This window comes from Alnus glutinosa, chromosome 8 (genome assembly GCF_958979055.1).
Source record: "Alnus glutinosa chromosome 8, dhAlnGlut1.1, whole genome shotgun sequence".
Lineage (NCBI taxonomy): Eukaryota > Viridiplantae > Streptophyta > Magnoliopsida > Fagales > Betulaceae > Alnus > Alnus glutinosa.
The window spans coordinates 3,837,889-3,908,836 of record NC_084893.1 but is presented as its reverse complement, the minus strand read 5'-3'; the positions used below and the strand labels follow the sequence as shown (position 1 = coordinate 3,908,836).

General features: G+C 35.7%; 5 protein-coding genes and 1 long non-coding RNA gene across 7 annotated transcripts; 4 read left to right on the top strand and 2 right to left on the bottom strand.

The window, feature by feature from the left end:
• Window positions 1–12,649: 12,649 nt before the first annotated feature.
• LOC133876516 (uncharacterized) lies at window positions 12,650–20,083 on the top strand. Its single transcript, XM_062314803.1, has 11 exons — window positions 12,650–12,972; window positions 13,073–13,103; window positions 13,265–13,278; window positions 13,408–13,458; window positions 13,585–13,654; window positions 16,065–16,134; window positions 16,243–16,310; window positions 17,280–17,397; window positions 17,586–17,625; window positions 19,212–19,279; window positions 19,626–20,083. Exons 1-11 carry the CDS (start codon window positions 12,721–12,723, stop codon window positions 19,630–19,632), a joined length of 789 nt encoding a protein of 262 aa, XP_062170787.1. The 5' UTR covers window positions 12,650–12,720; the 3' UTR covers window positions 19,633–20,083.
• Window positions 20,084–28,329: 8,246 nt separating this feature from the next.
• Window positions 28,330–33,683, top strand: LOC133875396 (calcium-dependent protein kinase 10-like). Its single transcript, XM_062313520.1, has 7 exons — window positions 28,330–29,132; window positions 29,500–29,643; window positions 29,762–29,914; window positions 31,481–31,596; window positions 31,706–31,873; window positions 32,548–32,778; window positions 33,081–33,683. Exons 1-7 carry the CDS (start codon window positions 28,475–28,477, stop codon window positions 33,252–33,254), a joined length of 1,644 nt encoding a protein of 547 aa, XP_062169504.1. The 5' UTR covers window positions 28,330–28,474; the 3' UTR covers window positions 33,255–33,683.
• A 424-nt stretch (window positions 33,684–34,107) lies between these two features.
• Window positions 34,108–40,227, top strand: LOC133875397 (uncharacterized). 2 transcript variants are annotated; one of them, XM_062313523.1, is made up of 3 exons: window positions 34,108–34,329; window positions 36,013–36,605; window positions 39,126–40,227. In XM_062313523.1, exons 2-3 carry the CDS (start codon window positions 36,022–36,024, stop codon window positions 39,568–39,570), a joined length of 1,029 nt encoding a protein of 342 aa, XP_062169507.1. In that variant the 5' UTR covers window positions 34,108–34,329; window positions 36,013–36,021; the 3' UTR covers window positions 39,571–40,227. The 2 variants fall into 2 exon arrangements, with proteins under 2 accessions (XP_062169507.1, XP_062169505.1); XM_062313521.1 differs by lacking the exon at window positions 34,108–34,329 and having other exon boundaries at window positions 35,793–36,605.
• Window positions 40,131–42,504, bottom strand: LOC133875398 (uncharacterized). The gene is made up of 3 exons (XR_009901448.1): window positions 42,333–42,504; window positions 40,906–41,002; window positions 40,131–40,261 (listed from the first exon to the last, which is right to left on the bottom strand). It is a non-coding gene; the product is annotated as an uncharacterized LOC133875398 (long non-coding RNA).
• Window positions 42,505–56,594: 14,090 nt separating this feature from the next.
• LOC133876373 (ATPase 11, plasma membrane-type) lies at window positions 56,595–63,897 on the top strand. Its single transcript, XM_062314642.1, has 21 exons — window positions 56,595–56,960; window positions 57,076–57,195; window positions 57,291–57,389; window positions 57,480–57,617; window positions 57,806–57,940; window positions 58,021–58,200; window positions 58,301–58,507; window positions 58,588–58,707; window positions 58,815–58,934; window positions 59,075–59,197; window positions 59,286–59,390; window positions 59,538–59,682; window positions 60,174–60,338; window positions 60,477–60,715; window positions 60,917–60,949; window positions 61,097–61,178; window positions 61,764–61,924; window positions 62,128–62,313; window positions 62,400–62,582; window positions 62,668–62,846; window positions 63,531–63,897. Exons 1-21 carry the CDS (start codon window positions 56,907–56,909, stop codon window positions 63,625–63,627), a joined length of 2,871 nt encoding a protein of 956 aa, XP_062170626.1. The 5' UTR covers window positions 56,595–56,906; the 3' UTR covers window positions 63,628–63,897.
• A 3,249-nt stretch (window positions 63,898–67,146) lies between these two features.
• On the bottom strand, window positions 67,147–70,137 carry LOC133875081 (protein NRT1/ PTR FAMILY 2.11-like). Its single transcript, XM_062313079.1, has 4 exons — window positions 69,982–70,137; window positions 69,621–69,838; window positions 68,534–69,093; window positions 67,147–68,445 (listed from the first exon to the last, which is right to left on the bottom strand). The coding sequence occupies exons 1-4, from the start codon at window positions 70,085–70,087 to the stop codon at window positions 67,542–67,544; spliced, it is 1,788 nt and encodes a 595-aa protein (XP_062169063.1). The 5' UTR covers window positions 70,088–70,137; the 3' UTR covers window positions 67,147–67,541.
• Between the last annotated feature and the right edge of the window lie 811 nt (window positions 70,138–70,948).

The following is a 70,948-nucleotide window of genomic DNA, read 5'->3' as shown; positions in this document are numbered from 1 at the left end:
CATAGTAATGCTACTCGCTACCAACATGATGAGGGGATTATTATTATTATTTATTTAATTTAGTTTAGATTAAAGAAACGAATTGTCAGCACTAAAGTTACCAAAACGACAAAACTAGTTGGTAAGCATAGCAAATCCAATATATTTGGTAAGGTTGTTGGAAATACCATAAAGATTATTACAATGTAGAGAAATGTTACAAAATCTCTTGGTGTTTTCTTGCAATGACATAGAAGTAATTAAAAAATTATATTTATGTTCTTTTGGATGGCATTGATGTAATTTTTTAATCAAAAAAATTATATCTATGTCATTCCAGGAGACTACCAGGAGAACACAAGAAGATGCTATAGCATTCCTCTATAATGTATCCCGACGTCTTATCTTAGTTTATAAAAACCGAGGTTCAGTTTTGTAAAATTTTGAGAAATTATTTGGGTTTTGAATTTTTAAAAACAAAAAGGTAAAAAATTGTAAAAAATTAATCAAATGATTAATTTCTTAAAAAATTGTAAACGAATCATATCTCTAACAATATTGTTCACAACTTAGAAAACACAACTTAGAAAACAATACTGATTTGGATAAGGAAGTAACAACCCCAGGGCCCATCCCTTTCAACAGGGTTGTTTCGTTGGACAGGGTTGAAGGCCTTTGCACGGGTCATGCTCCTGTTTTCTGCTGGTTTGGTTTTATCTTCGCCTGGTGCGAACAGATCCTTGATTTTGTTCAAGGTTGATAGGGCCGGAACCTTTTCAATTCTTTTCGAGTTGGAAACTCATCATTCCCTCCTTTGTTACCATTTAGGCATTGTAATTTCAGATTGGGGTTTATTACCTTTCTACTTTCTTGTTTGTCTTGTTTGTAATATTTATTTTCTGTTAAGCTTTGGTATGTCAAGGCTTTAGTTTGTAATTTCGTTTTCAAGTACCTAAAAAAAAAAAAAAAAAAAAATACATAATCAAAATGTGTCATCCAAAGTCAAACCGGGTGTTATTCAAAACAAATTCCCAGTCTAGGTCTCAATATGCTAAGCCACACTAAAACTCTAATTGTTGAAATGCCTAGCCTCGATAATCAGCCCACTACGCATTGCGAGCTACTATAACTATGAAATTCACAAATTTTACAAGTGAAATAGTGAGTCTACGACTCAATAAGCAAGAACACAAGCAACTATAATGTGATGTGAGCCTTATTAATTTTGATAAAATCTTTCTCTAATTTGTTGAACTAAAAGCAAACTAGATTAACACGAGTTACCATGGCGAACGGGAGGCAACATTAGAGCTTGTCTTCGCACCACACCACACCACATACAATTTCTCCATGCATGCAACATGGGTTAGGGTGGCGGCAATTTGAGTCATCGTATATTTGCACAAATAGTGCAACTCCACTGCGCGCACTATGTGGTGACCACGTGAGTCCCTACTAACCTCTGCCTGCCGGGGTGCGCTACAGAATCGTCATGCGATGCTGCAACATTGTGCACAGGCTATTATGCACTGCAAAGGTTTGTCGTGCTACTCGATCGGGTTCATCCCAAACTATGATACCCAAATTGTGTACCTTGATACCCAAATTGGGTTGCAATCCAGCCGTGAAATCTCAAATTTTATCATGCCTTCATATTTTCTCTTTTTAATTTCATAATATTTTCCAACACAGAATATGTTATAAATTATTAGTTGATTAAAAAAAATGACAAAAATTTATTACAAACTGATTTGTAAAAAACTATACAAACTAGTATTTAAAAGTGACACGTGTCATTTAAGCTATTAAAAAATGTGACATAAATTTCTTACAAACCAGTTTATAGAAAATTTTGTACAATCCATATACAAGAGTAACAAGTATCATTTAAGCATATGGAAGCACATGTTTTGTTATTAATGTTATTAAAAAAATATGTGATAATCACATACTATTAAAATAACATGTACTTCTTACATGCTAAGTGATACATGTCAATATTAGATATGATTTGTCCTATCATATGTGAGAAGTACATGCAATTAAAAACGCGTGCTTCTCACATGTAAGAGACACATATTACTATTAAAAAAAAAAAAAATTACCAGTTTTTTTCAACAAATGCAACTCTAAACATAAAAGAAGGTGAAAAAAAACTATAGATGGAACTGGATTTTTTGCCGTGTCTAGCGGTGATCGGAGGTTTATGGTGTAACGCCCCCAAACCGCTAAGGGTTAGATTCGTCCATTTTCATACACCAAACTGCAAAGATTCGTAAGGTCTGCCAACAACCTAGCTAATATGCTGAATTTAATAACAAAAATAATAAAGATTTTAAAACTCAGAGCTTTAATAAATGCGGAAACAGTTATTTCAAAATGAACAATTATGTTTGATTCAATAATTGAAAATCTAAAGAAAAACTAAATTTATTGTGCAAGTGCACTTATTAAGGTAACTGAGATGCAATGTCCTAATGCTAGCCTAGATCCCATCCCGGCCGCCTAGGTCTCTCTGCTCATAACCTGAAAACAAAACAAAATAAGGGGTGAGCGAAAAATGCTCAGCAAGGTAACCCTCAACCATAAAACGGTTGAGTTAACTTCATTTTCTTTAAAACAATTATTAAAATACACTTGAAATCTAAATTTCTAGAATACAAATAATAAAAAAATTCGGCATTTTATTTAACACATAAAATTACTGGTTGATAAATAAATTCCTCATATGTAGGGCCCATGTACACTATTACGCCCTGTGTACTAGGGTTGCGCGGTCTACTGCGACCTCAGGCAGGTAAACTGTGGCCACAGGCCCTGCCCCGTCAGCTAATTAATTGAAGTGCACTTAGCATGACATAGGGATGGATCCGCTTTCTCTAAGTCCTTGAGCGGTTGCACTTCCATCCAAGCAACGGTACCGAGCTTAATCTCTGCAAATCTCTGTGAATATATCTGGGGCTAAAATAATAGTCTCCTCCACACACACGTGCCTCATTTTCAAAAATTATTCTTATTCCTTTGATAACTCGGGAGGCCACGTGTGGGGAGGGTTTTTGCTCTCCTTTTCTCATTAATTTTAAAAAAAACTGTAACTTCCCGTCTCGGGAACCAACTATACACAATATACGAATCATTAGAAAAATCCTTTATAACCAAAGCTTCTTTCAAAACAGTGATTTCAAGATTAACATTTATACCAACAATTTTCGTCTCAAAACTATTTTTAAAACAGTTCTTCATGCATCAATATAATTTGAAATACGGAACAAGAACAATTAATTTCAAATATGCTAATAAAATGATAAAGAAATAGGACTTAAAACAATTTGAGAAGGGGTAGAGGATCCCTTGCATCTCTGATTGCAATAAGTCGCTGGATTATCTCAACTGCTAACTAGTCACCTGGTACAAGTTTAAATAAATCAATACCTCGTGCTAGTCACTAAACTACACACTAACACCCCTAGAATTGGTCTTGCTAACCTACTGAGAATGGATTCCTTAGGTATGTTTAACAACAATAATTATTCTAATAATAATTAAATCATTAAATAAGTAATAACACATTTTCTTTTATTGACATTAGAAATACGACTCCATAAAGGTAATTGTCATCAGAAATTGTTTTTATAATTATAGAGTTTAATAAATTCTGATATCACAATCTATACCCTTAAGTAAAATAATTTATAAAAATAATCCATGATTTTTAAGGAATTTACAAGAAGATTTGAATGTTTACATTAAACTACTTTGTATCAAAATAGAATTTTCAGGATTAAACATCCATCTGAAAAGAATTTATGGCAACATGTGAGTAGAAGAAAAAGAAACACAATCAAATAAACAACAATTTATAATTTTTTTCCCAAAGTAGCATCCGGTTGAATTGAAAAGGGAGAGAATTTTATAATACAACAAATCTGAATTTGAGTTAGGCCAGGATAAGAAGAGAAAAGAGAAAATATATATATATATATATATATATATATATATATATATATATATATATATATATATATATATATATATATACTTCCCGGTGGTGTTTGGAAAAAGAAAGAATAAAGAGAAAAAGAAGAATACAAAGGTTGATAGAAAAGAAAAAAAAAAACAAGAGAAAAGTAAGACAATAGACCATGTGACGTTGGTGTTTGGGGAAAAACAAAGGAGAGAGAAAAAGGCATCATGCAATTCAATGTAATAGTCCACTTTTGTAATAAAATAGCTAGTAAAGAAAGAAAGGTATGTATGCCTGCTACAGAGATTAAAGATAAGAAGCAAAGATGGGAAAAAGCCATTGTTACATACCTTACGCACGGTTGTGCGAGAGAGGGAGACGGCTTGAGAGTGTTTTGAGGTTGGGGAAAGTGAAAGTGACGGCAGGATATTTACTTATAGGGGTAGAGTTTTATTCTTTGACTACTAGGGTTTTATATAATAAAACATGTGTTTTAATAAGAATAAAATTGCATAAAAATATAAACTCTGGTCCTCATATTTTTTTTTTTTTTTTTTATAAATATAAAATATAAAAGTGGAACTTAAATTGATATAAATTTATTAAATTTAAAAGTAGGTGTTTTAATAAAATATTTGAGTGGTTATTCAATATCAAGAAATATGAATTAATATCAAGAAATAAAAATTCATATGTAAAATCATGTGTTTATTATTCCCGTCTAGTTATCCATTCTCATAGGTGGTAAAGACTATTCTACCCTTGAAAAAGGGTCGGGGTTATTACAATCTCCCCTCCTTATAAGAATTTCGTCCTCGAAATTCGGTAATCGACTACGACAGTAGCTATGAAAGGTACCTGATAAATCAAAGACGTACTTAGTCTGTTCTTCAACTCCTTAATAAATCAGTCCCATGCTTGACGAGACCGGGAACTAAGGCCGTGCGCTTTGGTTCATCTGGTGTACACCCTGAGGTTGTTATTGCACATGTTAATCGAATAGTTAACTACTAGGCCTACTCAAATCCAAAATTAGTTTTACCTACCTCAGCTTCCTTATTCTACTAGGCAAACAAATGCGGGTAATTGTCACGCATAGTCTCTTCCAATTCCCACGAAGCTTCCTCTGGCGATTGGTGGTTACTCCACATTACCTTAACCATTGGGATCCGTCTCCGGCGTAATTCGTTCTCTTTCTTATCAATGATCTTCATGGGTACCTCCTCGTATGACAAATTTTCCCGTAAGGGAATCGTTTCAGCCTCCAACACGTGTGAGGGGTCTGCGATATATTTTCGTAATGCCGATACATGGAAGACATTGTGCACTCCAGACAAACATGGCGGTAATGCTAAGCGATATGCTAAAGGGCCAACTCGATCCAATATCTCGTAGGGTCCGATGTATCGAGGGTTCAGCTTACCTCTCTTCCCAAAACGTGTCACTCCTTTCATTGGTGCTACCTTAAGAAATACTTTATCTCCATTTGCAAACTCCAGATCTCTCCATCGGTGATCCGCGTAGCTTTTTTGTCGGTTTTGAGCCTCGGTCAATCTCTGTCGGATTAGCGTAACCTTCTCTGCCGTTTCCTGAATTAACTCTGGTTCTGTCAATTGTCGTTCTCCAACCTCGTCCCAATAGAGTGGTGATCGGCACTTTCTTCCGTAAAGGGCTTCATATGGTGCCATCTTGATGCTTGCTTGGTAGCTATTATTGTATGCAAATTCTATTAAAGGAATATACTGACTCCAACTACCTTTGAAATCTAGAACACACGCTCTCAACATGTCTTCCAATGTCTGGATTGTTCTTTCCAATTGCCCGTCCGTCTGAGGGTGGAACGCAGTACTAAAGTTCAGCTTCGTTCCCATTGCGGCTTGCAGGCTCTGCCAAAATCGAGAAGTAAAGCGTGGGTCACGATCTGAAATGATTGACACTGGCACACCGTGTAGTCGTACAATCTCACTCACATACTCCTTTGCCAAACGACTCATGTCATATGTTGTTTTAATGGGCAGAAAATGTGCTGACTTTGTCAGACAATCGACCACTACCCAAACTGCACCCAATCCCGTCACCGTCTTCGGTAAACTTGTGACGAAGTCCATGGCTATATGTTCCCACTTCCATTCTGGAATGGTTAATGGTTTGAGCATTCCCGCTGGTTTCTGATGTTCTGCTTTGATCCGCTGACAGGTAAGGCAACGTTCTACAGACTGTGCAACTTCCCTCTTCATGTCGTTCCACCAATAGTGCTCCTTTAAGTCCCGATACATTTTAGTGCTTCCCGGATGTACTGTATACAGTGATTGGTGAGCTTCTGCTAAGATCACTCTTTTTAGATTGTCTTCCTTCGGTACACATAAACGGTTTCGGTACCTTAGCGCCCCGTCTTCAGAAATACTAAAATCTTCTCGTCCACTTTTACCGACTTCCGCCCGGATTTTCACTAGTTCATCATCTGCTAGCTAGGTCACTCTAATCTGTTCTAGTAAAGTTGGTTCCAAGGTTAACTTTCCGAGGTAAGACTGCACTTCTTCCACTGCCAGTTCAATGCCCGCTCTATCCATATCCAGAAGTAACTCCTTTTGAGTTGTAAACATTGCTGCTACCCTTCCCACTGTAGTCTTCCTGCTGAGGGCGTCGGCCACCACGTTTGCTTTCCCAGGGTGATAGTTGATGGAGCAGTCGTAATCACTGAGGAGTTCTAGCCACCGTCTTTGGCGCATGTTGAGTTCCTTCTAGGTAAAGAAATACTTTAAGCTCTTGTGATCTGTGTAAATTTCGCAATGCTCCCCGTAAAGATAGTGTCGCCAAATCTTCAAGGCGAAAACCACTGCAGCAAGCTCAAGATCATGAGTCGAATAATTACGTTCATGCACTTTTAGTTGCCTTGAGGCATAGGCAATCACTTTCCCGTTTTGCATCAAAACACAACCTAATCCATTGTAGGAAGCGTCGCTGTAAATTACGAATCCACCAGTCCCGGATGGGAGAGTGAGAACAGGTGCTGTGACCAATCGGTGTTTCAGCTCTTGAAAACTCCTTTCACAATCCTCCGACCAAATGAACGCCTCATTCTTCTTGGTAAGTTTGGTTAAGGGTGCAGCTAGCTTGGAAAACCCTTCAACGAATCTTCTATAATAACCTGCGAGGCCCAAGAAGCTTCGTATCTCATGGACACTCGTAGGCCTTGCCCAATTAACCACGGCCTCCACCTTACTGGGATCCACCGAAATTCCTTCCTTTGATATAACATGCCCTAAGAATGTTACTTCTCCCAACCAAAATTCACACTTCTTAAATTTCGCAAAAAGTTTATGTTTCCTCAAGATACTCAATACCGTAGACAAATGCTCCTCGTGCTCTTCTCGACTCTTCGAATAAATTAATATATCATCAATAAATACCACCACACACCTATCAACGAGTTCTCGAAAGGTTCGATTCATCATGTCCATGAATGCGGCCGGCGCATTGGTTAGTCCGAACGGCATCACTAGGAACTCGTAGTGCCCATAACGTGTTCTAAATGCTGTCTTTTGGATATCTTCTTCCTTAATCTTGAGTTGATGGTATCCGGACCTTAGGTCGATCTTAGAGAATACTTGGGAACCGTGTAATTGATCAAAAAGATCATCAATTCTTGGTAGCGGGTATTTGTTCTTGACGGTTACCTTGTTCAATTCCCTATAGTCGATACACAACCTCATCGATCCATCCTTTTTCTTCACAAATAAAACGGGCGCTCCCCAAGGAGATACACTTGGGCGAATGAATCCTCTGTCTAGGAGTTCTTGCAATTGCTCTTTCAACTCTCTCAGTTCGAGTGGTGCCATCCGGTACGGTGCCTTGGATATAGGTCCCGTGCCCGGTAATAAGTCTATGGTAAACTCGATCTCTCTGTCGGGAGGTAACCCAGGTAGTTCCTCCGGAAACACATCCACAAAATCCCGCACGATAGGAATCTCCTCGAGCATTGCTTCTGGTGCTTCTTTTGTCACACACGCCAAGAATCCCGAACACCCTTGCTTCAAAAGCCGAGTCGCTTGCATTGCTGATACTAGCTTGGGTAAGTTGAAACTTCTATTCCCTTGAATTTTGAATTCTGCTGCTCCTGGTGGTCTAAACACTACTTCCTTGCAAAAACAGTCGACACAAGCATGGTACATGGATAACCAATCCATACCTAGGATCACGTCAAACCCGCTCATTTCAAACATAACAAGATTAGCCGGCATGACATGAACTTGTATGGAAATAGGGCAGTTTCTAACTACTGAAGTACACACTACAGTTTTCCCTACAGGGGTAGCTACTGCTAGGTTTACATCTAACCATTCAGACATCAAGTTACAGTCTCGGGAAAAAAAGTATGACACAAATGAATGCGTTGCACCAGAGTCAAAGAGCACAGTAGCCTGGTGGGATGAAATCAAAAGTGTACCTGTCACTACTTCGTTTGACGCTGCTGCATCACCTGGAGTCAGGGCATATACACGTGCAGGCGCAGTATTCCGTTGTTCCCCTGGGCGATTCTGATTGGTTGGATTATTGCCAGGGGCCCTGCAATCCTTAGCGAGGTGTCCTGGTCCACCACATCGATAACAACCCGGCTGTCCGAGTCGGCATCTCCCATAATGCATTTTCCCACAAGTCTGGCACATAGGGCGTTGTCCACCTCCTCCCTGATGATGAGGCTGCTGATGGGCCGTGTTTCTTCCACCCGTTGGGTTGAATCTTCTTTTGTTGTGATCATGGGAATTTCCACCATAACTACTCCCTTGTGGAGCACTCCTCTTTCTATGGTTGAAGTGCTCTGCATTGATATTCAGTGTCCGCTCCACCACCGCCGCTTTGTTGACAAGTTCCGTTAGATTTCCAATTTCGAATGCAACCACCTGGTTCATGATCCTTGGCTGTAAGCCCCTTTCGAACTTTCTTGCCTTTAGGTCTTCCGTGGGTACTAAGTACGGCGCGAACCGTGATAGTTCTATGAACCTTGCTGCATATTGCTCCATTGTCGACGACCCTTGTACTAGGTCTGTAAATTCTTGTGCCTTAGTCAGTCGAACTGACTGAGGAAAGAAGCGTTCCAGGAATGCATCTTTGAAGTTCTTCCAGGTGATTGGTACGCCTTCACCTACCTATTGTTGCAGGTGGTCATTCTTTGATGTCCACCAACGTTCTGCTTCAGTTGTTAATTTGAAAGTAGCATAGCTAACCATCTGTTCATCCGTACAACACATAACCTCCATTAGCTTCTCTATCTGCAATACCCAGTTCTCTGCAGCCACCACATCCGGAAGTCCTTCAAAACTAGGGGGGTGTTGCTTATTGAATTGTTCAAAAGTACAACCCCGTTGTTCTTCTTCATTCTGTCTCACCTCTCGGTTAGCATTTGCACCCATCTTCAATAGGTCCACCAGTTGAGCAGCCAATGCGGTCAAAGTCTCGGGGTTTCCGTTCGGCGCCTGGTTTCCCACATTTTCGCTATTCTCGTTCTCAGGGAGATTTCCTTGGTTGCGAGTGTGGGGTGCCATCTATACAATTGATGTTATAAGCATTAGTGTTAAAAAAAATAGGGAATGATTCCCTAGCACTGAATACAAGACAAAAGGGATTGACTCTGCTAGGCCGGAATGTGATTCCCCATTACCCCACTAAGTCTATCTTAATGATCTGGCCCCTAAAGTCTACAGAACCTTATAACCTTTGCTTTGATACCAAAACTGTAACGCCCCCAAACCGCTAAGGGTTAGATTCGTCCATTTTCATACACCAAACTGCAAAGATTCGTAAGGTCTGCCAACAACCTAGCTAATATGCTGAATTTAATAACAAAAATAATAAAGATTTTAAAACTCAGAGCTTTAATAAATGCGGAAACAATTATTTCAAAATGAACAATTATGTTTGATTCAATAATTGAAAATCTAAAGAAAAACTAAATTTATTGTGCAAGTGCACTTATTAAGGTAACTGAGATGCAATGTCCTAATGCTAGCCTAGATCCCATCCCGGCCGCCTAGGTCTCTCTGCTCATAACCTGAAAACAAAACAAAATAAAGGGTGAGCGAAAAATGCTCAGCAAGGTAACCCTCAACCATAAAACGGTTGAGTTAACTTCATTTTCTTTAAAACAATTATTAAAATACACTTGAAATTTAAATTTCTAGAATACAAATAATAAAAAAATTCGGCATTTTACTTAACACATAAAATTACTGGTTGATAAATAAATTCCTCATATGTAGGGCCCATGTACACTATTACGCCATGTGTACTAGGGTTGCGCGGTCTACTGCGACCTCAGGCAGGTAAACTGTGGCCACAGGCCCTGCCCCGTCAGCTAATTAATTGAAGTGCACTTAGCATGACATAGGGATGGATCCGCTTTCTCTAAGTCCTTGAGCGGTTGCACTTCCATCCAAGCAACGGTACCGAGCTTAATCTCTGCAAATCTCTGTGAATATATCTAGGGCCAAAATAATAGTTTCCTCCACACACACGTGCCTCATTTTCGAAAATTATTCTTATTCCTTTGATAACTCGGGAGGCCACGTGTGGGGAGGGTTTTTGCTCTCCTTTTCTCATTAATTTAAAAAAAAACTGTAACTTCCCGTCTCGGGAACCAACTATACACAATATACGAATCATTAGAAAAATCCTTTATAACCAAAGCTTCTTTCAAAACAGTGATTTCAAGATTAACATTTATACCAACAATTTTCATCTCAAAACTATTTTTAAAACAGTTCTTCATGCATCAATATAATTTGAAATACGGAACAAGAACAATTAATTTCAAATATGCTAATGAAATGATAAAGAAATAGGACTTAAAACAATTTGAGAAGGGGTAGAGGATCCCTTACATCTCTGATTGCAATAAGTCGCTGGACTATCTCAACTGCTAACTAGTCACCTGGTACAAGTTTAAATAAATCAATACCTCGTGCTAGTCACTAAACTACACACTAACACCACTAGAATTGGTCTTGCTAACCTACTGAGAATGGATTCCTTAGGTATGTTTAACAACAATAATTATTCTAATAATAATTAAATCATTAAATAAGTAATAACACATTTTCTTTTATTGACATTAGAAATACGACTCCATAAAGGTAATTGTCATCAGAAATTGTTTTTATAATTATAGAGTTTAATAAATTCTGATATCACAAACTATACCCTTAAGTAAAATAATTTATAAAAATAATCCATGATTTTTAAGGAATTTACAAGAAGATTTGAATGTTTACATTAAACTACTTTGTATCAAAATAGAATTTTCAGGATTAAACATCCATCTGAAAAGAATTTATGGCAACATGTGAGTAGAAGAAAAAGAAACACAATCAAATAAACAACAATTTATAATTTTTTTCCCAAAGTAGCATCCGGTTGAATTGAAAAGGGAGAGAATTTTATAATACAACAAATCTGAATTTGAGTTAGGCCAGGACAAGAAGAGAAAAGAGAAAATATATATATATATATATATATATATACATCCCGGTGGTGTTTGGAAAAAGAAAGAATAAAGAGAAAAAGAAGAAGACAAAGGTTGATAGAAAAGAAAAAAAAAAAACAAGAGAAAAGTAAGACAATAGACCATGTGACATTGGTGTTTGGGGAAAAACAAAGGAGAGAGAAAAAGGCATCATGCAATTCAATGTAATAGTCCACTTTTGTAATAAAATAGCTAGTAAAGAAAGAAAGGTATGTATGCCTGCTACAGAGATTAAAGATAAGAAGCAAAGATGGGAAAAAGCCATTGTTACATACCTTACGCACGGTTGTGCGAGAGAGGGAGACGGCTTGAGAGTGTTTTGAGGTTGGGGAAAGTGAAAGTGACGGCAGGATATTTACTTATAGGGGTAGAGTTTTATTCTTTGACTACTAGGATTTTATATAATAAAACATGTATTTTAATAAGAATAAAATTGCATAAAAATATAAACTCTGGTCCTCATTTTTTTTTTTTTTTATAAATATAAAATATAAAAGTGGAACTTAAATTGATATAAATTTATTAAATTTAAAAGTAGGTGTTTTAATAAAATATATGAGTGGTTATTCAATATCAAGAAATATGAATTAATATCAAGAAATAAAAATTCATATGTAAAATCATGTGTTTATTATTCCCGTCTAGTTATCCATTCTCATAGGTGGTAAAGACTATTCTACCCTTGAAAGAGGGTCGGGGTTATTACATATGGTGATTGGGTGTTGTAGGGTATCTTTTAGTGGTGGCGCATGTGATACACGCTTCGCCTCTGATGGCGTTTTTTTCGGATGGCAGATTTTGTTTTTGAGTTTTTCCTGTTGTGTTGTATTTTTGTTTCCTTGACAGTTTACTGTGCACTTGTATTAATCTAATCATTGGTTTTCGCTTAAAATGTGTGACTAACTCCTTGATTAAGTAAATGTTTATGTCAACGCAGATCGATGCATCATTTTGTTAACTGAGTTTTTTAATGACAACTATCTGAATTTGGCTGAGTTTTTTAGACTCTTGTTTGGATGAACATGTTTAAGGTGGTTGATTTTCACCTATACAGTGACTGATGTTGTAATGTCGTTTTTATCGACGAAAGTTTAACTTTTCTTAAAAAAAAAAAAGCCCTTTTCTCATTTCTTCGCCTCTACAAACAAAACGACACCGTCGTGCTTTCCTCTCTCCCAAATCAATAAACAGAGTGTAATAACATCGGGCTCTCTCGAAGTGAATCAGAGTTAGCGGAGACAGTGTCCGTACAGAAGAAATGCAAGCTCTGCGACTGAGCAAGAAAACGACGACGCTCTCTTCCCGTGCTCTCTTCCTCGCCGCTTCCTCTTCCTCGTTCCCATGCCGAACCATAACCACTCTCCGACCCTCTCCGCAGCCGTCACCCGCCTGTCACTCTGACACCAATCGGAGCGCCGACACATGGCTCTCCCTTACCATCAGCAACCTCCTCCTCCGCTCTCCTTGGTCTGTCACTCAACATCGCGGAATTAAAGTCTCCGGTTCCGATGTAACATATTTTTCAATTTCTTAACTATTATTTGTTATTTATTGAATGTACGACTATATGTTTGTTTTGGCACTGTAATTGTTGCTGATTAACGGTGCAGGTCAAAGTTGGAAATGTGATCGAAAAAAAAGGTTGCTTTCTTTTGCTAGTCGTTATTATTAACACGAAGAATTAGTTTTTTTTGGCAGTTTGATTTTTTTTTTTTTGCTCGAAATTGTTTAGCGTATTATCCTAACAAAACCCAATTTTCTTTTTTTTTTTTTGAAATTTTGGCGGCAATACTTGCTTTCAGGACGTATGTACCAGGTGATTTGGTTGATATTAACACCATTATTTTGCTTAATTGTTCGTTGGATTTTTTTTTTTTTTTTTTTTTGTTATTGTAATGGGTTTTAGTCACCGGCTTCTTATGTGATTACATATTTCTTGGTTCAGGTCGTAAAGACAGATCATTCCCATGAAGGAAGAGGCAAAGCTACGATAAAGGTTGTAATTGTTTGAGTCATTATAATTGCGCAATTTGTTTTATAGTATACATACTTTCTTTTTATTCTAACTTACAAAGTGAGTTTTTTTTTCAATTTTTTTTTTTTTTTTATAATTATGATATAGGTGGAGCTTCGCGACATTGAAAGTGGAAATAAAGTATCCCAACGACTGGGTACCGATGAGAATGTTGAAAGTATGGATCTTTAAACTTTTTAGTTTCCTGCTGTGAATTGATAACTCAAAATAGTCTTCAATTGTTGTTGTTGTTGTTGTGTGTTTTATCTATATATATATATTGGTGTCTTCAATTGTTGTTGCATGATAAGGCATATATGGAATTTGTTTGCTTGCTCGGGTTCCATTTGGGTTGCTTGGGTTCGGACCTACTTGTTGAGAGGGAGGAGTTTTTGGAACTTAAGCATACCTCAGAATTGCTCATGGAGTTGGAGGAAGCTTTTGAGTTTGAGAAGCACAGCCAGGGAGTTTATTAAGTTTGATGTGGGAGATGGAAAGCTTATTCACTTGTGGTTGGACAATTGGCATCCTTTTGGGCCACTCTATGAGAAATATGGGTTTAGAATTATATATGACTCTCAGAGTAATTTGGAGGCAAAGATGAATTCTGTTATTCGGAATGGGAGATGGAGCTGGAAGCCGGCTAGATCAGAAGAGCTAGTTGATATCCAAAGTAAACTTCCGGATGTGCCTTTAGGTAATGTGGACAAACCTATTTGGACCCTATCTCGGAAAGGAGTTTATGTGAGTGTTGATACTTGGGAATTTATGAGGAAAAGGAAGCCGGAAGTTAGTTGGTGGTCTGTTGTATGGTTTCCTCAAGCTATTCCTAAACAAGCATTTATCTTATGGTTGGTGGTTCTTAATAGGCTTACAACGGGAGAAAGGCTTGTGACTTGGGGGTATCAAGGAGACACACAGTGTTTTTTCTGCAGAAATGGAGTGGAAAGCCGCGAACATCTTTTCTTCTCTTGCAGTTTTAGCTCTCGTATTTGGAAGACCTGCATGAATCGATGCTTCTATCAACATCCTCCTCTAGATTGGCAGAGTGTGCTTGACGAAGCTTGCAGGAAATGGAGAACGAAGAAGTTGCAGGGTGTGCTGTGTAAGTTGATCTTGAGCTCTACTGTGTATCATATTTGGCGCACAAGGAATGAAATTAAAGTAAAAGGCCACCCTAAAACAGAAGAACAGATTTTAAGACAGATTTTCTGGGAGGTTCGGAATAGAATTTCAGGGAAAGGAAAATTCATAAAGAGCAAGAAGAATGTGGCGATTTGTCAGATGTGGAATATAGATGGGAGCTTACTAGTGTGACACTTGTTTACGTTTTGAGGCCAGCTGTTAACAGAGTTTTGTTCTCTGTTTGTTGCTTGTTTGGTTGGTCGGTTTAGACCTTTTGTTTGTACTCTGTTTTTTGGTTTATAAAATTCACTTATTCATCAAAAAAAAAAAAATTGTTGTTGCATGAGGTTCTGTTATCTGGTTGTGGATGATGTTGTTCCTGTGCTTGTTGAAAGTAAAAATAGAAAAGGATTCGGAAATTTAACTTTAGTCTCTTGTTACTATATTCTTGAATGAAGGCTTGAATATGAGATATACATGTATGTTTTGATCAGGATTTATATCTAATAAGGGATCTGAAGTATGAGAACTTCATAGCATGTGGGTTTCTTCCAACTTGTGCACAAGTTCAGATGATTTAAATATCCTGCATCAACTTGTCCTGGAAATATAGGAGTTGACCATTTTAACTGGGACTCTCTCTTATTTTCTTGAGAAATGCTACATGCACATTTCCTGACCTGACAATGAAAATCATCATTGAATCCAAAATCTAATGGTGGTAGTCCATACAAAATTCAATGGTGAGTTTCACTACCACATCGGGAGTGTGCACTTAGGAGTGCATGTAACATTTCTCTTCTTTTCTTTTTTCTTTTTTTCTTCTTTAAATTTTAAATTTTTATTTTTGCTCCTAGTCCTTCAATGGAACATAAATATTAGAGAGAGAGTGAGACAACTCAAGCTAAGTAGTAACCATTGAATCTTGCCATCTTGGAGTATTTATGCTTAATGCTTTCTCCTTTAGTGTGATATATTTTCCTTGCTCATACTGGATAGTCTAATTTGCTCATTGTTTGTCTTTACCTTCTTGCATTGTTTGTCTTATGGTTTTATTGAGTCTTCTTTCTGTTTGCCTTTGATTTTTTTCCTCTCCCTTCATTTAAATAAAAGCAATTTTTATTAATCTTGAAATGAGTAATGCTAAAGGTGGCAAATTCTGAACGAGAACATGTTATTTGACCCTTGCACTGTTGGAGATTTTACTGGGTACTCCATTTTCACTTACTTTCATTACAGACCCAATAACCAACGCCTAATTTTTTGCTGAACGTATATAGTTTAGCCATTTGAATAATTAATAATGACTGGGTTGTGGTGGAGTTTTTAAATTTAGCTTTCTATCAAGGGTTAACCCACTTTTTACCACCCTTTTCAGTTATGATCATTCTCAGTCCTTGAATGTAACTTAATTTATTTTTTGATAAGTATTTGGTCCTCAAATTGAATATGACTGGTTCCAGAGGTCTATGTTCGAGAGCAAACTTACATGTATATGTGCACAGATCGCAATGGTACTATAGTGCTGATGAAGTGAGTTAGTTTATTTTTTCCTGTCACTTTCCAATAAATGTGCAGTTGATTCAAAGGTTTTTATGGAACAATTTACTGAATATTGATTCTCTTTTCAATTATCGTCAGCGTTGAAACATTTGATCAGCTGGAAGTTTCCCAGGAGTTGTTTGGCAAAGATGCTAAGTATCTACAAGGTGAACAAGTACCCAGGACTGAATGTTATATAGACAATGCAATATTCCCTGATATAAAATGAAGAAATTCTAAATTTTGGTTTGGCTTTATTTCATTGAATAATAATTCAACTTCAAAAGATAGCCTCTATGAAAAGCAGGTGATTGGCATAAAAAATGTAATTTTGCAGAAGCTGATGAAAATTGATTCATAGTTCATATCAAAACTAGGTTCTTCATCTGTCACCACATGGCCAAACTAAGTTTTTCTCCAATTCCATTTTCCTTTTTATTTCACTGCTGTATCTGTTACTGCATGACCAATACCCACCACCTTAATACTGCCACTGCTAGTACCACGATTTACGCACCACTAACCGTCTCATTATCACTATTCCATTACATAGTAGTTTCAGTCTGCACAGTTCATTTTCACATTTCAACTACTTCTATTGTTTGGAGATGCTGTGCGTGCACATTGTTACCTTATTTACTAAAGAGAAATGCTACATGCACTTTTTGACGTGGCAGTGAAAATCATCATTGGATTTAAAATTCAATGGTGACCGGTCCAAAATCCAATGGTAATTTTCATTTTTTCTATAAAATTCATCATATCTTGAATTAAGTGTTTCCGACGGTGTTAACAATCTTATGCCTTGAGAGTTTGTTTTCTCTTATTGGCAATCACAATAATCATTCTAAAACAATATAGTGATAATGATTAGCGAAGTTGTAACTGTGGACAAATTTCTTTTATGTCCATATGATGCTTCCTAGTATAACATGTAAGTTGTCCCGTTACTTCTTGTACTCTAATAAGACGTCTTGGAGATGCCTTTTGTTTTTACTTATGTTTTCATTGTTTTTCCCTTCCCCCTCCCCCCATCCTGACTAAGCTTTTCAAGCTTTTTGCTAAACTTCAATAGTCAATTATGTGCAGTGGCCGCCATGTACTCTTACCAACTAAAATATGATATTCATGAACAGGTGATATGAGAGTTACAGTAAGGCTTTATGATGATACACCTTTATCTGCATCGGTTCCAAAACGTGTGACATGTATTGTCAAGGAAGCACAACCTTCTATGATTTCGGCCACGCCTAAGTATGTTTTATCATTCATCAAAGATATTTAATTCCCAGAATTATATGACTCTCTAAATATTTGTCTCTATCCAGACGTTGAAATGAGAGTAAATTATAATTTTAAGTTGGCGTGCTAAATCAGCGCAGTTCACCTTCTTGATCATTTGCCTGCTGTTGCTTTGTCCTAATATTTTCTTTTTTACTCAGGGATAAAAAGGTTGTATTGGACAATGGCATGACCATCGAGGTGAGTTAAATGTGTTACTTTTCCCTCCCTAATGTTTTAGCTGCTAAATTTGTCCCTTGTGCAGCTATATTAGAAAGCAAAAGATGAAACTAAGCCAAGAGTAATACAAAAAGTGGTTTAGCATTTTGGACTTTGAAACACAATAACTAGAACTTCCCCCTGAAAATTGCTCTTAATTTATATTGTTAGAACTTCAAATTGGTGATATAACATGATATTAGAAGGGTAGTTGTGAGTTTGAACTTTGAACCCTAATTTTATATTTTACCTCTCATTTTGGTTAAATCTTTCATCTACTGTTTGAAACAATATATGAAGGGGAAGTTTTCTTATATATATATATGAAGGGAAAGTGTTAGTGTTAATTAGATGATTAAATTTACCATTTCTTACGAGTCTAAGTTTTTTTGGGAGAATTGATGATTTGACATATAGTATGTCATCACATTCAATCATTACAAATTCATGCCTTCTGAGAAAATTTCTAGGATGCTTTCTATTTTAGTATTAATTAGAAAACCCCAAGGGGTAGTTGCTGGGGACCACAATTTATGAAGCGGAGGTCATTAGTTCGAATCTCTCATTCCCTTTCCTCTTAAGGCCAATCACTTACAAAAAATAAAAATAGAAATTTGAATTTGAATTTTTTTTGTCACAAATATGGTAGAGCGCTGCTTGCTGAGGAGCACTAGTATTATCATATGTGCATAGGACAAAGAATATGGTGGCTATTTTAACATGGAAGGACTAGAATTTAATCAAATGATTAACTAATACAAAATTGCAAGTAAAAATGAGGCTAAGAGAGGAATATGATAAATATGGATGTGCATGTCATCAAATAATACTTGGTGTAGTTACTTATCAAAAAAAAATAATACTTGGTGTAGTCTCACTTTTTTTACATCCATTGATTTTTATTTTTACATCCATTGATTCTATAAAAATAATCAATGGATATAAGAACAGTGAGTCTACTTAGTATTATTTGATCACATGCACATCCATTAAATAATACTTAGACTCACTGTTTTTACATGCATTTATAGGATTCATATATTATAAAACAGAGTAAACAATCAATCTCATATCTGAGAAAACAGATCATTGGATTAGTTTTCCCCATACCCATCATGCATGCCAGATATCATGTTAATGTCTGTTCTATCTGATCCACAAACTCACATAATCTTTTATCATTAGTGGAAATAACCTTCAATTTTGGACATTGTACAGAAGCGTCCTAATATATGCATAAAGGTATTAGGACAAGGCCTGATATGGGTCCCCTTCAAGAAGCTATTAAGGTTAACTAATGAAGTCTGCACCAGGTGTACTGTGAAGCGTGGTGCACACCAAAGTTTGAGTTGATTTAGATTTAAGACTACTATAGCCATACATTCCTCCAAATTAGGCTTTTGCTCTCGGTACCTCTAAAAATGACTGCCAATTAACAACAGGGATGACAAGCAATATGGAGAAAACTATTTTAGATATGTGTGTGTAGTCGGGGAGGAGTGAAGTTCTGGTGCATGTAGCACAAAATATAAGCAGTTTATGGCTGACCAATTTTTCTAATTTCCCAGGTACCAGCGTTTATTGTAGCTGGTGATGCTGTAGCTATCAATACTGAGACCGACTCTTACATTGAAAGGTACATTTCTATGTTGTGTTTCTATGATAAAGTTGAGGCTTGTCTTAGGTTTTATTTTGCAATCCTTTTAAGTTCATTCACCAATATAATTAGCGGTTAAGCATCCAATAGATGTCGTGTAGCTACTGGATGTGAATACAGGATTTATTTGATTTTCTCATTATTTTTTCAAATATTTTAATTAAAAGAATTATTTGCGGTAATGTATGCTTGCAAATGGGTATTATGTGGTTCTCATGCTTTAATGTACGCTCACAAATGGGTTTTAAAAAATGATGATTTTTCTCATGATTCTGTTGCTTGGTGGTGCTGATGAAAGTTGTCATTCTTTCCCCCATTTCCTCAGGGCTTAAGGCATAATATTGTAATGGTTTTATTCTGAAGGACAGTTGGAACGTCATTTGTTCACCATGCATGTCTCTGATTCCTGTGGAAACCAGTCTTCGATTTTGTTATTTTAGATGATTTTTTCAAACCGAAAAAAGGTCTATAAACTTCAGGTATGTAAGATCAAAAGGTCTCCTAAATTCTACGAAAGTGGAGTGAGGCAATGGGAAATAGCACGATTTGGGGAACATGGGTAAGTTTTTACAATTTTCTCGGTATTAGTGCATGCTGTTTTGGTACTTCTAAGAGTTCATGAGAGGAGAAGAAGATGATGTAAATTGCTCATTGCTGCTCTTTTATATTTCTAACACATAATAAGACGTAATTTAATGCAATGATGCATTACCTTTTACATGGTAGGGATACATTACCTTTCAATATTAAATGATTAAATCAACCATTTTTTATCAGCATAAATTTTTTGGATATGTGGTGATTTAGTATGGTATTAGAGTAAAGGTCCTGATATGTGGTGATTTATATCACTTTCCATTTTAATTAAACATTTAATGTGTTGTGCCTCATTTATAAAGGAGGAGTTTGAGCCCACACATGAGAAAGAGTGTTAAAATATTAATTAAATAATTAAATCAACTTTTTCTTATCGGCTTAAAATTTTAAAATAAATGGTGATTTAACAAGGAAAAAATTACTCACTTTCTGTTTCTTACACGGTCGCTTTCAACACGTGGTTATCATTCGAGTCATTTCCGGTATGTGTTACCAATTGTTGGTGTTTTATGCACCAAATGCATCATATTATTATATATGTTTTCATATGAACCTGATATCTTATGAGTTTGGATAGAATTTCAATAATATTTCGTTAAAAGAAAGAGGAAAGATTTGAGCTTTATTCTTTTAAAATTTACATTTTCCAGATTATGCTTTTTAAATGTAGAATTTTTACCATGATAAACAGTTGTTGCTATAGAAACCTTAAGTGCTTAGATACAATGTTTATCATTTTTACAATATAACCCTTTACCCTACTTTTATTATGACATCTTCTTCATGCTTATGAGCTCATCAATTATGTCCCAAATTTCAAAATCTTAGATTCTCTCTTGTTCCAACAACATATTTTTCAATATTGACATTGTCAATTATGTAATTCAAAATATTTTAAGATATGAACCCCTCCCCTTTTTTTTTGACAATTTAAGATATGGACTTTACTGGCGAGTTCTCTTTCACTTTTCATAATATTTTTTAAATAAATTCAGTGTTATATTAACATTACAAATGATGGAAACAATTTAAAAATTAACACAATTAATCAATAACATCCAAACCAATGCATGCAATCAATAGATGTTTTAATTTTCTATCTAATCAATAATTCAATATTGGTAATTAATCAGTTAGTCCATAAATAAGTTTGAAAACTTTATAAGTCTTATTACATCAAGAAATCTAGGTGCATCATCACAAATTCCCTTTTGGGCCAAGAATGTAACATGCTATAAGGTAGTATTCAATATCTTATAGTGAAACTGATTAACAAAGATCACATAAGTCTTTAAAAAAATTGATCTTTTTTTAACATACAGAAATCTCTGAACTGGTGTATCCTATCAATTACTTTTATGACATCTTTTCAAATTAATCCATGTAATAACCTCATTTAGACAATAAATTACAGGCAATAATTTTAAAAATGTAATCTTATCCCTTTTGTTAGGTTTTAATTATGTTGGCAAATTCATGTGAAAAAAACATGTGTGTTTGAATTGTAATGTGTAGGTTTTGAGTTAGGGTTGAGTCGGTATAAAAGTTGGTTCAAAGCATGAAGAATTCAAGACTTCATTCGACTCACGATCAACTCTCGCTCGATCAAACCAGTGTGTTATGTGATGATACAAAATCCTGATACTTTGATTGACCATTGATCATAGCACAATCAAGTGAACTAGTGCACCATGGATGATACAAAAGATCCGAGAGTTCGATCAATCCCTCAATTGTTGCACGCTCAATTAAAATTGTGTGTCAAGTGTGGAATTAAAACGTGAGAGTTCGATCGACTTTCAATTGAACTCCGCTTGAGTGAACTTGCGACAAATGTTTTATTTAGAGCACAACTTTCCTTAATAATCTAAGGTTTTAATCTATCTATTTAAGGCTTGCTATGCACGATTTTCATTATAAGAGAAAAGGCAATCGTTCATAACCGTTGGTGAAAAATAAGAATCCTCGACCACTTGAGACAAAATTGAAACCTCATTTGTTACTTTCAAACCACAAAAAAATTTTAACCACCAAAGTTTCGAGTTGTAGTGACCAAGTTAGTTTGTAGAGGAGGTTTTGTAGAAGAAGATCAGAGTTCTAAAGTAACTGTGGTAGGAGGCAGACGGGTCATTTGCTAGGGTTGAAAGCATGTGTCTAGGTTTCAAAAGTTTTGAAAGTGTAGACTATTTGTAACACATTATTCTTTAAGCTTGTGTATACATAATTTCTGAGTTACTGATCATTTAAGCTTGTGTATACATAATTTTGGTTACTAATAATATAATGAAAATTTCTCAATCCAAATGTTGATATAGTGGCCGCACACTAGACGCCAACATAAGAGATTTGCAAGGAAGATAAGAGTGAGCAGGGAGGCTTTGTTGGTGTGATGGTAGGGCTACCTTTGATGCTTAAGTTAGTTGGGGATGAGAAGACAAAAATGAAGAAAGTTGTAAAATGGCTAAAGAATGAGATCGTACTTGAAGAGTAACTTTTCTCTTTGTTTATAGAATTATAGGCTTAGGTTTCCCTCTAGCCTATTGATAAATGTTAGAACTTTTTCTAGTGTCCTTATGTGAGTTCTTTTATGCTAATATGACACCATATTTTTAATAATAATAATAATAAAAAATTACAGTTTGATTTCTCTCTCTTATTTTTATTCTCCTACCTCATACAGTATAAAAGTTGTAGGGGAGTGCCATAACAGAGTTCCTGCTCGTTTCTTGTTGCAACGGAAGAATCTCATTTCCAAGAACATCGGGGTAGTTACTCAGAGTGATCCCAATAAGTTATATGACATGGCAAGGGAGTGATTTGGTACATCACACCCTATTCGATATTCTGTAAGTTTGTTCATTAGCCATGTTGTGGCCCATTCTAGGCTAATGACATGGGCTTCCCGTTGGTTCTTCGTAGCTAGGCGGGCTCGAGTAGCCTTTAGAGCCTTAAGCTCCCAAGTAGCCTTCGTGTGAAAGGAAGGTGGCGTTGGGTTGGTGAGGCCCAACAAGCCCTCAGTAACCGGGTACACTAACAGAAAAATACATTATTAAACTTTAAGAAGCTCATCTTGTGGTTAGGGGAGGAGTTAAATGTTGATTAGGAAAAGGGTTTCGTGAACCCTTTTTTTTTTTTCTTTTTTTTTTTTTAATATTTATTTTTTCAAATTGAAAAGGGTTGGAAAAGTTTGTAATCCTCCTTTATGGAGTTGGCGTGGGGTTGAGGTGGGAAGGAACACATGCTTTCTTGCAACCCATCAGCCAACATCATCATGGTGTCAACATGGCCTTTCTTTCTCTTTTTTCACTTGGAAGAACTGCCCATGCCAGCCTATAAAGTCAAGGGGGGAGCTTCCATCATTACTTGTTGCCTTTGCCGATGGTTTAGATCAAGCAGCCTTCAATTCGAAGGGCCAACATAAGGATTGAATATATTAAAAAAAGGCAGCTCATTTTCTTTTCCCTTTAGCTTCTCCCTTGCATGAGGATGTGTCTACAGTCTACTGCTTTTCTTTGTTCTCTTTTTTCCCTTTCTTTTTTTTTTTCTTGCAATCACATGCATGTATCAATCATCGTGTGCCACATTACTCAAATTGACAACAATGTTGTCTTCTTCTCAAAATAGTATCATTATTAGAGTTTGGCTTGCTCAAGTGAAAAAATCACTAAAAATTGACGGAGATTGTAAGACTGTGGGAGAACTTCAATTATTATTCCTTAAGGCAATCTCTATCGTTTATTTTTGCACAAGAAAATCTCCTGTCATTTTTTCACTGGAGAAAACCTAGACTCTTATTATTGTAACCTTAAACTTTGCTATCAAAATAGTACAGAGAAACTGGGAATTTGGGTATTTATAATTTGGAAAAATGATCGTTTTCATATCATGGTCTGGATTAGATTTCGCAGCATTTAACGATGTATATGTTATCTACGCTGTCGTGCCATTTAAAACCTTTAAATGATATAACACTATATACACTATTAAATACCGTAAAATCTGATATGCAACATATAATAACTTCACTTGAGATGGAGTAAACATAAATATTTACAGTCCATCATTGCCCACCTCTCTAACAAAAGCAATGTACCTCGGTAGGAGTCATCAAGTGTCACATTAACGATGCCAATCGAGGACGGTGGCAAAAACATTTTGAAGGTGAGGTGCTTTGTGGGTTACTCTTTATTATGAAAAAAAAAAAAAAAAAAAACTTTGTGTCACCAAATATGAATGTTAGTGATGGTCCTTTTCCCATAATTAAGGTGGTCCAAAATATATGCTTAGGACGAGACAGCAAGCATATAAAGATGATGTCCAAATTTATTCAAAAAAAAAAAAAAAAAATTAAAATCTGCCAAGCAAAGATTAAGAGTTGTATAGATTCATTAAAAAAGTTATAAAAGGCTATGATATGATTAAAATAAAAGGAAAAACAAATATCCAAATACAACATCATCCCGTAATTATAAAACTAATTAAATTACTATTTATTCAAAAAATTTAAGCTTATAAGAAATTGTGATTTTAATAATCTAACTAATTTTTTAACATTTTTCCTCAAGTGAAATATTTAATTTAAATAGAGGGTAAATTGTAGAGTCAGCTTTGATACTGTATTAAATTATCAATTGTCCCAAAAACTTAAGCTTATAAGAAATGATGATTTTATTCATTTTATTAATATTCTAACTTGTGCATATCATTATCCAATTCAATATACATACCTAATACTCTTTATAGAATGATCAACCTCAAGCATACCAACGGAGCCCGAACTAATAAGTGAGATCCAATACATGAAATATTTAATCGAGATTCGAACTCGACACATTTGCTTTGATACCATATTAATTACACCATTTATCTCAAAAGCTTAAACTAATTAAAAATAGCGAACGTAATTATTTAAATAAATATTCTACCACACTATTAAAATAGAAAGTCCAAAATAACAAAAAAAATATATATATATATTTCAGCCATGGCCTTTGCATAAGTCTGACTTAGCACGAAGACTGGGATAACGTAAGCCAAGCACCGTTGACGCCCAAAGACACGCAAGAAATAATGATATGCAAGAAAAAAAAACCAATGGGTTGTTTCTAGAATACTCTTACGTTTATATTTTTTTAAAAAAAAAAAATTATAAATTTTTTTAATTATTTAGGCACTTGTATTTTTGTAAATTCTGTTAAATTATGACGAACACCTAACTTTTAGCAATTTTTTTCCTAAATAAAATGAGCTAAGGGTATTTTGAGAATTGAAATTGACAAAAATTGAAAGATGAATACTCTAAATTGACACTTTTTAAAGTTTGGGTACTTTTTTTCAAAAGTGATGAAAGATTAGTGCTTATAATTAAGTGAAGTTCTTCCTAAAAGAAATGATCGTTTCTATACTCATTGGAGTCAATATAGAATTTGAAAATCAAAGTAAAAATACACATAAATTGTCGGATCGACAAAATTTTCTTTTAAACTGGGTTGTAAAAAATTCTTCAAACCTTTTTTTTAAGAAAAAAAAGGCCACTGAGACAAAAGGTATTAAAAATGCACATCAGGGGCATTTTCTTTTTGGTTGAATTATTCAGGAAAAAAAAGAAAAGAAAAAGAAGAGGTAGCTCGAACCCAAATTGGCTACAAACTGGTTTGAGATAAGAAAGCCCCAGTATTGGACTTTTGGTGGCTGGCCCCTTGATAGTCATGTTGAATGGTAAAACACTTTTTTAATTGTTTTATTATTATTATTATTATTATTTTTTAATTTTGTAGAAAATGCTTTCAACCAGGGCCTTTTCCTGTCCCTTTGGCGTAAAGGAAAAGGACTTTTCATCATCTTTGTTGACTTTAACAAATGGAATCTTAAAATTTTCCATCTTAGTTAGGGCTTAAAGCCTCTCTAATCTCTATCTTGACTCAGTCTCCCCACCCTCTTCCATTTTACTTTTCTCTATTAGAATCAGATTTACATGAAAACAGTTTTCTTTGTTTGTTTGTATAAATCTGTCTAGATAGAGTCCTGCCTCATGCCTCATGCCTCATGCCTCATGGGCTTGTTTATATGAAGGAAAAAAGTTTGACTACTTCATAAGGTTTCACTTTTTTATTAAATTGCTTCTTTAAAACATATCAAATCACTCCCTAAGATTCACACGGTTATCAAATAACTCTCTTTGTTCATCTTTCATTAAATTATTTATTAGTACTAGGTGACGTGTAGCTATCAGGCTATAACATGTTCAATAAAAAAGAAACACGTGTACAAACCATCCAATCAACTAACTTACATCAGACAAACCATGCTATATAGATATACTACATCATTCACATGTCAACTCAAATTTTAAAAACTATACATGTAAGCAAAAACAACGGCCACCACATGTATTGTGGCAAGGGTGGTCGTAGAATATCTTCTCAATCACCCATAAAATATCTCACATTAGATTGGAGAAAGAAATAAAAGGAAAAGCAAGAAATGGGCAAAACGACGACGAGCAGAGAGTGGAGTCACATCTATGTGATTTGCGGCATGGAGTAGTGGCAAACGCTAAAAACCCTAGTGTTCCTTTCTCCTCCACGCCCTCCTCTTTGTCATCCTTTCTATGCTCTACCCCCTCTACTTCGACCCCATCCGCTCCATCCTTTGAGTAAATCCTCTTCATAACCATCCCAATTTTTTAAAATCTGGGCTGACGTGTGAATAATGTAGCGTATCCAATATAACGTATTTGATATAAGCTAGCTGACTAGATAGTCTAGACATATGTCTTCTTTTTATTAGACATGATGTAGCCAGATGGCCACATGCACTCAATATCGTAAAAAATTTAATAGAGTGAGAATTGAACGGATTATTTAATAACGGTGCAAACCTTAAAAAGTGATTTGATAACTTTTAAATCTTACGGAGCGATTTGATAAAAGGTAAAAGCTCATAAACCGCTAAAGTAATTTTTTTCCCTTTATATCAATAGTAATATTGCATAGCCTTCTCCATATATTCTATGTTGAAATATCAAATTGGATTAACTCCAAGTCAATTTCATTCTACCAAAAAAAAAAAAAAAATCAATCCATTTTATTAACTACAAACCATAAGAATGATTAGTTGGCCATTAGTGTTTGGGTCAAGTTGGATAAAGTCAATCAAGAGTTGGTCATACTTATGACCAGGTTTCACATATTCTACATTAATCTGACCAATTTTTTGGTGTTATTCCACAACCAACCCACTTTATTAAACTAATGAGAAATTTCGCACCCTATAAAAACAAAAGACAAAACTACTTAGAATTTGTAGGTTTCCAATATTTTAGACCATTCTTATCCAACTAATTAATTTTAATCAACAAATCCACACTATATATTAACAACCCTGCCGCTATGCATGAAATATTAGTTAATTATTAACTTAAATCCTTTTAAATAAGCTTCGGCTTCTTAAATTAACATAATTTTTAATCTGTTAATCCTATTAAAAATAAATGTGAAAATTACGTGCTCTAAAAATAAATATTAATTTAAAAGAATTTAGTTTCGACCTAATTTAGAGGAGGGAATTATTTGATACCAATTCTATTTTATGATATTATAGATAAAACTATGGCAACCATCTCTGCTTTGGTGAACAACTTCAACAACTAGTGTCCAGAAGATCCTAACCATCCACGTCCCTCCCCCACACTTAAAACTATGAAAAATCAACGGATGACAGTAGTCGTTGGCCCAGTAACCATTTAGTCCACCATCAACCATCTCATGAAGAAAAACTATTTTCATTTGTGAGACAATGATGCATGGTGGTCGGTACATAATACTTTCTTTTTATTTTTAAAGAATTTAAATAATAAACGAAATTAATTAAATATGATCTCAAACTCATTGAAAAAAAATTATTTTAAAAAAAAAAAAGTAACAAAGAAGAATAATTTGTATGCATTTTCATGATCACATACATCCAAAAGGCAGCACACCTCAAACCCATGTACCCTCAACACACCTCATGATTCCTCCCTACTCGAGGTTTATAGCTTTTATATAAATAACAAGAAAAAACCGTTAATATATATCTTTTTAAAGCTTAAATATTAAAAATTAGGTTAAATTCCAAAGATTTAAACAGTCTCTGACCTAAATACCAAACGAGGTCAAAGTATATAGTTGTCAGTTGTCAGTTAAGACGGCTGAAAAGAAGAGTGTGAAGAGAGAGAAGAAGGTCACGTCAGTAAAATCACGAATATCAACCAATAAATCCCAAAAATTCTTCACTAATCAACCAATAAACCCCCGTGAGAAAAAAAAAAAAACAACTTTAATCCAATACCTTTTGGCTTTTAGAGTGGTAATAAATAATAATAATAATAATAATAACAATAATAATGATAATCTGAAGATAAAATAATAGTACTAATTTCTTTTTTCAAAAACCCCTCTCTTACTCAACCGACCCCGCGTTTTCTCTCTCCCCGGCCGGTCATAACTCTCCGCTTCCTCATTCACACCACAACCAACACCACGAGACGCACCGTTTTCCCTCTCTCTCTCTTTGTGTGTGTGTGTGTGTTGCAGCATGGGAAACTGTAACGCTTGCGTTCGAGCGGAGAGTGAAGAAGACTACAATAGCTCGAACAGCAAGAAGAAGAAGAGGAGCGGAGAGCGCAAACCGAACCCGTATGCAGAGGACCAGATTCGCTCGCCAGCGCCGATCCGGGTTCTGAAGGACATCATCCCCCTGATCCACCGGAGCCGAATCGGCGACAAGTACATCCTGGGCCGGGAGCTGGGCAGGGGAGAGTTCGGCATAACGTACCTGTGCACGGACAGGGAGACCAAGGAGGCCCTGGCCTGCAAGTCCATCTCGAAGCGGAAGCTCCGGACGGCAGTGGACGTGGACGACGTGCGGCGTGAGGTGGCGATAATGTCGACGCTGCCGGAACACCCCAACGTGGTGAAGCTGAGGGCGGCGTACGAGGACAGCGAGAACGTGCACCTGGTGATGGAGCTGTGCGAGGGCGGCGAGCTGTTCGACAGGATCGTGGCGAGGGGGCACTACAGCGAGAGGGCCGCGGCGGGCGTGGCCAGGACGATAGCGGAGGTGGTGAAGATGTGTCATGCTAATGGGGTCATGCATAGGGACTTGAAGCCTGAGAACTTCTTGTTTGCTAATAAGAAGGAGCACTCGCCGCTCAAGGCCATTGATTTTGGGCTCTCTGTGTTTTTCAAGCCTGGTATGGGAGGTCAATTCCGTTGGTTTTCAGTTTCGTTTATTTTTTATGGGTATATTGGTTTTGCTTGATATTTTAGTTGATTTCAGGTTTTTTGTGTTGATTAAGCCTCGTACGCAACCGAATTCTGGTTTTCCTTGATAAATTTTTCATGGGTTTTGCGTTGAATTTTTTTTTTTTTTTTTTTTTTTCCCATTTTTGGATTTTGAATTCATATTTCTTTGTTTTTCAATACTGGGATTTTTTTTTGCTTGATTATTGAATTTCAGTGCTGGGTTTCTGATGAGTTTTGTTTTTTTAAATGGTATACATGGGGTTTTTCTTGAAGCTATGGTTGAATATTAACTTTGGAGTTTTACTGGGGATTTAGGGGAGCGGTTTTCAGAGATCGTGGGGAGTCCGTACTACATGGCGCCAGAGGTGTTGAAGCGAAATTATGGACCAGAGGTTGACATATGGAGCGCCGGCGTGATTCTTTATATTTTGTTATGTGGGGTTCCTCCATTTTGGGCTGGTATTTTGCTTTTTTGTTGATATTTTTGTTTTTCATTGTAGCCCAGTTTTGTTGAATATGGAGGTTGTAGTGTTTCTATTGGATCGTGAAGCTTTTCCATTTTAATTGTTTGTGGCAGAGTCCGAACAGGGTGTTGCTCTTGCGATTTTAAGAGGTATCCTTGATTTTAAGAGGGAACCGTGGCCTCAGATTTCTGAAAGTGCTAAGAGCCTTGTTCGGCAGATGTTGGAGCCGGAACCCAAAAAGCGGTTGACTGCTCAACAGGTGCTTGGTAAGTTCTTCAGCAATTTGTGATACTGAATTGTTGTCTTGCATTAAGTTGGGGTTCCATTCAAGGGCTTTATTTGGCGTTGACAGATAATTTTGGTGTCTCAATCTCCTCTTATCAGATTATATACAGCTTTTATCTTGAGAAAATGAGATTTTTTTTTTATTTTTTTATTTTTTTATATAACTGAGGTATCCGGGCTTCGCCCCGACTAGCTGAGATAGTTTTAGCCTATGAATAAACATGATCATTGATATTATCTTTTAGACCGTTTGGACCTTCATGAGATGTGTGATATGAGAGGGTCCGTTGACTAAAAAGGGGCCCGGAACAAAAACTTCACGGAAAGAGCCTACTAGACTGTCTAGACCTGCATAAGACGTGTAGAAATTTGGAGTCCAGTGTTGGAAAAATCAAAGGAGAAGAAGATACATCTCATGGTTGAATCACTTTGATTTGACCCGTGTACTCTCTATTTGGCTGGTGCATGTCCTGTCAATTTAAAAGTCTTGGTCAAAGCTATTAAAACAATTGAGAAAATTTTGTAGTCATGGATTGAGAATGAAAAGGATCATTTCTATTTCTAGGTTAGGTAGTGATGAAGCCACATGTAGACCATGTAGGGCTATGGGTTCACCAAAAAATCTTGAAAATGTTTATACCTCTAGTAATATAATTATATTCACAAGTCACTCCTAAAAAAAATGCTTGGCCCTTCCCAAAATTTTTAAATTCTTATTATATACTTATTAATGCAAGGAAATTTATAAGCAATACTCAAGCAAATTAGTGCCCCAAAATGCATGCCAAACAATTATATATATGGTAGGACATAATAAAATATCCATAAGCACGTATTATTTCTTTGTTACAACCATTTAAATATCACAAGAAAAAAAATTATTTTTAGTGAATAAGCATATACATTTTAATTTTTACTGAAAAAAATATATCATATAGTTCAATATGGTTCATTGCAAAACAAACTTTACCATGACAATAATTATCTTAGTCTTTTGATATTTTTCCTCCTTTTGAATGTAGAGTAATGAGATTTTTTTATTTTTTATTTTTTATTTTTTTTGTGTGTGGTATACATCTATGTGTTTAAGGTTAACCATGTTCCTCTAAACAAGAGTTTCTGGCTCAGCACTGATGTTAGGGTACTATGCTTGCCGTGAAATCTTAGAATGGTTATGGATTTTGGAGATTTAATTAGTGAAAAAAAAAAAAAAAAATTAAAGGATGTGGAAGGTTGTATTTTGCATTCAATGTGGCCATTATATTAGTGCTTGAGAGTCTTGAGACTTAAATCAGCATACTCATTGAAGCAGGTATCTGACAATGAGCTATTAAACAGCTATCAAGTTGGCATGTAAAAATGGATATTCTCATTATCACCAGGAGCCATTATGGTACTTACTCTTTTTTTTTTGGTTAGTACGAGGCTGTTGATCGAAGTGCTTATATATGTGAACTTCTAGGAGTTTGAATCTTTCTGCAGCATGGCAAACTTTCTTGAAACTGTAATACGGGTTTTTTATTTTCTTTTATTTTGTCTTTTTGTAGATCACCCCTGGTTGCAAAATGCAAAAAAAGCTCCAAATGTCCCGTTGGGAGATATTGTGCGGACAAGGCTCAGGCAGTTCTCTGTGATGAATAGATTCAAAAAGAAAGCTCTTCGGGTAAGAATCTTAGGTCTAATTGTCAGCTCCAGCTCTAACTATAACAGCAGTGGTGTGCAATGTGTAAATTTTGGAGGATAGTTGAGGTTTGTTCAATCAATTTCTGTAGGTAATTGCAGAACACTTGTCTCTTGAAGAGGTAGAAGTAATTAGAGATATGTTTGCAATGATGGACACTGACAAAGATGGGAAAGTAACGTACGAGGAACTGAGGGCTGGTCTTCGAAAGGTTGGTTCACAATTGGCTGAACCAGAGATAAAAATGCTGATGGAAGTGGTACGTTTCTAAACTTATTTAAGTTCAGGTTGAAAGTAACTTCATTTGTTTTTTAATTCTATGAATGACCACTATTTTTGGATCAATGTGATATAATATCATTTCAACCTTCTTTTTTTGTGCTCTTTTTGCAACCACTTTCCTGCTGCATACTTCACGTAAGTAGTTCACTCATCACTGGACTTCATACTCCGGATTCTCCTTTGGTTAGACTTATGCTTGTCAAACCACCATCCTTCCTACGTTGCTACCCACCAGTCAACATTAGAAATCTATCCCCTCAAACCCTGGTCATGCCCTTTGCCCTTTACTGCTATGCAAAACTTTGGCACCTCCCCAGGTTTTCAATGAAGTGAAAATGCTTTGAAACTTGATTTTTTCGAGTATTTTTTATGCAATTAGGATGGCCTAAACACCTGGTGAGTATGGCATTATATGCATTGTTAAAAAATGTCTCCTAGATAAGTAGGACTCAGGAAGGGATAAATTTAGGTTGGGTTGAAATCAGTTTCATCATTTATTGGTGAACTAAAAATCACTACTACATCTGATAGTGTTGGTTGGTGCTAAATATAGTTCTGTGCTGTACGGTGTGTCAAATTTTTTGTCATACTGATGGATTTCTTTTAAAGATATGTCATTCTGATAGAATATGACTTGTGATATTGGTCTAGGCTGATGTTGATGGGAATGGAATACTGGACTATGGAGAGTTTGTAGCAGTGACAATTCACTTGCAAAGGATGGAGAATGATGAGCATTTCCGCAGAGCCTTTATGTTTTTTGACAAAGATGGAAGTGGGTATATTGAATCAAATGAGCTACGGGAAGGCTTAGCAGATGACTCGGGTGAAGCTGATATTGATGTGCTGAACGACATCATGCGTGAGGTTGACACAGACAAGGTCTGAGTTTCAAGCTTTATCATCTCTTAGTGTGTATAAAATTCAGGTCCCCCTTCCTCTTAGAAACAGCACTTTCAGAGCATGTTTGAAGTTGGAAATGAAATGCTAATATTGATAACTTTTTGGAACCTGTCAAAATGCTGCAAAGAGACAGGTTCCAGAATAATTATTGATGGGATTTCTGAATTTCTCTATGATAACCCCCCCACCACCCCCCAAAAAATAAAATATAAAAAAGAAAGGAAAAATGCATCTCCTTTAGCTTGTACAGTTCATCCTAATCATTTGCAGATAATTTTCAGGATGGGCGTATTAGTTATGAGGAATTTGTGGCTATGATGAAAACTGGAACTGATTGGAGAAAGGCATCTCGACAGTATTCAAGGGAGAGATTTAAGAGTTTAAGCCTCAACCTAATGAAGGATGGTTCTTTGCAGCTTCATGATGGGATTACTGGTCAAGCTATTGCTGTATGAGCTAAAAGTTTTTCATGATTTTGGTTTGTTTGTGCCACTCAGAGTTTCTTTCCTTGTATTATCGATATACACGAAAAAATGGCATGTGGGGGATTCATCAAATGCCAGTTATGGGTCCCTGATATTCTTTGGTTACATTGGCGGGCTTAAGTTGCCCTTTGCCAGCACGAAGCATCGACTGGGGAGCCGCATGTTGGCTGGAGTTGTTCAGCTGTTAACGGAGATCGTAGAAGCATGTGTTGTTCTTGGACGAGTGGCACAAATTCTTGTATATTTCTCACTTTCTTTTTACGCTTGATGTATTTGCTACTTCAGGTTTTTTTTTTTTGTTTTTTTTTTCCCCCTTAACATTGTGCAGAAACCAGTTAAGAGTTGTTTCTTGGAAATTTGTCATTGGAGAGATGTTCAAATGTTTTATTCTTGCACCGATACGAAGCAATCTAATTTCTGAAAATTTTATGAATTAGTTTATGACAATGTTCTTCCAATTGTTTGAGAGAAAAGATGTGGGGGACTGAGTGTTGCTCTGTGTTGGGGAATTATTATCCCCATTCAGACTGTGTACAACATTCACATTATGCACAGGTCGTATAGTGTTCAGATTGTACCATCGGGTTATACACAGATCAGGCATGACCAAGATCCTCAACATTTATTAGGATCTCCAGCATTTGGTAACCCAGTCAAATCAAGTCAAGAATCATATTAGGTGTCAGTACAGAGCCCCGTGCCTAATATCGACACACTTTACCGAGTGTCAGAACATCATAACTGATTACTGTACACATTGTACAATTGTGAGACTTTCACTATGCATATCAGCGATGGAAAAGAGCCTATATATAGGCATAACACTAAAGAGGTAACACATATTATCTAATATGATCATCTTTTCTCTCTCACTCTCCCTATTGACTTGGGCGTCGGAGGAGGCTTCGGCCTCGGCAGGCCTTTGTTGTCTTGCAGGCCACAGGCAAAGAGACGAATCTGAAGCTGCCACGTCACCGGACCGAAAACTGTACCAACACTCTGAATAGTTTCAGTTCTTCCAGTTGTTTCAGAATAGCTCTCCAAGGTATAACCTTACCAAATAATTTATTAAGTTCCATAAGATTGTCTTATCCCTCTGTTAAAAGAGATCCAAAAGTCCTATTAGTGTTCGATATTGAGTTGGTGATCATAATATTCAACTACGCTTCTAAATTTAATCGACATCAATCCACTTTATCGACACCGACTCAACATTAGTCACAATTAATACCAAGACATTTTCTTTTTTCCTGATTGGATGAGGAAGGGCTACAAATATCAAGCCCTTTTTTTTTTCCAACGGCTACTTAGTAGACTGCTCATGATATCACAACACCCGTTCTAGTGATAGAAGAGGGCAATAATAATATTCAAAGTAATAAGAATAGTTTTCAGATGAGTGAAGTACTTTACCATTTTAAGTACAACCTTACATCCATTCTCACACACTAGAATCATACCATTCCCTTGACTAACTTAAGTATTGGAGAGTTCTCCCACCGGCAAGTTTTCGATTAACTATACCCTTTTTGCATGAATTTATTGACTGAACTCGGCCCTGTCAACGTTCTTTCCGATTATTTGTGATAAAAGATGATAGGGATTGAGCTTTGCTTTCTTTTGGATAATGCAAGCACAAATATGGGTCAAGTACAAATCAAATTTTAGCTTGTGGCATGGGAATATTGTCCACAGTCTAGCGGCTACTTGTCTTTTTGGGTTCCATCTTCAATTTAGTAGCATGAAATAATACGAGAAAAAACAAAATAAAAGAGACAAAACGATGATCCTACACCAACATAATAATACAAATGACCAAATTTTGAAAGCATCATCTTCCTGCATAACTTCACAAAGATTTTTATTTGTCGATCAATTTTTCGGACGAATTTTACATAATCTCACCAACTACGTCGGACAAAAGATTCCTAGAAATAAAACAACTCCCATATTATTAGAAGTTTCATACTATTCCCTCCCTACTAGCAAAGGGATTCGAATTGATTAAATTATAGATTGTTCGACCTTGTATGAGAGATGGCTTTAATAAGACTCACATGTTCGAGCAGTAAGAGATTTGTTTGGAAACATGAGCCTATCAGAGTCTATACATGAGCCCCAGCAGGATCTTCGATCTTTTAATTATCTGCCTGAATTAACTGCAATTGCAAACATCCTGGTCCACTAAAAGAGAATATTGACTTTGTTTGGTAACATTTTTTTTCCTTTCTCTTTTCAAAACAAAAATATTAGCAAACAACCCAAAATTCAAAACCGCTTTCATTTTTATATCACATTAAAACACTTAAAAAAAAAAAAAAAAAAAAAAGTCGTTGTTTCGTACATTATAGAATCAGGATAGGCCCAACCCAAAGCCCATTATAGGTTGGACCGAATGTAGCCCAAAATATCAGCACCCCCAGCTACTGGTAGTAGTTTGCCGCACGTTGCTGATGAATGAGATGACCTAAGCAGATCCGAGCCGTATCCTGTTCCGGACCCACCTCTCATAATTCCCTCCTTTGTTTCTGTAAACGAACCCACTCGCGCAACCGTCGGATCCCCTGCTCCACTCCTTTCCGTTACCCATCCAACGGTCTTTTCCTCTTCTTCCGACCACCTCAACCATCCCCCACACAAACACAGACACACACAGAAGAAGAAAAAGCACAAAATCAAAGACACAGAAGGGAAAAAAGATTTATATTTAATTGCTTGTTTCACAGAGAGAAGAGAGATGGGCGTGGACTACTACAACATTCTGAAAGTGAACCGCAACGCGAGCGAGGAGGACTTGAAGAAGGCGTACAAGAGGCTGGCGATGATATGGCATCCGGACAAGAACCCGGCCAACAAGCGCGACGCGGAGGCCAAGTTCAAGCAAATCTCCGAGGCCTACGACGTTCTCAGCGACCCCCAGAAGCGCCAGATCTACGATCTCTACGGCGAGGAGGCCCTCAAGTCCGGCCAGTTCCCGCCACCACCGCCATCCTCTTCACGCGCCGGCGGGTCCCACAACCACCACCAGCACTACTACAACCACGCCCGCCAGCAGCACCCTACGTCGTTCCGCTTCAACCCACGCGACGCGGAGGACATATACGCCGAGATTTTCGGATCGGAGAGCAATGGTAATGCCGGTGGTGGTGGTGGTGGAGCCAGGGGGTTTGGCCGGGACGGGTTCTTCCGGGCGCCTAGTGGCGGGTCGGCGTCTAGGAAGGCTGCGCCGCTGGAGAACGTGTTGCCCTGTAGCTTGGAGGAGCTTTACAAAGGTGCGAAGAAGAAGATGCGGATCTCCAGGAACGTCTATGACATCTCTGGGTATGCGAAATAGCAATAAAGTCATTAAATTTACTGTTTTTTGTTGTTGCTTAGGAGGCCCAGATAAGGGTTAATAGAGTTCATGTTGTTGAAGACGAAATTTCGGGTTTTCTTTTTTCAATTGCCAGGATCTTTATAGCCTAACAACGACCCTGCAAACCCTTTTGGCACTAGAGTCACCAGGCATTGCAATTTTAGTTTTCGTAACTAAGGAAGGAAGTTTTTTTTTTTTTATTACGTGACCTGTGGTCGAATTTAGGTTGTAAATAAACAGTTTTGGCAAAGGTATATGCCATTGAAGTCTAATTCTATTAGTGCCACTTATCTAGGTGGTTGCTCCTCAATGAGCAGGTTGAATTGACATAAAAACTCTACATTTTTTGGTTAGCTGTGCAATATGCGATCTTGATAGTGCCTATGAAGAGCATTAAACCTGTCTTTGTCAAAGCACTTGACTTGGGTAGGTTATATGACTGTAGAGCATTGCATTTTTTGTTTTCTATTAATAATTGTTAGTCTTGTACGTTCTGGTATCTTAACACACAGTGGGATTCAGTTATGGTTTGGTTGCATTGTTGAGTGGTCTGTTTGTGGTACTGGACATAACTTTTTAGCTTTTACACATTTTTAGATGTGTTTATAATTTATGGTTAGTCAATCAATTTTCATTCATTTCATTGATGGAATAACTTAGATCCTATTGAGCTATCAATTCTTGAAATTTTCTGGCATTAATTCTCTTCAACTTGCTTTGAACTCCATTTCAGATATTAGACCTTTCTTAAGATGGCTAGTTGTTTTTCTTGCGAAAGTGTTCTCAACTTTGTACTGCTAGACAGTTCTTGCTTGTAGTTAGTTTTTCAATATGATACCAAATAATTTTTGTAGAGTAGTCTTGTACTGTGCACAATTGGAGTTTTCCTTTAACAATCAAGGAAGCAGCATACTAAAGGAAGTCAAAGTAATGGATTTGAAGGGTTTACTTGAGGCTATAATATTTTTTTGTTAAACGGTTGTGGATAAAGAAGGGAGAGAAAAATCATCTGGAGATCTGCCAGAGACAGCTTCTTGGCTTAAAGTTCGAGGCTTTTATTAATGGTAAGAAGGTTAGGCTTGAGTGTGATGATTGTTATGAGTAAAGCCATTGAATTTTATAGTAAAAGTAATTTCAGAATGACATTGGCGTGGGTTAGCCTGCTTACCCTCACCCTTTTGGACTGCGTGGGATTCTGTGATTTGTTTGTCATCTGTCTTCAATAGGTTTGCACAGCAGGTTGGGACAGGAATATCAAATACAAAATTTGGTTTCTGGCTAGGGCAGCCTCTAGCTGGACAAGCTTTGGTTTGAGGTTACCTAAGGCCATACCTACCACATTTCTGTCTTTAAGCAGTTTGAAGCTGCAAGGAGGTACAAGGCTGCTTTATGCATGGTGGTTTAAAATCAGAGAGAGAGAGAGAGAGAGAAAGAGAGTTAAGTAACTACTGTCATTTAGTTCTATGACGAGTTAAAGAATGAAGTAACCAACCCCTATGTATAAATTTCAGCTTATGCCGCTGAATTCCTGTTTCATTCTTATTGCAAAATGACTGTTTCTTGTGTGTATTGGCGTAAGAAATCAAAAGCTAACTGGATTTCTCTGTTTACATCAATTTTCAAATAAATGTTTGGAGCATCTTTGCTCCTGTGGTTGAATTTCAGTCATAAATCTTGATGCTTATGTTTATATGGGGTATATTCACCAACATGACTTTGCTCATGCATTCTTTGAACTATGGGCTACAACAATACAGATCAGCCTGAATGCATTGCCATGGGGGACTAGATGGAAGTGTTCCACCTGTAGTTAAGAGGCTGCAGGTTGCAGCATCAATAAAAGAGTGAAGATAGTCGGCCCTTTAAGGTGATGGGAAGAAAGTTCGTAAAGTGGAATACTATTCTGAGCTTAGGGAGATTGGTCATATGTTGTTCCTTCATAGTTGGTATCTCAGATACTGAGAGTATTTTAATAAAGAAGAGAGGAAAAAGAAACCAAAAAGTTTTCTTATTCAATAGGGATAATGCTTTTTGTAAGTGTTAAACTTGGACGATGTTATGTAGGGTTATAGTTCACTAAGCTAATCTTGCTATTCCCTCGGCCGTATAAAGCATGACAAAACTATGTTATTTTTCTATCCTAGTTTTCTGGTTTTCTTTGGCTGCTTGTTGCAACCTAAGAAGCCATAAATGTTAAAGCTTGGGCACAATTCTATTCTCATGGTCTGTCCTATTAAGACAAGCGGGTCTTTTGTAGGCCAAGTTTAAAGATCTTCAGATCATCTTATAAACTGCAGATAGATAATTCTAGTTAATATAAATTCAAAAAGAGGAATGTATCATCTTGTTTATTACTGGCATGACATGGCATTGGTCTGCATTGATAATCTTTTGCAAATGTATGCTTTGATTCTGTTAATTCTGAGTGAATATTTTGCTTTTTGTATGTTTGCTTCCACTTAATTGCATTTGAAATTCTCTTGCAGTAATTTTCGGACTCTGGATGAGATATTGACCATTGAGATAAAACCTGGTTGGAAGAAGGGGACCAAGATCACATTCCCTGAGAAGGGTAACCAGGAGCCTGGTGTCATTCCAGCAGATGTTATTTTCGTGGTAGATGAGAAACCCCACCCTCTTTATAAGAGGGATGGTAATGATTTGGTAGTCAATCAGGAGATAACACTGCTGGAGGCCCTCACGGGGAAGACCCTTGACCTGACTACCTTGGATGGAAGGAATCTCACGATCCCAATGACAGATATCATCAAACCTGGAGCAGAGGTGGTTTTCCCAAATGAGGGAATGCCAATCTCAAAAGAACCTGGGAGAAAGGGAAATTTGAGAGTTAAATTTGACGTCAAGTACCCTTCAAGGCTTACAGCAGAACAAAAATCTGATTTAAAAAGAGTTCTGGGAGGGATTTCGTAATGATTGCGAGCTTTAAACGTCAGGGGTGACAGCTAACACTGCTAGTTTTTGTTGCTATTGGGTGTAAATATGGCATGTGTATCCGATTGAAGAATGTGAATAGTAGGAAGTTTTCAGGGGGTGCATGGGCGAGCTGACGGCCAAGTGTAGAGTGGTTCTTCCAATCTAGCATTTGGACGCATTATGTGGTAGGAAGGATATAAATGGTCAAGGGTTTGGGCATCAGCCTAACCAGAAGAAATGGGTAGGAAATGCTACCTGACCTGTCATTTTTGCCATAGTGTTAATCTTCCTTTTGAGTTGGATGCTATACTTAGAATTGATAGTCCTTGAATTTTCAACATATTGTGAAGTGACTTGATCTTGTTTTAACTTTGGGAAATATTGAATTTATTGTATTAGTTGATTAAAGATACACCCATGGGTTTGCTCCCCAACTCGTATTCGAGGAGTTAAATATGTACTGTTACAGCATTTCAATTATTGTTCCTGGTGCAGCATTTCAATTTTCGAGGCATATGTACAGCATTATCCAGTGAACAGATATTGTCAACAATATTGTAACAGGCCCAATCCCCTTCTATTTTCCTTGCTGCTGTCTTATCTTTATGAATAGGGCGTGGCTGCATGCTCCAGCTATGCTACTCTTTGGGCTTTCTTTTCTTTTTGATCCTGAATGTTGCCATTTGCCCTGCAAAAAGTCCAGGGGGTGTATATTTCATACTAGCATCTCCGAAGCTACTATAGATTTATGTTTGTTGTTAAAAGGAAGGGTAAGTTGCCAAGAAGTCAAGAACTTTGATAAGTTGGAAACCATCCAGCTCCTTACAAATTGACATAACACTATACGTGACACTTACTACGTTAACTATTGAACAATTAAATTTCATTGTGGTTGACGTGACAGCGCCACATAAACAATCACGTCAGTTTGTAGATAAATATAATAATTTGTAGATAAATATTATAAAAATTGTAGTACTACAAGCATTTTACTAACCAATATTACAATACGAGCATATTCAATAAACGGGTCAAAACAAGCGATAGATTTCACTGTGGATATTCTTTATCACTACAAGACACATGGTCTTGTCTACTTCAAAGCCAGGAGAAAGGGATGGGAGGTTTCTGCCTAGTAAATTGTTCATAAAAACACGCACACAAAATAAGGGCCTTGAAAGTGAGAATCAATGCAGGGTTGTTTGTTTAATGGATAGACCAAATTATTTGTTGAAAATGAGCGATTCTCGCTGTCGTAAACTCCTGAAATCTGCATATTATATCATTTGCTAAGAGTCGTCAAGTTTTGGGATTATATATAGAATCGCGAACCTGCACATGCCCACAGGCCACAACCACTGGTACGATTCTTCTTCCAAAGGGTCGCTTCTCTTTTGTTTCCGAGCTCTTATTCCACATTCATTGATTCCTTCCACACGTACATATGAACAACAAATGTCAAATGCCATGCAACTATTGATTGACATTAAGAGGTACAAGATGGTTTTTATAAATTAAATTTATTGTTGTTAATGTAGAAGCAGAATAGACGTGTAACCTTCAGACTCTTTCTTTATAAATAGAGTCTTGTATACAATCAAATAATTGAGGAAAGAAGTAGCCAAGAAAAGACTTTGAAGCCTAAACGTAAGCCATTGGCCAAACCACCTTAATTCTGTGTCTTTTTTTCATGCTTTCATCTCTTTGCTTTATTATGAGATTCTATAGCAACTAGACTTGCATAATGTTGTTTTTATTAATTGACACAACTGTTATAAACGATGGAGAAAGCTGTTGTATTATGATCATGACTAATGCAATGGCCGTAAGCAATCAAAGCATTGAATATCTAGGGATTGAGGTACAACCAATCCTCCAAAAATTAAAAAAAAATTGGAAGCATTGAGGTCCTTGAAATTTCAAGCAATTCTAACGATCCCGTTTATTCAAAATGAACTCTCTCAATCTAATCAAGTAAGCAAAGAAACAAAAATCATAATAAGAAAAAGGGTGATCAGCCGACCCTTGAAGAACGGTCGATTATTGTTTTACCTTTTAAAATAGTAGTTAGCCACTTTAAAGAGATGATTAAGGTGGTTGGACCACCATCTTAATTACCTTGAAGAGATGGTCGGTCACCCCTTAAACCCTTAGGGTGGCCTCAATCCTTGTCTATGATATAGTCTTGAACTAGACATTTTCTTGGCCAAAATTACAGCGATGAAAGTTGTTGTTTTCCCATATTTCCATTGCCTTCACGTAATCTTTACAAAAGCAACTTTGTTAAGAAAATAATTCCTCTGCCTTGTGAATGAATAGTATCGTCTAATGTAAAGGCTCCAAAACAAGCTTTTATCTTCGTTTCAAACTTTCAATGCTTCTTTCTCTTTGCTTTTTCTTTTTGCAGCACAAACATAAAGTGGAGTGGGTGATTACTTGGCCCATAGTTTTTTTTTGAGCTGCTTTTCTTATGAGAAACAGAGAAAGCCACCACTTTTATCTTTTCAACTGGCTGCTACACTACTTGATCTTAGCCAAAAAGCAAAGGACAAGAAAATGAGAGGAAGGATCTGCACACGTCGGAACCCACTTGATGAAAAAAACAAACAGCAGCTATCCTCCCACTTACAGAAAAGTTAATGCTTTTCTATCAACAAGCCTATTCTTTATACTTTGATTTCCTTTATGCTTAATAATGCTCTGCTTGGGAAATTGACAGCAGGCTTTATTATCCAATTTAAAAGAAGAGATCGGAATACCTGCAATTCTTCTGTACGGATTGTTGGGGGGATCTCTGCAATTGTTAAGGGGCCCCGGTATTTGGATCGATGACCTCCGTTAGGCCTCTCACAATTATCTATCCAGTTGTAAGTTGTAGGGTCGGCAATTGGGATTAAGATTCTCTTCAATTGCTTTCAACTAGAGAGGAGAGGGCTCTTTATATTCAAAGGCAAAAATTACAATTCTATCTTTTATACATAAAGATCGGCTCCTCTCCGGTTGAAAAAGCAACTTGAGAGAATCTTGATGCTAGCAATCGGACGGACCTTACAAGAAAAAGTTGATTTTGTTGGTGGTTCTAATTTATTTTTTTTATCCTTAAAAATTGTAAGAGAGGTGTAAATTGTTGGAGGGTTTTTTTTTTTAGTCCTTAACAATATGGGTGTCCAATATTATTGTATACATAAATGTTTAGAGCATTATTTCATGTATGTATCATCTTATCACGTGAAGAAGTTATCTCGTTACGGTAATTAATATGCTTTTCAATATCACTTGAAAATTATCAGAAGTGATACATACAATTGTACCATTAACTTTTTAGTCCTTCTATCTAAAAATTTAAAACATTCTTAGCAACTTTTCAATCATTTTCCTTAAAATAAATAACAAAACTATTTTTTACTTCTCTATCAAAAAAACCCCTAACGGCTTCTCTTCATTTTTCCCTATATTATTAAAAGATTATTTGTTTACTTTTACTTTAATTAAAAGTAGAAAAAATAAGATAAAGTATGAGAGAGATAATATATTTTGTGAATAAACAATTGAATAGGAAGTGAATAGTGCTTATCAATCTCAGTGAAACGAAAATTTTAGAAAAGTTGCTGTGGGGAGTTTTTGTAACTTTCTTGAAATTTTTTCTAAAACTTATGGAACAGACCCCTTTTAAAGAAGTTGCTATGAATGCTCTTAACGGTGTTCATGTCAATACCTACTAGCCAGTGACACGTCATTTTGTCACATCAACATTACTTTAATATATATGTATTCCTAACTGTATTTGAAACATTATTTACATTAATGTATATATATCCTAATATTTTTACTTTTGGCCTAATTGTACATTATAGGCTTCATTATTTAAAAAAAAAAAAAAAAAAAAAAAGAAAAAAAAAAGAACAAAGAAGAAGAAAAAGAAGGAGGAGGAGGTAAATATAAAATAAATTCCCGCAAATCTTGAAAACCCCACCTTTTTTTTTCTTTTCAACATTGAATCAATTAGTTTTTCGTGAATTTGAAACAAGTCATTTCGTAAGTATTCCGTCCATTTTTCTAAATTCCGTTAGTGCCACGTCAACATTTTTTCCACCTCATCTTAAAATATTATTATTATTTTATTTTAGTTTTTTTTTAAAAAAAAATGAAATAATGGGTTTGGGGGTGGGGGTGGCTGCCCTTAGGGAGGGGGTGGCTGACGCCACCCCATCGGCCACCCCCCAGAGCCGGGGGCTTGTTCAAGCCACCCATATACCCATTTGGGACATGGCATTAGAGGTGGCCTTCAGGCCATCTCATGGCTCTGGGGTGGCCGCACGACCACTCTCAGGTGCCATTGTGCCAAGGGTAGCCGCATGGCGCCCGAAAGCCACCCCAAAGCCCTGGGGATGGCCTTCGTAGTCGGGAATGGCCGTGCAGCTACCTTAGGCCAATGCCATAGGGTAGCCTTCGGGCCACCCCCAAATAGATATATGGTAGCCTGAGAACCACCCCAAGCCCCGGGGGTGGCCGGACGCCACCGCTGACCACCTCTGTGGGTAGTTCACATGCCACCTCCTCCTTAAGGGGGTAGCTGATAACCATTCTTTCTTTCTTTGTTTTTTTAAAAAAATATATATAACATAATAAAAAAATATTTTCAGATGAGGTGGCGAAAATACTGACGTGGCACTAACATAGCTTAAAAATATGGACAGAATACTCACGAAATGACATGTTTTAAATTTGTGAAAAACTAAAGGATTCATGTTAAAAATAAAATAATAATAATAATAAAAAAAAAGTGACAAGTTTTTCAGGATTTTCGCAAAAATTTAAGAATTTATTTTATATTTACCAAAAAAAAAAAAAATTGTAAATTATAGGCAGGAGGAATAATGTTGAAATTGGTGTACCACCATTGGATTCCAAATATGATCCAACTTGGTCACAATTTTATATAATATATATATATAATTAAATTGTAGAGACTGTGGGAAGCACAGCACGTGGTGGTGCTGGCCAGCATTAATTTCTTGGTTGCGGAAAGAGTTCAAATTAGCAGCTTTTTTCACCGGTCAATTCTTTTTAGCTAAAGTGGTCTGGTTGGTTGGAAATGTTTTTTTCTTTTTTTTTTTTATGCCCAATATAAATGCTCTTAGCATTTATGTCTCCTCACCTTTTTTAAAATCTCATCACGTAACATTTATCACGTAAACAATAAATGAGACTCCAAAAAAAAAAAAAAAAAAAACATTAAATGGTACGTGGCATAGACTTATATATATATATTTTAGATAGAGCTAACGTTATGGACCTCGTCTTAATATCATGGGATAGATATATTTTTGGTCAATTAAATTTGGGGTTTTGACAAATAATATTACGAGTTTTTAAAAATGATTAATTATTCTCTGAAATAAGCAATAAAAAAACAAAACAAAAAAAATTAGTATATGTAGTTAGAAAAGACAGAATTTGTTAATTTGTTAAATAAGGGTGACCGAACCACCCCATGACATTAGAAGTGGTTCGACCACCCCTTTTGAGCATATCTGAAGATGGTTCTGCCACTTTTTTTGGTCGGCTTGATTCATGCTGATGTGGCACAATAATAACTTTTGTCGACTTTTCTAATAGCAATGAACAAATTTGTTTATTTTTAAACACTTCACAAAGTGATTAATCATTTTCTAAAACTGAGTGAATTATTCTGCAAAACTCTGAATTACAGAAACCAAAAATACAATTATCCTTGATGTCGTAATAAACTCTCAGAATATTAAATTAATAAAAATAATAAACTTAATAATAACGTATTTTGTGTTTTTAAGTTATGTATTAATAGTTTTGAGAAAGAAAAAAGTATTTTAATCGTTACTTATTATTCACTTTCACGAATCATGATATTACGCCAAATAGAAAATCTGAATTTTATGAAGATTTTATTTATTTATTTATCACTTTCTTCAAAAATTATAACTCCAAGAACTTTTTATTTTTGTTACAAATGGGAGCCTTCGAACTCTCAATTTTTTACTTCGATAAGCCATGGTAAAATATTCTTATTACCTAATTTAAGCTCTTTTTTTTTTTCTTTTTTCTTTTTTAAAGTTTTTTTCTTTTTTAAGCTTCCACTTATTTGATATCAATTGGATGAAGATGTGATATCGTCACCTAATTAGGCTGAAGTCCCCATCAAGAATTGATGGTGACGCCTTGCATCATATCATTTGCGCCTTTTTTTTTTAATATATATATATATATATATATATATATATATATATATACATAATATGAACATAATAGTGGGCATGCGGTGTTACGGCAAGTACGGATTGTACCTTGTTTGGAGAAGGGGACAATCCTCATGTGACGTGATTAATTTTAGTGTTTGGTTGGCTTTTAGACGCGTCGTAAAGTTGTTTTTGCTGCATACGGCCAAACAAAACACGCTTGTCTATCCAATGGGACATGTGCCACATGGCCCGACGGTCTCTTTATGAATGTCACATGCACATCCAATAATAATGAGATCCACTATTTTGTGTCCCTCCCATCCCCCTCCCTCCCTCCCTCCTTCTTTTTTTTTTTTTTTTCCTTATATATTTGTTTAGGCATTTTTATTATTTCTTTATAATGATGATAAAGAGAGTTTCTTTAATTAGTGGACCATCTATGGCAGATGGATCCACTATAAGCCAATAATTAGATGTAATGTTAGGCCATCAACATGTGATTCCACTATGAGATTCACTTTTATGAATGTTTTTTTCCTGAAGAGTATTTTTAATTATTATAATGTAATTTAGATCGTGTGCAATAAGGCAATACGAACAGCTTACGATGAAAAGCTCAATAAAGCCCACCTTATTAAATAGGTGTTAAGATAGCTCGAGTTGGCCCACATCTGTTCAAGAATTATCTGTATTGCATGCCGGTGTCTATCCATTTCAATGAATACAGTTGTTTTAGAAATCCTTATCATTTGGGGATGTATATATATATATATATATATATATATATATATATATATATATTATAAGGTGGCTTTAGTCTTCTTAAGGAAGGCAAAGAAAAGTATACTGGCTCTCTGATTTTAATGTATTTACTTTTTTAAAAAGAAAGAAAAAATGGTTAAAGGTTAGATGGATGAGGCAAGTGTTTTGTGGCCTTTGGATCTAGGTTAAAGGTGATGTCTTCTTTAAAAAGAGGGATTTATTGAAAAGTTTCTTGTTTCCTACCAAACGAATGAGCAATAAGAGACATTTGACGTGAAATAAATAATAAAGAAATGATCATCAAAACTATGATCTTTCATATTTGATCTTCCCCATCCAAATCCTAACTCACATCTTTCTATGTCAAACGTTTAGCACGGCACTTGCAAGTCTAGTGTTACAGAAACATTCTTTACACACATATTCTCTTAAATGAAATGGAACCCACATCACATGAATATCACCTCATATAAACGAGTGGATGTGTAAATGATATATTATGAGTATTTTTTTTTATCTTTTATTATATATATATATATATATATATGACATACATGCACAAACGGAGCTTTGTACCCGACCTCCTTACAAATTTGGATTCCACCCTTCGCTGTTTATGTTATACTAGAAAGGGACAATGGTTTTAATAGCTAAGGAGACAAAATAAAGATTGACAATAAACAAGTGTAAAAAAGAATTAAGCCCCATTTGATACGTAAATGGGAGTGGTAGTTCGTTATGAAGATGGTAATTGTGTTGCAGCTTTGGCTACGGTTATCCCATACATCACTGATCCCACTACCGTTGAGGCATTAGCAGCGTGGAGGGCAGTTCTATTGTGTTGGGATTTAGGGTTCACACGATTTTGTGCTGGAAGGTGATTCCAAGAATGTAGTTTCGGCTATTCATGCGACTTTTTCATGCTTGCGTAGCTATGGTCATATCCTTGACAATATTCGTAATCGATTGAAGGATTTCCCACAAGCCGAGGTGCGATACGCAAGTAGAAATGCTAACCAAGATGCACATTTATTGGCTAAGTCTTCCCTTAAGTTCTTGATTGATTGTGTTTGGATGAAAGAGACTCCCTCTTATGTCTATAGTATTGTAATTGCCGAGTAAGGCTATTATCTTTGATCAACAAATGAGATAATTTTTCCTAATACAAAAAAGAAAAAAGAAAATCGTCACTTCAAATACTAGTATAGCAAAGACTAATGTGTTACTCATTATGTAGTGTAACACGTTTTTATAAGAAAAATGTGACTATTAAACTAGTTTATTTTATTTTTAAGAAAAAGTCCTCTATTTCTTTTATTTTTCCCGTATCTTTTGCCGTGATCAAGCAACAAAATCTCAAGCTAGCCACGAGGGCTGCCCGGTGTCAAATTGGGCAAAAGTCCTTTGATGACAAAACTAAGAGATCTTTTGAAATGACAAAAATGCTTTTTGTCAAATCAAAGTAACGTGGTTGTTGAAAAAATCAGGAAAAGATCTTCTTCTAATCTTTTTCTTTAATAATGCTTACCACTCTCTCCTCGTATTTTATTAATCATTATATATACATCTTTTAAAGAAAAAATAATAATAATACGTCAATAATCACATGCACGCAGCTCTATCACTCGATAATTATGACACTATGGGCTTGTTTGGTAAGTAATTGTATTGTGAAATATATGTGTGTTGTAGAATAAGAAGTGATTGATGTGATATAAAATTTAAGAATGTTTTTATAGAAAAGTGAAAAAGTTTTGTTTTGTAGTGGATTTTTTTATTTGAATAATAATAAAATATAGTTGATGTGATATAAAAAGTGTAAAAAAGTTAAAATGTTTTTGATTTGATATTTTTAAAAGAAGTGAAAAGAAATAGAAGGAGAATGAAAATGAGTTGCCAAACTAGCCCTATACCACGGTGTCGTTACCACCTAAGTTCATTTTGAAACACTCGAGAGAAAATTCAGTGGCTTTAGGATTAAGAGAAATAAAATCACAATTAACTTTTAAGCTTCTTTTACTCCTTGACAGCATGTCATTCTACCAATTTGTTGTGGAAATAAAATAAATACATTAGTAATGTTTCTTATGCAAAAATTATTTTCACATCAATTTTAATGTACAAAGTATATATATATATATATATATATATATATATATATATATATATATTTTAATATGTCCACATCAGAGGGAGGAATGAGATTCGAATTAGTGACCTTCATTTCATAAGACGTGGTCCCCAACCGATTGAGCTAACCCTTAAGAACAATGTGTACATTTGTTTTACAGAAAACATTACTTTATATATATATATATATATATATATATATATATATATATATATATATATATATATATATATATATATATATATATATATATATATGCATCATAAAATAGGAGCAGCATGTGAATTTAAAACTTCTTCTTTTTTTTTTTTTGAGAAAATGATCATCTTATATTCCATATCAAGTAGAATAACCTTGCTCAGCAAATACAATTAATACTCTGAATAAAAGATGGATGATCCCTTATGCAGACTATATCTTCCATAGACATTAAACACATTTTTAGCTAAAAGACGAGCAGCTCTATTGGCTTTCCTCTGTACATGATGAACATCAGAAGAAGATTGCAAACTTTGCAGCAGTAAATCCTGGAGTCCTCAATGAGTTGGTCAAACCACTGCTAGCATCGACCTTCTTGACGAAGAGCCTCCACCACATGCAGAAAGTCACCTTCCAAAATAACCCGTCGGATGCCTCTATCATAGCAAAAAGTTACTGTCCGCTACGCCGTTACTGCCTTTGCCGCATCGGGGTCCTGAACATAAGGGATAGAAGAGGGAAAGGCTGCAACGACCCCACCCCTACTGTTTCGAGCCAAACCGCCCAGTCCTATCCTCTTTGTGCTTTTATCAATTGAACCATCTCAATTTAGCTTCACATAGCCCTCTAGAGGTTTTGTCCAGACCTTGCCATCTTGCCCTTGCCCAACTTCTATCGAGCGCCCTACCAAGAAATTATCATATTCATGCACTTTCTTATAAGCTCCGCCGCCTCCTTTGTCTGGATGCTCAACCCTACATACTATGTTACTCACTCGTCATTTTTATACACATAATCATATCATATCATATGTTTTATGCCTTATTACTGTCTAGCTTGAGCTCCTGATGTATGTTGTCTCTGTCATGCGATTGGTACTATTTTTTTCTCTCTATATAAACAAGCTAGCAAACTGGTGTGTAAACCTCGTTCGTACATTTAATTTTCACCAAACTTGCTTTTGTAAAACATACTTTTGACCATGATGGGTATAGTTTTCCAACCTATAAAATGAACATGATGCCGCCCACAAGAAAAAGGTTTATGACCATGATGACAATTAGAGAAATAATGCATGTTACACGTACCTCTTTGGTGTGGCTGAGTTGGAATTAGGGTTCCTGCCATTAGGGTGTTCAAATTGCATTCAAATTGGGGCAATTAACATAGCAGGGTTGTAAGGTTCACTTATTTTGAGCAGTGTGGGGTATGAGGCCCATTTGTAACCATTCATAAAAAGTGTTAGTCATTTATGTGCTATTGTTATAAAATTGATAATAAATTTAAAATTTTATTAAAATTACTTATAAAGTTCAGTTTTACACAGCAAATAAGTAATAAAAGATTTAACACCATGAATATCTTTTATAAACCACTAATTGTATACCAGTTATTCATTTTTTTAAATATGAGATCAACGTATTACATCAATAATACATATGGTCCGTCTTGCAAAGGAATGTCTTTGTCTCAGTGAATAACGGTTTTCACTGAGAAAATTTTTTATTGTATTGTTGATATTATCTTTATTGAGAGCGGTGCTTAATTTGTTTTTTTATATATAAAATCTGCTCAGTTACCCTTTTTTTTAAAAAAAAAAATTAATTAATTAATAATTAATAATGATACAGGTGGGCTTGTAGCTATTTTGTGTGTGTGTCCCCAAATTACACAACAATTCCAACACTTAATTAATTAGAAGATATTTTTTTATTTTATTTTTATTTTTTTATCAATTAGAAGAGATCCTGATCCGACTGACTTGCACGTTTTGCCAAATTTTGAGGCCAGACTGACAGTAGTTGACGGGCTGGTGACCAACCAAAGCCAAGGTGTCAACAAGAGTCTTCAAAAAAAAAAATATTGAAAATGGTACAATTTTTTTTTTATTTTAGTGGATTTCAATACGTGGAATGATTTATAGTATTTGCCTTTTTGCTGCCTCGGATCCACATGTGGTTCTGCAGTGAAAGTTTTAAATTACTACTATATAAAGACTATTATTTTTTTTTCCTCTTTTGGTATAGATGGCAAGTGGGAATGATGAATTAAGCAATAATGACCATTTGCCCAAGCTTAGAATAATAAAATTAAAAAAATATATATATTATAAAGTGTGCTTAAGAGCATTCCTAATTTTCTAGTAAACTATTTAAATTTTGAGTAATGATTCACTACCACCTAAATATACAACTTTTCACCATCTTGCATATGTGGCAAGGTGGTCCCCCGCCTTAATTTATTTTTAAAAAATAAAAAAGTTCAAAAAGTAGTGGGAGACCACCTTGCCACATAGACAAGGTGGTGAAAAGTTGTATCTTTAGGTGGCAGTGAATCATTATTCTTAAATTTTACTACTCAAAATAATTAAACATTACTTTTCACTATTTTTTTAATATTCACATTTTTAAAGCAGTCTCACCATTTTAGCTATCTTTTTTCACTATTTTATTCAAATATTTTTTTTCAAAGATTTATTTATTATTTCTCTAACGTTTATATTTTTGAATGTTTGTCTTTTCTTAACAATCATATTTATGAATATTTATCTTATTATAACAGTCATATTTTTTAAAAGATAATACATTCTGTAAGAATAGGCTGTAAACGCTTCATTTTACAGCAACTAATTATAAGTGGACAAGTTATTAAAAATAAAAAAAAATACAATAAACATGAAAACACCATATCCTTTCAAACAAATTAAATAACGACGAAATTAAACCCCTCATTTCAACAATCCTTTGGCAATTCCTTGATGGGAATTTCACTCATCAGCAGCCGTTGAAGAGCTCTGACAATGCCGGGTCGAGTTCAAGTGTACGAATTTATTTGACCCCAAGTAGTCCATCCAGGTCCGATTTGAGCGATTATTCCAGCATTCCAATTTTGTCCTCTTCATCCCATGTGTGCTGATTGTTGGCGAGGACCGGTGGCGTCGTGCCCCCCATGAAAATGATGAGATCGTCAGCTTCGGACCCTCCAAACTCGTTGTCTTTGTCCCTCCCCGGTGTGGCCCAGTCATGTGAATCGTCGTGTCAAGTAGTGGCGGACGCGATCATGATACATCTATTCTCAATGATGGCGGTGGCGGCGGCGAATACCTGTGCGGCAGTATATATCTTAACGGTTAAAGGCGTTCTCTTTTAAAAATTTGTCTTATCCTAATAGTCATATATATCTTAACGGTCATATTTTTAAAATTTGTTTTGTTTGGACTTTAAAAAAAAAAAAAAAAAAGTCATACGCTTTCTGTATAAATAAGCGTTCGGATAAGGAATAAAAAAAGGAAAAAGAAATGAATGTTTGCTTTGAGTGTGAAAAAAGAAAAAAAAAAAAGAGAGATAAATTTTATTATTTTTTATTCTTTTGGTGAGTGAAAAATGCTTTACTCACCAATCAAAAGTCACAATTTTTGTAAGGCTATAGGGGAGAGTTTATTATTATTATTATTATTTTAAATTTTAAATTTTTAATAATTTACTTCGTCAAAATAACTAAAAACCAATTTTAATGAGGCTATTACAAATGCTCTAATGTCACGAGGATCGTGGTCCTATCGACGATGGAATGCCTCGTTAAAATGAATAGTCAATTCAAAAAGAAAAAGAAAAAGAAAACGATTAAAAAAAATGGGGGAATTATCCACTATGGTGATAGGGTAATATATGGAAACACCTTACAGTATATTATTGTTCAAGGAATATAAAATATGTAGAGGAAAAGGGGAAAAATAATAATATGGGGCAGTTCTGTATTAAAAATTTACATCTACCACTGTGAATTGCCTTGACTACATTGTACTTTGATTAAATTTAATCATATTTTCACAAACAAAAAAAACTTGAATAATTTTTATAATATAAATATCTCTATTTATAAGAAAGGTGAGAGAATAAGAGTACGATAATCCACTTCAAAAAAAAAAAAAAAAATTACGAGTATGATAATCATATTAAACCTAAATATAAAATATTTGAGTATCAATTTAATATGAAAAATATATAATCTAATAGCAATAACGTTTTTCGCTAAATTTGATGGAAATAATTTTTTTCAACACAGTATATTAAATTGACATGTATTTAATCACGTGAATTTTTAATAGAGCATATTGTTAAAGTATTGATTAAATGATTAAATTTACCTATTTTTACCAGCTTAAATTTTTGGGACAAATGGTGATTTAATACGATATTATAGCAGAGGTCTTGAGTTTCAAACCCTGTCTCTTTCGTTACTTCTCATTTCAATTAAATATTCAACGTGTTGAGCCTTACATATTAAAGGAGAGTTGAAGCCTATACGTGATGGGGAATGTTAAAGTATTGATTATATGATTAAATTTAGTTATTCCCATTAACTTAAGCTTTTGAGACAAGTGATTTAACGCATATAATTCTCACTTGTATTTTTTAAATGCATCTAAAAATTACATATATTTTATACATATATTAATAAACTGAATTAAAAATAAAAAAAAAATCTTATAACACGATTTAGAAGAAAACTTTATTCCATAGGTATTGTGAATTCTAGTGCATAGATAATGAATATAATTTTTATCAATATAAATCTAAAATTAAATGACCAAGCTCTCGCAAATTCAGTCATTATTCATTAATGGGCATCAGCTTTTCGATAGAAGAAATGAATATAACAATATAAAAAGAGCTAGCAATAATAATAATAATAAAAAAAGAGCTAAAATACCATCGAAAATTGGAAATCAAACAAACAAAAAAAAGACAAAAAGGTTGTCGGAAAGAAAGGCGATAACAGCGAAAAGCAGAACCATCACTGACTCTCATGACTTTTGGAACCCCGAAGTTGAATCGAGTTCAAAGATGCCCTTTATTAATAAATAAATAAATAAAATGACATTTACTTGCTTCAAATGAAAAGGTAATTGCCCAATCTATAAAAAAAAAAAAAAAAAAAAAAAAAAGAAAAAGAAAAAAAGAAAGAAAAGGTAATTAAAATAATATTTACTTGATGTCTAATTCACTCCTGCCCTCCCAACTATGCTTCTGGCTCCACACCTTTTCGCAGTATGCAATAATTCTTCTTTCTTTGAATTTTTAATTATGAGAATACGGGCTTTTTTGGTAAGTGACATTACAGAACAAAACAGAACAGAGTAGTGGGTTGTTAATTTTTGAAATTAGTAAAAAGTGATGATGTGATATAAAATAAAAAGAATTTGTATAAAAAAGTAAAAAAAATTTGTATTGTAGTGAATTTTTTTATTTGAATAATAATAAAAAATTATTGATGTGATATAAAAAAGTGGGAATGTTTTGATGTTGATTAGTAGTAAAAAATATAAAAAAATGAAAAAAATGGTACATAAACAGTACTGTAATGTATTGTTCCTCGACAAACAAGCCCGTTTCTTTTTCTTTGTTCTAATGTGTAAATAGACTTGTCAGAAGGCAGGGTTAGATCGGTGAAGTATATATTTTTATTATTTTATTTTTACTTTTAAAAGATATTATGACGTAACATAACAATTTTTTTTTTGTTTTTATATTTTTAAAAGTTTTTTTATTTTGGTTATTTATTAATAATTTATTTAAAAATATTAAAATATTAATTAAATAATTAAATTTACTTATTTCTATCTGCTTAAACTTTTATAGCAAATAATGATTTAATATAATATCAAAGCAAAGGTCCTGAATTCAAATACTGTCCTTTTTATTTACTTTCAATTTTAATTAAATATTTACGTGTTAGGTATCGGCTATTAAAAAGGAGTTTGTGCCTATACATGAGGGAGAGTGTTAAAATATTAATTAAATAATTAAATTTATATCTTTTTTATTAATTTAAACTTTTGAGACAAGTAGTGATTTTAAAAAAAACTCAAAATTTTAAATTTTTATGGAATAAACTCTTTAAATTTTGTTTTTATCTCATAAAAAAGTTTTTGTTTTACTTTTGTCCTCTATTTGCTGATATTATGGTTCCGTTCCTGCCAGTACTTATTGCGTATAGATTTAATGGATTGATTTTTTTAAGAGACAACAATGAAGTTTTATTTATTTATTTATTTACTGTAGCTATTTTGAATCATAATATCTAATTGACGACGTTTTCTTTCAAATTTGAATAAATTTCCTTTTAATCTATTAGATTAACACTTGTTTATAATGCATGTAATTTTTACATATAAATGCATTTTTGATAGAGTATGTGATTTTCACATATAATTTAGACACATATAAATTTAATAAACTGAATTAGATAAAATTTCTCAAACCCAATTAAGAGGAACACTTTGTCCACCTTTAATTGGAAACAGCAATAACGAAGCTCTCGTGAAGAAGGCTTAAATATTGTATGTATAAAATATAAATCGACTCATATATATGAGTCTTAAGTGCACGATTTAATGTAAATCTTATATAATATATAGTTTAGATCTTTATGTTAGAATTAATATTTGCAATAGTCATGGAGAAGCACACCATGTAACATACACTTGTAATGAAGTGTGTAAAATAATGTTGACAATGGCAGCACACAAAATATGTGGAAATCCTAAATTGGAAATTACAAAGAAGTACATTGTTTATGTTAGGGAATCGAACACTTGCAAGAAAGGCCTACGATAAAAGAAGAATAGGTGACGATTTGGTGTCACACTCTAGAGGGTGGGAGCTAAAATGGTAGCATGCATTTAGGTTGGGGTTGCACCGGAATAGAGACTTTCAACAAGTCAATATGAAAAAGTCTTTATAGAATTCGCTTGTTCAAACAACTCACTCTATGTTCGGATAAGTAAGGTCTATAAAGACTCTTTTACAGTTGTTGAGAATTCGAATCAGTAGCTTGAATAGTTTTGTGTATACTTTAAGGGATAATTGTACCATTGGTCCTTGTGGTACTATAATTACAAATCATTCACTGAACTTGTTTTTCGTCCACCAAGTAAACAAAGTCCGATAATAGATTACAATACAAATGATATTTAGAGGTTATCTCACTATTTATATGACGTGGTAAACTAACGGATTCTGTTAACTTGGTGGACGAAAAACAGGTCTAGGGAGTGATTCGTAATTATAGTTTACCACAAGAATTTTTCATGAACTTTTTGTATCACATAAAATGATTTATAATTTAGACTAATTTTAAAGACTAGTGATGCATTTATCTCGTACTTGAACCTAGTAAGAAAAATGGTAAGCTGTCTTTTTGTCTTTTTCTACTCGTTTATAACAAGAACAAACTCTCTAATTGGAGGGCGGCGTGTCGGGTGAAATGTGTTTGGTGAACCAAAAATACTTTGCTTTTCTCTTTCCCATAGCAAAAGTAAGCGGGTATAATAAATTTTTCTACAATTCTACTTGCAATGTGGCATGTTTGGTTAAAAAAAAAGACACAATTTTATTTAAATCAGTATATAAAATTCACATTTGCTTTAAAGTAAGTGATTTTTTTTAATTTTTTTTTTTATGTGTATTTTTGATAATAGATATGAAAATCTTATTAGAAATATATGGAAATCAGATATTCTACCTAACTGAATTAAAAAAGATATTGTTTTGAGGAAAAAAATCTTAATTTTTTTTTTTTTAAAATTTTTAAATTTTTGAAGGGACAGGGTAGTGAGGTACAAGCACGAAATCGCTGAAAGGTACAGGTGCAGCATTGCAAACTTGGGGTTACTAAAGTAAATAAAAAGAGGTTTTTCCATGGGGGGCTTATTTGATATTTGCTCAAAGTGAGTAGAAAAGGTTGCGACTGTTATTGGCTTGCAACTACTCCGAGTGCTCCGTAAGCGGTCCTTTTCCTGGTTTTCCTGCAGATTTAGTGTTGTGGGGTGTTCTCATTTTGGTCTCTCAGCCAGAATTTGGGTTCAAAACCAGGTTTTTCAACTGGGTATTGGCTGGTTTCTGGTTTTTTTTTTTTTTTTCTGCACTTCATGGTGGCTGTTTGACGGGTTCTGATCTGTGAATGGTTCTGTTGTGAGAGAAAGTTAAGAGTGTGAGACTGTGTTAGAGAGAAAGGAAGAGATGGAGGACAAGCCTGAAGTTTTGGAGGCTGTGTTGAAGGAAGCTGTGGATTTGGTAATAGATCTGAACAGCTCGAAACATTTTTTTGGTTGCTAATTTTGTTTGTTCTATGCTTTTTGTTTGTGGAAATGGTTCTTTGGGTTTAAAGTTTTGGACTTTGTGAGTGTAGGAAAACATTCCCATTGAGGAAGTGTTTGAGAATCTGAGATGTAGCAAAGAGGGTCTCACTACGGAGGCTGCAGAGGAGAGGCTGACCATTTTCGGGCACAACAAGCTTGAAGAGAAAAAGGCACTGTTTCATGCCCATACTTTCTTGTTCTTTGGTTAATTCAGAAGTTGGCCCTTTTATTTTTCTCAAAATCTTGTCTTCTGGGTGTTTTTCAGGAGAGCAAGTTCTTGAAGTTTTTGGGATTCATGTGGAACCCTCTGTCTTGGGTGATGGAAGCTGCTGCTATCATGGCGATTGCGCTTGCGAATGGAGGAGTGAGTACTCAGCTTTTCTGGTTCCTTGTTGCTACGTCTTTGAGAATTCCTGGCTCGCGTTTTTAAATAGCACGCGTTAAATTTCTGCAGGGAAAGCCCCCGGACTGGCAAGACTTCGTGGGCATTATAGTCCTACTTGTCATCAACTCGACAATTAGTTTCATTGAGGAAAACAATGCGGGTAATGCCGCGGCCGCTCTCATGGCTCGTCTCGCTCCAAAAGCCAAGGTATCAGATTCTTCTGTTGCAAATTAGTGATATTTAAATTTGGTTTGCGAGACTGGTCTTATTTATTAGATGTTTATTTAAGAGTGATTAGAATTTGGGGAGTTATCATTTTGTTTCTATTTGGGTAATGCTGAAACATCTGAAATTCTTATTTTGGTTTCAATTCTGATGAATTTGTTATAAAAAAGGTTCTTCGAGATGGAAGATGGGGTGAGCATGATGCTGCGGTTCTGGTTCCCGGTGATATCGTCAGTATTAAACTTGGAGATATTATACCGGCTGATGCTCGTCTTCTTGAAGGAGATCCGTTGAAAATTGACCAGGTTGGTCTCCTACTCTCAGTGTTTTGCATACAATATTTATATTTTATATTAAAGTTGACTTTCCGTGTTGGGCTTCACAGTCTGCACTTACCGGTGAGTCCCTTCCTGTCACGAAAGGCCCTGGAGATGGCGTTTACTCTGGTTCAACTTGCAAACAGGGAGAAATTGAAGCAGTGGTCATTGCCACCGGTGTCCATACATTCTTTGGGAAGGCTGCTCATCTTGTTGATACCACCAACCAAGTGGGCCACTTCCAAAAGGCAGGCAGATTGATATACTCTATTTTAATTCTTAAGTACTATGCTGTGCCTTTCATGATTCTTATTTCGAATTTAGTTTTTGTGTTATGTCGTTTTGTAGGTCTTGACTGCAATTGGGAACTTCTGTATATGTTCAATTGCCGTGGGGATGCTTATAGAAATTGTTGTTATGTATCCCATTCAAGACCGGAGGTACCGCCCTGGAATTGACAATCTTCTTGTGCTTCTCATTGGAGGAATTCCAATCGCCATGCCTACAGTTCTGTCAGTGACAATGGCTATTGGTTCTCATAGGTTAGCTCAGCAGGTTGGTTGGGTTCCTCTAGATCTCAATTTGAGTGGTATTTGTTTATGGTATGTAATGGTATATGGTAAAAATATTGACAGGGAGCTATCACAAAGAGGATGACAGCAATTGAAGAGATGGCAGGCATGGACGTGCTTTGCAGTGACAAGACTGGAACTTTGACATTGAATAAGCTTACTGTTGACAAGGCTCTTATTGAGGTCAGTTAGTAGATGCTGCTGCTTGTTCGTTACAGGTGTATCTCTTCCTGCAAAAAGAACGTAAAAAATCCTTGTTTTAAAATGCATGCCTGAATTTAACTCTTCAGGTTTTTGCGAAAGGAGTAGATGCAGATACTGTAGTTCTGATGGCAGCTCAAGCCTCTAGAGTGGAGAATCAAGATGCAATAGATACTGCTATAGTTGGGATGTTGGCTGATCCAAAGGAGGTAAATTAATTGATATCAGGATTATTCCTTTCTTTTGTGATAGTTATGCAGTTCCTCATGCTTCATTTGATTATTGGATTGAAATAAGGATTTTTTATCTGCTTCCATTTTTCTTCTTTTTCCTTTCTTGCCACCAAAAGGCACGTGCTGGCATTCAAGAATTACACTTCCTCCCTTTTAATCCCACGGATAAGCGAACGGCATTGACTTATATTGACCGTGATGGTAAAATGCACAGAGTCAGCAAAGGTGCACCGGAACAGGTAAGCTGTCCTCCCTACCTTTATCTATGTGGTGGTCTTTGTTTATCACTATTTCATCGGAATTTCCTGTCTGCAAAATGAATTTCAGATTCTAAACCTTGCCCATAATAAGTCAGACATTGAGCGTAGAGTTCATGCTGTGATCGATAAGTTTGCTGAGAGAGGCTTACGATCTCTTGCTGTGGCATACCAGGTAACAGGATTTCTGCTTTTCTCTTTTATAGTACTATGGAAATTACACAAGATGGTTATCATTGTTTTGTTGTTATGCTATATTTACTTTTTCACTACCAACACTCCTTATATTGGAATATTGCATCCATTTATCCATTTTATGCAGGAAGTTCCAGAAGGAAGGAAAGAGAGTGCTGGAGGCCCGTGGCAGTTCATTGGTCTAATGCCTCTCTTTGACCCACCTAGGCATGACAGTGCGGAGACAATAAGAAGGGCTTTAAATCTTGGAGTGAATGTGAAAATGATTACAGGTATGTTTTATTGGCAGTTGAAAACCAGCATGCTTTTAGCTTGGTAGTTGAGTAGCTACGTCATCTCTGCCCGGAATAATTTAAAAGCATAATAAAAAGCTATTGGGCATGAGGGAACCCTTTTAGAATTCAGAGTCGCATGACGTCATTTAATCTGGTTCTGAATATGGGTTGAGTTTCAATATTTGGACTCTGCCCAAAATTCGACCTACAAGTTCGAAGCTTGCTTGACCACACCCACTGGTTCTGGTGAGTGAGGAGAGCATTGTGTGTGAGCTATGATACCATATTTGTTATTGTCCTTTAATTAACTGAAATGGGTTGGAAAAGGACTTTGGTTTTCTACATTTGTAATGTTATCAATCAGCTTTCCCAATATTTCTCTTGTATCGCTTGTTTTCTGAACCTTTTTGCCACCCTCCCAGTTCAAGATATAGTAATACTTTTTTTAGTAGTTTTCTTGTGTTGATGACCCTTGTGTTTTCTTTCAGGCGATCAACTTGCAATAGGAAAGGAAACTGGACGTAGGCTGGGAATGGGTACTAACATGTATCCTTCATCTGCTTTGCTAGGACAGAATAAGGACGAGTCTATTGCATCTTTACCGATTGATGAGCTGATAGAGAAAGCTGATGGCTTTGCTGGTGTTTTCCCTGGTATGTTTTAATCGATTTTTGATTTTTTGATTTTTTAATTTGAATTATATGCCTTGTGTCGAACAATTTTAATTGTCACTCTTGGTTCTCAAACATAACTTTATGTTGTCCTTGCTTATATCGTTTTGCTTGATTCAGAGCACAAATATGAAATTGTAAAGCGCTTGCAAGCTAGGAAACATATCTGTGGCATGACTGGTGATGGAGTGAATGATGCTCCTGCCCTCAAAAAAGCTGACATTGGGATAGCAGTTGCTGATGCAACAGATGCAGCTCGTAGTGCTTCTGACATTGTTCTTACAGAACCTGGTCTTAGTGTTATTATTAGTGCTGTTTTGACCAGTCGGGCAATCTTCCAGAGGATGAAAAATTACACCGTAAGCATTGGTTTCAACTTCACTGTATTATGTTTATAATTTTACATTGATTGTCAACATAGAGTTATTATCAGTGTTGTTTTTTTTTTTTTTTTTTCAATATTTTGAAGGCAGTTCTCATAATAATTTATATGAAATTTATTTTGATAACAGTTGTAATAATTCTTATCAATTTACTAAATTTTGTCTCATGTTTGGCAGATTTATGCAGTTTCCATTACAATCCGTATTGTGGTAAGCTAAGTGTTCTTTGATTTTTATAGCATAGGTGGCATCTTCTATGTGCAGTTTTTGCAATTCTTTTGTTTATTTATTGCGCGAGAAAGTTTAATCAGTTACTTTCCACTCTGAATGTGTTCTGCTTCTTTGATATGGTAACAGCTTGGCTTCATGTTGCTCGCGCTCATATGGGAGTTTGACTTTCCACCTTTTATGGTGCTTATCATTGCCATTCTCAATGATGGTATGGGTTTCTTTTGTCAAGCAAAATATCTGCTCTCTCTCGCTCTGCATTTGTGCGTTGTGTGCAGTGCATGCACTTATAATGACATATGAGACACTAAATATTTAACTAAATGATAAATACTATAATTCTATCCACCATTCATCCAACAAGGTTGACGTGACACTCTCAAACTAATCCTTGTTAAATAAAAAAAAAGATCAAATGGTTGATTTGGAGTGCCACGTCAACATTGTTGGACAATTATAGGATAAAAATATAGTATCTAGAGTTACTCTTGAACTAAATAACTCAAAAATAGGCAGCTAGCTATCTTGTTTAGTAAGAATTGAAATTTTACCAAATAGATATCACAAGTTCTATCTCTTGTCAGCTCCATATTTCTTTGTGCAACACTTTCTGTTGGTGTTACTGTTGTAAATTGATTGTCATGGTAGTGAAAACTCGTCTTCTGTGCTAATTGATTAAATGCTCTTCTAAATTTTGTATATTCTCTTGCTCTAACATATCATCTCTATCTATTGTTTTTATGCTGGTTACAACTTCTCATGAGTTTTGTTACTTACTAGCATTTTGACATTTTAGGTACTATCATGACAATATCCAAAGATAGGGTGAAACCATCTCCTTTGCCAGATAGTTGGAAGCTAGCTGAGATTTTTACAACTGGCATTGTTCTCGGTAGTTACTTGGCAATGATGACAGTCATATTTTTCTGGGCTGCATATAAGACAAACTTCTTCCCGGTAAGATGGCCCACCTTCAGTTGTAAGCAGCAGGCCTTGGTTGACCCTTGTGATGAGAATATGTTTAAAATTTTATTTTCGGTTGCTTATTTGTGTGCATCTGAATTGTGTTTTTATGCCCATGTATTTGTTCTGGCGCTTCTTTTGGTTACTTTGTGATCGTCATGACATACTAATTGATATTGTGCCTGTTACTTTTTCAGCGAACATTTGGGGTGTCATCCCTTGAGAAAACAGCTCATGATGACTTCCGAAAGCTTGCTTCAGCAATATATCTGCAAGTGAGCACCGTTAGTCAGGCCCTCATATTTGTGACACGATCTCGAAGTTGGTCCTTTGTTGAGCGTCCTGGGTTATTGCTTGTGGTAGCTTTCATTATTGCTCAGCTGGTGAGCCAACTACCTGCTCATTTCATCTTGGGTTCTTTGCTGTTTGATAAGAGGATAATTGATCCTTAATCTTTCACTGCAAGCAGATTGCCACTTTGATTGCAGTCTATGCAAGCTGGAGCTTTGCTGCGATTGAAGGAATTGGATGGGGTTGGGCTGGCGTGATCTGGCTGTATAACTTAATATTCTACTTCCCACTTGATGTCATAAAATTCCTCATACGCTATGCTTTAAGTGGGAGGGCTTGGGATCTTGTTATTGAGCAGAGGGTATGAATGGCACTGGTTCCTGGAGCTCTTTATTTAGTAGTATCTTTGTTATTAGCTGTTTTTGATTGATTTCTTTGTCATGCAGATTGCTTTCACAAGACAAAAGGACTTCGGGAAGGAACAACGTGAGCTTCAATGGGCACATGCACAGAGAACTTTGCATGGGTTGCAGCCACCCGACACCAAGATGTTTACTGAGCGAGCACATTTCACAGAACTCAATCAAATGGCTGAAGAAGCCAAAAGAAGAGCTGAAATTGCGAGGTAGGCGGTGATCCTAGTTAATTGGTTGTTTCAACTTGACACATGAAGCATATTAGAATTTCCTATCTTATTACCATGATATCCTTCTGTTGATAATTAGATTTGCATGAATTTAACCAAGAGTCATACTGCATAATTATATTAGAGGGTGACGGACATTGTTTTGAAATTATTCCTACAGAACTGCAAAATATTCAATGAGTTATTATTTATTTATTTTTTTCCCGCTATATTAAAAAAATTTGTTAGTTCTGTTTGGTCAAGCCAGTTATTACTATAGTTTTTGTGTTATGTGAGTTTGCCGGAGGGTTTGTAAAGTTTTTACTTCCTCTGGACAAGTTAGATATAATTATTTTTTTATAAGTAATGTCAAATTTTATTAAAAAAAAGGTATGAGGTGCCCCTAAGTACATAGAGGATATACAAAATGAACGCCTAAAAAGAGGAAAACAAAAAGGAAACAAAGACCCCCTAAAAACCAGAAACAACACCCACAGCGAACCCACCCCCCCCCCCCCCCCCCCCCCCCCCCCCCCCACATAACCCCTTGAGACCTACCACGACTAATAGAAAACACCCCCAACACTGCCAACAGCACAGCAAGTTAGATATAAATTTGATGTCTTCTGCTTTGGTTTTGGATATGCCATGTTTTTGATAATGTTGGTTCATGGCCTCTTGCAGGTTGAGAGAACTCCATACACTGAAAGGTCACGTGGAATCAGTGGTGAGACTCAAGGGCCTTGACATTGACACAATTCAGCAAGCCTACACAGTCTGAGGGAGAGCATTAATTATCTTGCCCAATACTTCTTGAAGATGCTCCTACTACCGCTGAGAGTAAAGGCATGTAATCAACATGCCGTTGAGTTTATCTCCAAACAATCTTTTTAATATGTGATATACTATAATGTCCATTTTCAGCAGTTATAGATGCTGTGGTCAGCTCTTATCTACCCTTTTTCCCTTGTGTTTTTGGACACCTCTCAGATAAACTCTTGTGGTGCCCATGAACGCTTATAGTATCAAATGTCATATTGTGTTCATATCAGTAAGGTTTGTCCTTTTTGATTCGCTTCTTCAAAATAAGAAAAAAAAAAAAAGGTTTGTCCTTTTGATCTTTATCCTGCTGTCACTTGCAAACTCTTGCTAGTTGGATAATAATTAACTGGGGACCTTGAAGTTTTAGCTGCTTGGCTGCTTACCATTGCAGTTATTTTTCAAAAAAGAAAGTGGTGATTATATGTACATCTATGTAAAAAGATGTTTTATGTACACGTGGTTGTCCCTGAGCAGTTCAGGGGTCAACCTTTTGAATAGCTAGTTTGGCATTGATGCATGAATTTGATGTCAGTGCATTAGCACTGTGACTCTTTTTTACTGCTACAATAACATTGTACAAGAGCTTATCACTTTCTTGGACACAAAAAGTCATTCTTGCAAATTTTTTCCATTCATCTTCTTGATGAGGAAATCTGCAACTACTGATTGTAGTGCTAGTATCTATGATAATATCAGCAAAATATCTTAAGATATCTTCTCAATTTAAGATATCTTTTCTTAAAGATAGTTCAGAAAATTTTCTTCTGTCCAAGAATTTTTATAGTTGTTTACTATGTGGACAAAGATTGAGTCTAGTCATCTATTACTTTTATCTGATCTTTAAAAATAATATTTATAAGATCAAGATAAGTTCCATCAACCAATTTTTTATTCTTCTCATCTCTTCTTTTATATGAAGGATTAGGAAAAGAAGTTTCGTCTCCTTTTACTCCACTGGAGGATGGTTTATCTTCTCCTGTGTGTCTTTAGTATTGAACTCATTAGTTCTCCAAGTTTTAAATTATTCTGAATTTAATAGTTATTACAATATATCTATAATTTTAACAAGTTTGGCTTTAAAAATTGGGGCTTGAAAATGATTTGGTTAAGGTGCTATAATAATAAAAAAAAAAATTACGGAACATTTCCTATAATTTTTTCAATGGTTCAAATTTTAAAAAGGAGCATAATTGTCATTTTAATATTTTGGAGAATTTTGTCGCTTGTAAAACAAGGGACCGGCTTCTCTCCATTTCAAGTGAAATGCCTCTCCTATTCCCTTCCAAAGGAGATGATCCTATTCCTTTCCAAATTGGGGTGGAAGAACTTTTAACCTATTTTATAAAAATGCCAAGTGTTTCTTGATCATGTGAAAAACACACGTTTTTTAAGAAGCGAAAACAAAGTTAAAAGAAATTTTATTAAAAAAATATGTGCATCTCACATGTCATTTTTTATAGACTAGGTTGAAGGAAGTTTTTTCAACACAGTTTGGAGAAAATATGTGTCCTCGAAAAAATTACAGGAAGTGTTGTAGTTTCACTTATTGTTGGAGTTGGTTTTGAGCTTTGTGAGATGGGTTTAGAGCCTGTTTGAAATTGTGTTGGAAAATAGAGTATTTGTCTATAGAAAGCTTGAAAGAGTTTTTTTAGAAAAAAAACATAATTTTTAAAGCTTTTTCCAAAACACAATTTTAGGTTTTTTCAGAGAAAAAAAGTCAAAGAGTTTTTCTCTAATTTTTTATTTATTTATTTTTTTAATTTTTTATTATAAAACATACGTACTTTTGTTTCACAAATATTTGTATGTATTAAAACTACTTTTTAAGCAACTTTTAGAATTTGGACAAGGAATGAGTAGATGGTCTAATGATTTATTGCATGAAATGACATTAAACTTTGGTTGTTTCTAAAAAGGAATGAATTGAAAGACGTATCATGCTTTTCCTCTTGGCCTTTCTTTTGGACGTTTCCCAGAAACTTTCCTGATATGGTTCTTTTGCTGAGCTCAATTCTTAATGTTCACTTGCAGTTGAAAGTTCAGCATTTCTCTTAGTGATATACTTCTCTATGCAATAATATCTGTGACATTGACAAAGCCTAGTCTCAATTGTTTATGGTCTCGCTCCATTTCCCATGCTCACGTTTCATCGGATGGAGATCCCCTATAAGTGGGGTCCTGAAATTTTTCCCGCCCTTAGAATCGAGCAAAGGGCTATGAGAGTGGCTTGATGGCCCCCCTGTCCGAGCAAGTTGTAGGACATGCAGGAAGCCCACCTCTTGACTATGTAACTCTTCTAATTCTCATAGGTTATATGTTGATTATGTAATTATTATATTCATGGTCTCATTCAATTATAAATATGCTATTTTATTGCACAGTTTCTATTAAAGAATAAGAGCAACAATGTAGCCATTTGGGCTTATCCTATGGACGTATGTCATAGACCGAACTACGTAAAATCTTTCGTGTCTCTACTTTCTCTTTTTACTCAGCTTTGTCTTTATTTTTCTATTTAATTTTCTTTTCTTTCATTATGTACTCCTCTTCTCTATATCTATTTTTTTCTTCTTCTTCTTTATCTTTTCTAGTCTTTTCTTTGAGGTCATTACAGGATAGATCTATTGAAAACTCACAATCTTCACCACCTATGTGTGCCTCCACCATTGCTTGTCGCCACTCAACCATCCACCGGTCCCCTCACTAGTTAGTGCACCCCACTTGCCGCTACTTTTGATCTTTTGCTAAAGATCTCCTCCATCCCAACACATCTGACTCTTTTTTGTAGAGCCTTTTTGCTCTACCAAAAATATCAGATATGAATTTAGATTCTGGACCTTAAAAATATTCGATTTTGGTGATTCTATGCCTTATCACATCAAATGGCGTCTCCTCCGCCATTGTATAAATACCTCTTAGTCTCCCCAACCGGGCTAAGTTATAATGAGTTTTTTTTTTTTTTTTGATACCTACACCGTCCATCATGGGCTGCTACAACTAGCTTCGCTAGCAGCTTTCCTGATTGCATTCTCTTTTGAGGATCCCCTCTAACGCTATGGTTAGATTGCTGTCAAGATTAGATTTTCTTTTTAGTCTTTATATTTAGAAACGTGTAAATTTTTTTTTTTTTTTTATCAGTGCCGATTGTTTGTATTTTCTGCACGTTCAAATCAGGTAGTGTTATGCAAGGATCAATTGGTATTAGGATTAATTTGTAGCTTTATTTTAAAGCATTGTAATGGCCACTCACCCAAAATAAATTTGTATGAGAAGCAAACCTCGTTTCCTGTTCTGGTGATAGTCTCAGACCTTTAGAGGCAGTGCATATGGTGATATTAGTTACCTCTATCCCCCACTCCTCTCCCTCTTCCACCATATTTCCTTATTTTTCGTATAGGCAGAAGAAGCAGAAGCTACTGAGGAAAGTTAACATAATTTTATTGGGGTATGGTGATTAGGTTTTTGTAAGAAAAAGACATATCATCGCTAATTATGTTTTTATAAGAAAGAGATGCATTTGCCATGTTTTCCCATCTATATTACACATCCTGCTTTAGCAGCTTTACCCATGTAAGCTATCTCTTCAACAAAGTTCCTACTTCTTACATAATGCAACAACATGCTGCCTCCAAATGCCAACGGAACATATTATTTTATATAGTCTATAAACTAAGGCCGTATAAGGGCTCATGTAGTTTGCAATGACTTATTCTATTTAGTAGACTCCTGTAAAACTGTCGTATAACTGGATAGCGTGGCAGTAAAAATCAACTCTTGAATCAGCAATAACAATGTCATGTCATCCAGCTGTATAGCAGTTATATAGGAGTCTACGAAGCCTGCAATAAATGTGATTAGCTACGAACTTGATAATCAGACAGTAGTCTTTTTTTCCAATTGTATTGATCCTAGGTTGTCTTCGAGGGTGTCCTCGCCAGTCCCTTTGTACCTGTACCACCTTGAGCAAACTAGAAAGTAGCAGAAGTTCAAGACCTGTAGAGCACCAACTGTGTAATAAAAGTAATCCAATCTTCCCTTGTTAAGATCTTCCGGCAACCAATTTCCACTTGCAGCCCCGTTTGTCGTTCGATGAACTATTGATATCAGGAGACTACTCAAATAGCTTGAAAGTCCCATGCCACAATATAAAAAAGACCCGCCAATGCTTCTCATGTTCTCGGGGAATTGCTTGTAGTAGAACTCAACTTGGGCAACAGTAGCAAATGCTTCAACTAGTCCTGCTACCACGAGTTGAGGAATCAACCATAGACCTGACATCGAGGAAATGGCACCTCTTCTGTCTGCAATTCCCATATTTGGCTCGGTTAGAGCTATGGTCCTTCGACGCTCTTCCACCAAGGCAGATACTAGCATTGTGATTATGGCGAGAAATATGCCAATGCCCATCCTCTGGAGGATTGTGATGCCTCCTTCTTTTCCTGTGAGCCTTTGAAGGAATGGTACAAGTATTCTGTCATAGATGGGTATCCATATGGTCAAGCTCAGCATCAAGAAGACAACATATGTTGCAGGTGGGATCTTGAAGTTGGTGTTTCCTAGTTGTCTGTTAGATTGAACGGCTTGGAAAACTGCGTATGTGTTCTGTTGGACAATAACAAGATAGTATATGATGGCTGCAAACCATATAGGAATCACTCTCAGCAAGCATTTCACTTCTTCCACTTGCTGCATGGTGCAAAGGTTCCATTGATCAGTTGCTGATCCATCCGGGTTTATTTGGTCTTGGGGGGTCAAGATTGCTGCTTTATCCAGGAATCTGCCAACATTATCATCTTAGTCAGTTCAGTTTTAACACCCAATTAGCCCATTTGATCCTCAATTGCACAATTCTTAAAATGGGATACCTGAATTGGTCCGAGTAAGGAAGCCTGGAGTTGATAGAACTAGGAGATATATAGTTGAAGAGGGAAAGCCATGGATGTTCTGGTGGCTTTAACTGCCTTTTCTTAGTAGCAACCGCTATGACCTGTGCCACACTGGTCACAGGACTACCTGTGGCTTTCACTTTTACATACATTTTTGAACCAGCGAAAAAGAGTGCACATGACATGAGCATTAGAATTGCTGGGATTCCTAAACCTATAGCCCAGCTCACATTAGACTGCACATACACAATGAGTGTCAAGGATACCAGCTGGGCAAAAGTAAAGGTAAAGAAGTACCAATTGAAAAAGCTATTGATTCCCTTCTTCCCAGATTCTGTTCCAGGGTTGAACTGGTCGGCTCCAAAGGCCAAGTTGCATGGCCGGATGCCAGCAGCTCCTACTATTAGCAGTCCAAACCCAGCCAGCAGAAATGCCATTTGCCCTGCTGTTGGCCCTTTGCAAGTGTCATTCTGTCCTGATACGCAGTGGGGTGGATGCAGATTCTTGATTGCCGCTGTTAGTTGTATTGCAAGCAATCCCTTTACAGAAATAGACAAATCAGACATTTGATGCATCATATCAGATTTTGCAGTATTGCAGAATGCGGAAACAGAGAAACAGAGAAGAGGAAAGGAGAGAAGAAGGAGAGAAAGAAATATGGGAGAAGAGAATATCTTTGTCTGAATGAACCAAAAAAAAAAAAAAAAAAAAAAAAAAAAAAACTAACTTTAACTCAAGCGCATCTAACTAACTCCAGGAAGAATCCAGACACGCTCGTTCGATATCTCGTACGAGCCATCGAACGAGATCTGTTGATAATGGTCCAGAATCGGTCGTTCGATATCTCATTCCTACGAGACATCGATCTGTTGATGCATCACGACAGAAGTTAAATGACCTGAAATTTCTCATATGGTTGCAGGTGATGCAAGATATGATACAATCGTGATTTGTATCAAGCAAACTAGGAGCAAATTTGTTTGCACAATGCACACTAATGTCATTCCTTACTGGATGCATGCTTGATGAAAAATATGAGCGTGAATGGTGGTAGTAGTATTAGTACCATAAAGGAGGCGATTGTTGCAAATCCCAAAGTCTTATAGCGACCAAAGTAAGTGTCACAAAGGAAAGCTCCAAGCAAGGTGGAAAAGTTGGCGGTACCATTGAAGATGGTGATGATAGTTGCAGCTGTAATACTCTTCATGTTGAAGACACCAGTAAGATAGATCAAGAGGTTGGCCAAGGTTCCAATGGCTCCCAGTTTCTCAAAAGTTTCATTACCTGAAATGCCATGCAAATGGGTCACTCAGAAGCAAGGATAACAAACCCCAAATGAGAAAAAGAAAAAGAAAAAAGAAACAAAAGAAGAAGAAAAAGACTAGAGAAGGGCATGAAGGAGAAGACAAGCTCCCCTTCTCACTCACCTATGATAAATGGCATGGATTTCCATCCTCTGTAGTTGATTTTTGTCTCATCAGTTGTAATAGCTTTCTCATTGTCCTCCATGGTTCCTCTATCATTGTTCTCCATGGTCTCTCTCTCTGTCTCTCTGCTATGTAGGATGAGTTATATATATATATTAACTAATTGAGAGGCAGAATTCTAGTCCTTCCTAACCTTTTCACACCTACATTTTTTTTCCTTGTCTGCTCCTGATTGAGCCACCTACCCCTCTCTCTCTCTCTCTCACTCTCAGTCTCACTCTCAAAGGCCATTGTATCTCTGGATGAGTTGTATGTGAATGTGAATGAGTTGTAAGTCGTCATTCCTGACACAAGTCCACTGGAAAACAAAGCGGTTCCGTGAACGGTTGAAAATCCTGAGAAACTAGGCTTGGCAATATAAAGTCCAGAAAAAAAAAAATATATATATATATATATAAAAGTTTCCTCGTCGCTCAAAGTCTATAATTGGTGGGGAACTTTTTTTTTTTTATTTTGGGCTGGTGGAGCAGTAGCACTATCTATTATATTACACAGAGATTATACAAAGCAGTAGCCAGTAGCACTATCTGTCAGGATATGCTTTAAGCTTGGGAATTTTTTTTTTTTTTTTTTTTTAATGTTTGATCTAGATGTTCAGCATTGTGATATTTATACTTATCATTCTTATCGAAAATCTTTTCTAAATGCAGACTAAAAAGCATACAGATCACTCCAAAATATCTCGTGGATTATCTTCCTTTTTGGTTACCAAGCATTTTCTTAAGTATTTCATGTATTCATGTAGCAGATTTATATATAACGGATGAAGACCCCTTTTCTTAGACTGTTCAAATTTTACATAAATTCGAGCAGCCTAGAAGAAGGGTTTGCACGTTCTGAGTAGTTTAGTGTATAGAACTCACTTGTCCAAATAAACTACTCGAATTTTGGTAAAATTCAAATAACT

Bases quoted from the DNA above. Each gene is read 5' to 3' on its own strand.
- LOC133876516 (XM_062314803.1), top strand. From the start codon at position 12,721: ATGCAAGCTCTGCGACTGAGCAAGAAAACGACGACGCTCTCTTCCCGT. The intron at 13,459-13,584 runs GTTGTAATTGTT...ATTATGATATAG, and splicing joins GAGGCAAAGCTACGATAAAG to GTGGAGCTTCGCGACATTGA. The intron at 17,626-19,211 runs GTGAGTTAAATG...CTAATTTCCCAG, and splicing joins ACAATGGCATGACCATCGAG to GTACCAGCGTTTATTGTAGC.
- LOC133875396 (XM_062313520.1), top strand. From the start codon at position 28,475: ATGGGAAACTGTAACGCTTGCGTTCGAGCGGAGAGTGAAGAAGACTAC. The intron at 31,597-31,705 runs GTAAGAATCTTA...CAATTTCTGTAG, and splicing joins TCAAAAAGAAAGCTCTTCGG to GTAATTGCAGAACACTTGTC. The intron at 32,779-33,080 runs GTCTGAGTTTCA...GATAATTTTCAG, and splicing joins GTGAGGTTGACACAGACAAG to GATGGGCGTATTAGTTATGA.
- LOC133875397 (XM_062313523.1), top strand. From the start codon at position 36,022: ATGGGCGTGGACTACTACAACATTCTGAAAGTGAACCGCAACGCGAGC. The intron at 36,606-39,125 runs GTATGCGAAATA...ATTCTCTTGCAG, and splicing joins AACGTCTATGACATCTCTGG to TAATTTTCGGACTCTGGATG.
- LOC133876373 (XM_062314642.1), top strand. From the start codon at position 56,907: ATGGAGGACAAGCCTGAAGTTTTGGAGGCTGTGTTGAAGGAAGCTGTG. The intron at 57,941-58,020 runs GTTGGTCTCCTA...TGGGCTTCACAG, and splicing joins ATCCGTTGAAAATTGACCAG to TCTGCACTTACCGGTGAGTC. The intron at 58,201-58,300 runs GCAGGCAGATTG...GTCGTTTTGTAG, and splicing joins AAGTGGGCCACTTCCAAAAG to GTCTTGACTGCAATTGGGAA.
- LOC133875081 (XM_062313079.1), bottom strand. From the start codon at position 70,087: ATGGAGAACAATGATAGAGGAACCATGGAGGACAATGAGAAAGCTATT. The intron at 69,839-69,981 runs GTGAGTGAGAAG...ATGGCATTTCAG, and splicing joins ATCCATGCCATTTATCATAG to GTAATGAAACTTTTGAGAAA. The intron at 68,446-68,533 runs GTATCCCATTTT...TAATGTTGGCAG, and splicing joins CCTTACTCGGACCAATTCAG to ATTCCTGGATAAAGCAGCAA.